The sequence below is a fragment of the Amblyomma maculatum genome, chromosome 10, assembly GCF_055883805.1.
Source record: "Amblyomma maculatum isolate TAMU_Amacu chromosome 10, ASM5588380v1, whole genome shotgun sequence".
Classification (NCBI taxonomy): domain Eukaryota; kingdom Metazoa; phylum Arthropoda; class Arachnida; order Ixodida; family Ixodidae; genus Amblyomma; species Amblyomma maculatum.
Genome location: NC_139353.1, coordinates 57688232 through 57760320, shown reverse-complemented (window position 1 = coordinate 57760320; position 72089 = coordinate 57688232). Strand labels below are relative to the sequence as shown.

The following is a 72089-nucleotide window of genomic DNA, read 5'->3' as shown; positions in this document are numbered from 1 at the left end:
GTACAAGCGTCCCCCGGCCTGGCGCCCGGCTCTCACGGGGGTGTGCGCTTGGAAGAGGCTCCGCAAACCCCGCTGCGCTCCTTCTGGGGCAAAATAGTTTCGAACACTTCAGCCTGCAAAGGTGGTTCGAGTTACCGTGTTTCACGGGGTTCAAAACTGAAAACGAGTCGTGTCCTGCACACGCGAAAACTCAGAAAAGCCTTGTTTCAAGTGCGAAATGCTTTAAGCCAGCATGTCGAAAGACTTAAAGGTTCACTGTCACTGATGAAGTTCACTTCTCAGAGATCAATGCAGTCCCACGGCAAGTCCGGATCTTCCGGCCTGTCTGACTTTGCGAGAAAAAAAAAGGGCCACATAATGGGCGGTTGCCGCGCAAGGCGGACTTATTGTTGTCCGATGGCGGAACGTATCACTGCCACATCGGCGCAACTATTTGGACCGTGACCCCTTTTCCCAAGCATTTCACCCCAGAAGAGCCGAGCACCAGGCAGGGGAAAGCTTGTACCCATTTAAAAACCGGTGGGTAACCGGCGGCACCAGGGATCGAACCCTGGTACCTCCAGAATGCGAGGCGGATGCTCTACCACAAGGCCACCGCTTCGGTGGCCTAGTGGTTAGAGCGCTCGTCTAGGCTGCGGGAGGTGGTTAGTTCGAAACCCACCGCCGGACACCCACCGGTAAAAATGGGTACAAGCGTCCCCCGGCCTGGCGCTCGGCTTTTCCAAGGGTGTGCGTTTGGGAGAAGCTCCGTAAACCCCGCTGCGCGCCCCTTCTCCGCAGTGCGCCCAAACCCAGTTTCGAACCTCGCAGCCTGCAAAGGTGGTTCTGTTTGTCTTGCAAAGGTACTTCCTTTGAGCCTCACCTGAAGTGCTCCCTTAGAGCCTCAGCTGCAGCAGTCCTAAAAAAAGGGACACATAAAGGGCTTTTGCCGCGCGAGGCGGACTTATTGTTGTCCGATGGCGGAACGAATCACTGCCACATCGGCGCAGCTATTTGGGCCGTGGCACCTTTTTCCCAAGCATTTCACCCCAGAAGAGCCGAGCACCAGGCCGGGGGAAAGCTTGTACCCATTGAAAAACCGGTGGGTAACCGGCGGCACCAGGTTACCCACCGGTTGCAGGCTGCGAGGTTCAAAACAGGGTTTGGGCCCACTGTGGAGGAGGGGCGCGCAGCGGGGTTTACGGAGCTTCTCCCAAACGCACACCCCTGGAAAAGCCGAGCGCCAGGCCGGGGGACGCTTGTACCCATTTTTACTGGTGGGTGTCCGGCGGTGGGTTTCGAACTAACCACCTCCCGCAGCCGAGACGGGCGCTCTAACCACTAGGCCATCCATTTCGCTTCTTCACACAACAGCATCAACGTATAATACAAGGCGACCGTTCAGCTGAAAACATTTAGCCGCAGATGATGCATGCCCTGTGGAGATGCATGTAGAGGCTAACTAAGAGGGTTCTACTTAAGTTGAGGACAACACAGACGGCTATGGAACGAAAAATGGTAAGGATAACGTTAGGAGATATGAAGCGTGCAGAGTGGGTCAGAGAAATAACTCAAGTTACTGACATTCTAGTGGAAAGCATGAAAAAGAAATGGGCACGGGCAGGACATGTAGTGCGAAGAGAGGATTTCCGATGGTCGCTTAGGGTAACAAATTGAATTCCAAGGGAAGTAAGCGTAGCAGGGGGCCGCAGAAAGTTAAGGTGGGCCGATGAGGTTAAGAAGTTCGCAGGGGTCAAGTGGATGCAGCTAGCCCAGAACCGGAATAATTGGATAAATATGGGAGAGGCCTTCGCCCTGCAGTGGGATATAGTCAGACTGATGATGATGATGATGCATTCCTTCTGCCTCGCGCATGGCTTTCATCTTGTAAAACGCTTGTAAAACGCCTTATTGTGCGCACTTGTTTAAAGGACAATTGCCGGAAGAGCCACTCCCTCCGCAGGAAGAGAATCAACTCCATTTTTCTCGACACAATGTAGGTAGGTGCGGTGTGTAGGCCCGTCAAGTGGCCACGGACTCCTGGCGCTCAGCGGCTTCTACGGCTCTTGTTACGATCCGGGTATTTGTGTCCGATTTAGAGCGGAGCAATGCGGCCTTTCACTGGTGCAGATTCGAGTGCTGCAAACCTGCAGGAGGGCCGTGTTGGCCAATCCAGGTCAAGCCAGGTCAAGCCAGTAGTATGTGGGATAGAGGGCCGTGTTGACCACATTGTTTTCAGGGAGGGGAGCAGACCCCAAAATAACGATCATCGCGCGCTGAGGAACGTGCTGCAAAGTTCGCGGCGGCGTCGCTCCAGATGAGCGCCACAGAATTTCGTCGCTTCGGGAGGAGTGCGCGCGTCAGTCATGCAGTCAATATTGAGGTTTGGTTCGCTACAGCGCCTACGGCATCGTGGCGGAAAACTGCCGATGAACCCCGATGTTCATGCTGTCTCTAAGTGCGGCCATCGTCTCGCAAGTCTGCAGTAGCTCGTTCGTTTAAGAGCGTTAGATCTACTGCTACGTTTCCTGAAGATCAAACGACGCAGATATTTCTGCTCTGTCTTGCGAAGGAATAGGTCTCTAGGCGCTCCCTGTGTGGGAGTGCCTCCACGAACGCGGTGCCACTGGTACAAGATATTGATGTCCGTCCAAGGTCGGCAATGGCGAACAGGTTGAGGGGGCCCCTAAATTTAGTCCGGACAGCATCTCAGTTTGGGCCGGGCCACTCCAATATTTTACCTCGGCCGACTTGGAATAAAATGGATGTCATGTCGAGACTAATTTGGCTATGGTAAAATTGATCCTGGCTTCCAATTGTGGCCTGGGGTCACTCCAAAATTTCGCTCTGGTATTTCCAAAAATTCAACCTCCACCGATTCGGACCAAAATCGTTGTCCAGCCTGATTCGACTATGTCGATCACAATGGTGACCTCCATATTTGGCCTGTGCCACCCCAAGTATGGTCCAGACTACTCCTGTAATTTGACATCGGTCGATTTGGACCAAGCCACGTCGCGGGACGTTGGAGGCCTACAGGGCGCATGAAGCGATTCTGGGCTGCGTTACGATGCTTCTGTGTTCGCCAGGTATAGTGCGCAAACCCGCGAGCGAACTTACGTGAGTCTGCAATTCCTTCCAGCACACTCGCCGTTCTGCTCTTACACTTTGCCAGTAGTGAGCGACTTACCAAACACTCCGCGTGTGCTCTCGGATGACCAAAGTTGGACACCCTAGCTATATCCCAGCTGTATCCGTTGCCTTGCAGCTTCAGACCGAGGACTCTTATGTGTTCTAATTTTCGGATTACTTTCCCATCTACAGTTCCTTGGATATCCATTTGCGATTTGCAGCTAAGCTTCTTGGGATTGTATGCGAATATCTCGAATTTGTTTGGGGAGCAGGCAAGTCCCCCCGCCGCGTATCTGACTGAACCGTGGCGTAAGAGAAAAGAGGAAGGTGGGAGGGAAAGAAGAATGTGAGAAAGACGTGCCATTGCGGCGCAATCGAGTAATTTCGACCACTCGGCGGTCTTTAACGTGCACCGACATCGAACAGAACACGGACGTCTTCGCGTTTCGCTTCCATCGAAACGCGACCGCCGATGTCGGGTTCTAACCCGAGCGCTCCGGTTCAGTAGACTACCGTCTTAACCACTAAGCCACCACAGTTGGGTCAACAACGAAAATAGCTATGCATTGCCATCCCTGTGTTCGCGTTACCCTTTCTGTTGCATTCGGAGACACGTTTTGGCCGGTATTGCCATTTTACTTGCTGACAGATGGCCAAGGAGGAGAAAGAAGAAGTTGTAGGACCTTACCATTGAGAAGTTACGGCAGCCTTGTACGGTCAACGGCATTGGAAGTCCGGTCGAAAGAGGAAAGTGTTGGCTGTGCTGGTGTGCTGTTCTGCATTCTTCTCCTGACTGTTGATCCTGTCGTGTCTGCAAGCCTGACCGTTCTCTCTGCCTGACCGTTCTCTCTGGTGAGGCCATTTCACGTCGGGGGATTGGCCGGTATTTGTTTTAAACCGAACCTAGGATTCATGTACAATTAGGCCTATGTCTCTAGCTTCCCCAGGGGGTGGTTCGGCATCCTGGTTTGCCAGTCTGCCGGCCCAAAGCTTGGACTTGGAATCTTTCGGACGAAATGGAATAAGTATAATACCGGTGGCATTTGTCCCAATTGGGGATGGATTCCTAAAGTTGAAAAATCCAAAAATAATCCAGGAGCAGCTAAAGGCTGTCACTCCCCACTACCTAGAAATCTCTGAGGTGCGTCCGTTTGGCAGGAGAGGTATCCTATGTAAGTCCTCGAATATACAGTGTGTGTCGGACTTGCTTCGATGCACATCGTTTGCATCATTGCCTGTTAAACCTTTTATACCTGAACAGCTGGCATGTGCAAAAGGTATTATACGCGGCGTGGATTCGTCGGCTTCTCCGCAAGAAATGATTGAAGAATTTAATGAGGCTGGCATTGGCATCTTGTCACTATTCCGTTGCAGCAGGGATGCTGGTGGCTCTAGGGTGCCGACAGAATCAATGATAGCGACGTTTGCCGGGGCTAACTGTCCAACAGAGATTAAAGTATGGCCCATTGTGTACCGTGTAGATCCCCTGCAGCCTCGCCCTTTGCAGTGCAAAAACTGCTGGCGATTCGGACACAGCAACAAGGCGTGCAAGTCCGCATCACGCTGCAGACTGTGCGGAGACAACCATTCATCTGACATGTGCACTTCTGCTGTGGTAATTTGCGCACTATGTCACGCAGATCACCCTGCTGATGATGGTACATGCCCAAAACGCACAGATGAACAAACTGTTCTTAACATCATTCAGCATAAAAGGTGTTCTAGAGCAGATGCCTATGCCCAGCTAGACCATAAGAGGAATTCGTATGCAGCTTGTGCAAAAAAAATAGCTTCAGATGTGGAAACAGGCATAACAAAGTCGGTTATCTCAGCTGTTGAGAAATCTCTTGAGGGTTTCTTCGAGCGTATGTTAAGCACATTTACAGAGGCTGTGTCACAGGTCATAGCTACAAAGATTGGTTCGACCGAAATTGCAGCTTTGCAAGTTGGCAACCCTGGTATAGCTGAATGCCATGCTCCTATGGTTGCTAGGGCCTCAGTTGAGGGAGATTCTACCCAGACGACGCCTGCTCCTTTTTTGTCAATGAAAGTACAGGGACAGGATCCTGTGGATACCCACGTGTCCACCGTTTACCCATTGGATGTAGAGATGCCATGTTCGTCCCAGAAGCGTCGCGCTTCTTCCTCTCCCTCAAAATCCGCCCATTCTAACACTAAAAGTAAAAAAGGTTCCCCTAATCCTCAGAACAACATTGATGTCTTAGAGGAGGCTGTTACAGCCTCCCATTTGATGTCTTAGAGGAGGCTGTTACAGCCTCCCGGATTCTACAATAATCATGGCGGGGTTAAAAGTACTACAGTGGAATTGTCGTTCAATTGCATCTTCGTTTTACGATTTACAGAATCTTATCTCAAATTTCAACCCAGACATAGTTTTATTACAAGAAACTTGGCTTTTGCCAAATCGGCCATTTTCTCTAAAGTATTTTAGAACTTTTAGATCAGATCGCACTAGCGGCCGGGGTGGCGGCTTGCTAACATTAATTTCGTCAAAAACAATTCATCGGGCGAAGGTGTCACAAAAAATTCTACGACAAGACTGCGAACTGCTTGCAGTTGATATCGCAATTACACAGTCTGCTCCTCTCACTATTGCAAATGTCTACTTCCCAACAGGTGTCCGTACAACAGATGATTTGAGTGATCTTTTGAGTTCAACCAACGGACTGATTATTGCTGGCGATTTTAATTCACACCATGTTATTTGGGGTTACCGTTCAGATATATGTGGGCAGCGACTTTGGAACTGGATGTCTATAAATGATGTGCATTGCTGTAATAGTCCAGGCATAACCTTCATGCGAGCATCTGCTAGGTCAGTAATTGATTTAACGTTAGCAGCAAATGGAGTAAGGGTCTCATCATGGGCTACGGTGGATTGTGGTACATCTAGCGACCACTTTCCAGTTACGTTTAATATAGAATCTACTCCCCTTAGAGTAACTACTTGTGAACAAAAATTTGTCAACCATAAACTATTTAAAAAGTTTGTGAACTCCTCTTTTTCCTCAATAGCATCATCTCAGCATTCTGAACGTGCTCAACAAGCACTCTCTTCACTGCTAGATGCCACTGAGCGTTCAGTGCTCACTGTGAAATCGTCTGTCCCTAACAAAATGTCATGCGGATGGTGGAACGAAGAATGTGAGAAAGCATTCCGTCGTAGAAAAGCTGCGTGGAAGAGCCTTTCCCATAACCAGTGTCCCCAAAATTGGATAAATTATAAATTTTATGCGGCTTCATTTAAACAAACTATTCGTATAGCAAAGGATGAGTATAATGCTAATATGAATATCTATCTCTCTAATCCAATTAATCGGAAGGCATTGTATAGGTTCATGGAACGCAACCAAAATTCTTCTCCACCACATGTAACCGAGTCAGAGGTGTTAGCACCCAATGAAGCAAAAGCGAAACTTGAACAAATTGCGAACGGTCTTGCTATTCGCTTTCAAGCGCAAACGGTGGCTCCCTTACTTCGACCTACACCACGTGCTGATTTCGTTGCAGTTGAGTCACCGGAATTGCATTGTATAGCGGCTGCTCTGAAACCTGCAGCTCCTGGGTGTGACGGTATTACAGTGACTATGCTGAAAGCTTTAGTGCAAGACCACAGCTCGGAGGTGTTGAATATTGTCAATTTTTCTCTGGAAAATGCTTGGTTACCTCAAGACTGGAAAGTTGCAAAAATTATACTAAGCCTCAAAGATCCGAAAAAAGGCTTTGATTTGCATAATATTCGGCCAATTTCTCTGACTTCAAATCTAGTGAAACTTATTGAACGCATAGTTCACCGCCGCCTCACAAACCATGTGATGACCCTGAATGTATTTAATGATGCACAAATTGGTTTTCGTCAAGGGTGCTCCATTTGGACGGCTCATACAGATTTGGAAAGTAGAATTAGGTTAGCAATGAAGAAGAAAGAAGTGTCGGCATTGGTCACTTTGGATATCGCCAAAGCATATGACAGTGTAGAACATTCTATTCTGTTGAATAAGATAAACGAAATTAGGTCGCCTTCTTACATGTTTGCATGGTTAAAGGAATTCTTAAGCAATAGAAAATTTTTCTGCACGAGAGGTTCTATAACTTCTGAAACTTATTACCAAACTAGAGGCGTGCCTCAGGGATCGGTGCTGTCTCCATTGCTATTTAATATATTAATGAGAGATATTCCTGTTCATCCAAATATAAAATTGTACGTGTATGCGGATGATATTGCCTTTTTCTCTTCTGCACGAGATGTTCATTCCTTATATCAGCTATTGCAAGCCTACTTGAATGCCCTTGAAGTTTGGCTCGGTAAAGTAAAATTAACTCTCAACGTGAAGAAATCCTCAGTACTCGTTTTCCCACCGGCACACCCTCTTTATATCTCCCTTATGTATTGCGGTTCACAAATCTCACAGGTTGAATCATTAAAATACTTGGGTGTATTATACCACTCCCAATTACACTGGCGGCCTCATATCAAAAGTAATTGCCTGAAAGGTGAACGAGCCCTTGGTCGCCTGATTCGAATTAGCCATAAGAAATTCGGTATGCGTAGAGATACTCTTTTGTTTCTCTATAAAACTTATTTGAGACCAATTCTGGAGTTCGGCTGTGTTCTTTTCTCGGGCAGTCCTAATTACAAACTACGACCTTTGTTGCTACTGGAGAGGCGTGCTTTACGACTATGTTTGGGGTTGCCAAGAACAGTTTCAAATGCAGTCCTCTATTTAGAGTCCCGTGTACGTGACTTGAAATCTCGATTTGAGCTGCTAACTGTGCGAACCTTTTTAAGAGCACTGGAATCTCTGTCTGAAGTGGCTTCTCCCATTTTTATTACACACCAATCTCAGTTTCTAGATTATCATTGGCCGCAATATAAGCAACCACAATTTGTATTTACTCAGTCCTTGCTGTCCAAAATTGCAGTTTCGCTTAGGTCAGTAAGACGTGTTGGCAATGTTCAAGCTAATTCCACACTGTGCTTTGACCAGTCGTTGCCATCTAATGCAAAACACTTGACTACCACGGTAATAAAGGGACACCTTGAAGATTATCTATTACAATATCCACGACACGTACCTATTTTCACAGATGCCTCACAACGAAATGAAAAAGCAGCAATAGGGATTTACTCCAAAGCACTTGATTGGAGTTTTTCTGTACGGATCCCTGATTACACACCAATATTTACTGCTGAATTGCTTGCAATTGGTTTGGCCCTTCAAAAAGTTCCCGGTAATGTTACTCACGTAATCATACTCTCTGACTGCCTGTCAGTCTTAGCAGCATTAGAAAGTCCGAAAATGCGTCTTTTGAAACAAACCCTGATGTTTTTCCTTCCGATACACTTACAGGAAGTACGTTTTCAGTGGGTTCCAGGACACTGCGGCATCGCTTCTAATAAAATGGCGGATTATTTAGCAAATTCAGCTCTCAGTGGGCCTGTTGCCGATGTTGTACCCAATATTATCTTGCTAAATATATCCCGTTTTGAACGATTTCAAACGTTAAACTCCTTGAGCCATGAGCCACTCCTTGCGACTACGGATTTTAATCATTTAAATTTTCATTGGAATGTCCGATGTTGTACCTCGAGGCAATGTGAGGTTTCCATGACGCTCATGCGTTGTAGAATTCCTTCCCTCAATCTTTATTTATGTCGCTCTGGATTCACGCCGTCCAATCTTTGTGCGTCATGTAATGACGTGGAAACAATTGAACATTACATCCTCTCCTGCCACAGGTATGCTACTCAGAGAAGACATTATCTAGAAATACCTCTTGCTCGCCTAGGACTGCCATTTACAGTTCCTGTCCTCCTCTCCTTTGGTGCAACCGTCAAAGGGTATGCCCTAAAACCGGTGTGTGAAGTACTTCATAATTATAATATTGCTACTGGAAGATTTGTGTGTTAGCGCTGAGCTGTCTGAATTGTATTTTTTCTCCTTATTATTTTTAGTAATTTACAATTTTATTCCTTTTTTTCATTGCTTTCTATTACATCGCCTCAAGATTTCAAATTATTTCAGCAACACTAGCTCCTAATTATTAGGTTATTTATATCATATAGTCAAATCCTCATTATCAAAAATATTATGTCACCTACAAAGAATTCTGGCCAATCCCCCACTGTGGGTATGTGCCATTACAACGAGGGAGAAGAAGAAGAAGAAGAAGTTACGCCAGCACAACAACAACAACATTTACGCGTACTGGAAATAAGCCAGGCCCTGCTCCGAGTTTACCAGCCTCTGCTACCGCTGCTGTCATGGGTGAGCACCGTGTTTCGATTGCTAGTGGCCGTTTTCAGTCTCCCGCATTCTCTTTGGGGGCACAGAGGCATTTTTGAAGCCTGTGCATATAGGCGAAATTTTACCACCTGGCTGCAGTTTTTTATGTTCGTTCGACGAAACAAAAATTCTGACCACGAGAGGCAGTGCTGGCATTCGACGCTGTCTATGTGTACTTTACATAGCCCACAGAGTGCCCCGCTAATATGCTCTGAACTTCGATGCAGTAAGACCGCATATAGTGCAGTCGGTCGGACAAAGCGTCCAGAAGAATACTAGCGTCGTTTTATTAAATATTTACCAAATTCGCGCTCAACAGTAGTTTTTATTCAGATGAAAGTGCTTAGCTTACTCTACTGCACATTTTGAGATGCGAGATTTTTGCAACCAACTGGTCGTATATCGAAGGATTTATTTTGGACGTCTCGAGCACTTCCATTACAAAGCCGTTCGAGTGTAGCTAGGTCCGTTAGGCCCCACTAAACGTCTCTTTCAGCTCAGCCGCTTATGCCCGAATGCAAGCCCAACACCACATTTTAGAACAGCCACGTGCATTTGATCGATTTGCATAGCCACGAGGTCAAGCGTTCCCTTTCATATTGACTGCAATTGTACATATGTGGTGTAGATATGTAGCTGTAAATTTTCGTAAAAAGGCGCAATACGATCTTTGGCCATCTTGCGCTTCACGGTTAAAGCGGTTTACACATAACCATTTTTTTCTAAGTTGAACTTTAGTAGCACAACTACAGGTTCAACGTACTTCACAAGGAGAGCTTTTCTTTATTGTTTACAACTAGCTGGTCTCCAATCACAAGCACAATGGCATTTGTGGTTCATCTCAATTGCATTATATATCCCACTGATGGCTTTTATGCCTCATATGGCATTTATGGCCTTTTGTCAGCTGGAACATCGTAAGGCCTTTGTGAATCAACAGTAGCGACATCCAGTTATGTAGCATACTTGATTGCAAAACATATTCAAACACTGTTGCTAGCGTCCTTCAAGATAACTTTCGATCCATTGAAACGCTTGAAGGAAAGCGTAGCAGGGGGCGGCAGAAAATTAGGTGGGCGGATGAAGTTAAAACGTTCGCAGAGGTCAAGTGGATGCAGCTCGCACAATACTGGGTTAATTGAAGGAATATCGGAGAGGCCTTCATCTTGCAGTGGGTAACAGTCAGGCTGAGAATGATGATGATGATGATGATGATGATGATGATGATGATGATGATGATGATGATGATGATGATGATGATGATGATGATAAAACGTTTCTCTTGATAAGCCAATACACGAAAGAGTATGAAGTAACAGGAGGTGGCTAACTTTGTCGAAGGCCGTTTTGAAGTGCAAATCTACGCAGTCAACCTGCTCGCGGCTTTCGAAGGCGGAGGAAAAGTTATGACTGAATTCAGCTAGTTGCATTACACATGAACCAGTCTTGGCAAGATGATGGTGATTTCGGTGAGGTCTATAGCACATCATCTTCATGTTTGCTCTTGCTTCCTTCGGTCACCTTTGCGACACATATACGTGAATATGGTTTGTTGTTCTTATTGCTTGTTTTGATTCACTTTGCAGCTGAGAAACCGCATACACCAGCCGGTAGGTACGACTAGAACTATGAACATTATTATTGCTTTTTATCAATTAAAATAGGGTGGGAGGATGGACAGTCACACATCTGGGAGCCCCTGAGCCCCGACGGCCTCCGCTGACCAGGCGGAACAGCTGTTCCGCCTCAGTACTTAGCACTGCTCCCTGGTGCATGATATTAAAAGGCTGTTGTCTACGTTTATGCGTCATATAGATTGTGGGTCATATCAGCGGGCTCTTTACAAAGCTACATTCATTGGTGAGGCGATCGGGGTAGATGTGGGCTTACAGCAGGGACCGCCGGGGGCTCAGGGGCTCCGCGCTGTTCGATTCACCATCCTCCCTACTTTCCTTTTACTGATACTAATAAAGTGTTTATCATCGCCAGCCCCATACCAATGGTAAGAGTTTAGAGATGCTATGATCAGAGAGCACTTCGTGCAGCTCTCATTGGATGTGAGCCGTTTCCTCCAGACACAGCCTTTCATCCCTGCCCATGAAACTTTTGTCAGTGCGCACCACGGGACAGCGTATCGCTAGTGACCGAATTTCATAGCTGCCTCAAAACAGCCGGTCGCATATTTTGTTAAAGATCAGGGAAGATACTACTTCGTCGGGGCAAATTAAGCGGACTTGGATTGGTGGCGCTTTCCTCAGGACCTTACGTTCCTTCATCATGGCAGGGTTTAGGTTGGTTATTGGGTCGAACACCCTAAAGCGGCTCTGGCCGTGAGGTATGCTTTATTGCAGGGGTTCCCAAACCTTTCTCCTCAAGGAATCCGAATAGCCATCAATATGAGCCAAAAGAACCCCCCCCCCCCCCTTCCCCCCGCTGTTCCAGTCAGACACAATCAGATGATGCTGCTTGTGCATTGCCGCCTGATTTCTTCTCTCTTTTGTATGTCTTAAGCATTTTTGTTTTCTTGACTTCGGCAATCAGCATTTTCTAAAAGCCCGCTTCTCGCTGCAATGAGACTTTTTCTCTCGTAGCCTGTCTCAGCTAACTCGACTATGCAATCCACGTCTTCTGTAGACACGTGTGCGAATGCATCTATTCCAACAAGCGTCATCTATGCCCCCTTTAAATCTTTCCGCGGGGAGTTCAAGACATACTTATGACTAGGGAAAAGCTTTTCGCGCGGCCAAGTTTGACTGGGGTACCGCCGCCGCCGACTTTCCGTCGCAACGATTCGCAAGGCCAGTCTCAGCTGCGGACGGCGCCTACGCTTACGTCGCGAAACGGGTGAATAAGCTAGCATAAGAACGCTTAAACCTCTATATTGAGTTAAATGAATTTCAACGAAACGATGTCTTTATGTGGCCCTCTGGCAGGGCAATACGTGGGACTGGAGCACTGGGGAGAGGTAGGTAAGTCCAAGATAGTTGAGGAGGTTACGCGAAGGCTGCTCCGGAAAAGCTCCCTTTGCAGTAGCAGTATTTGCCTTATCGATACTGCCTCTGCTATGCTGCAAGGCCGAATCCATTTTAATCGCGCGTTCTTCTACCTTTCAGAGCCGTCCTCAGCTGTGCCGTTGAACTGTGAGCCTGTTTTTTTTTTTTATTACCTTCATTACCCTCTTCTCGTTATTCGAAAGTTATAAAATGTGAAATATTCTGAAAGTGCATGTGTACATGTATTGGTGTGCTCATAAAAAACTTCGTGTTATGGTATGTGACTTATTGAAGAACAGTTCCCATGCACTAACGCAAACCACGGCGAAGCACCGGTTTGTTAAAAGAGTACAGTAGTGATCCCTGTGCACGTAATATTACTTCCGTCAAATTGATGCTTAAATGTGTCCGCATTCGACAACTGATCTTGTCTTCTGTGAGGGGCTGCGATTGTTAACTATTAATTCGCCATTGGCTATGGCCCACTGTGCAAGACTGTGAGAGACGGAAAGGAAAGAAAGATGCTTAAGGATAAAACGCGAGACCTTTGCTGAATCAAAGGTAAGTTGAGTTGCACATTTCATTATGAAACCACTGACATGACTAATCCGCGAAACCCATGGCGGCCCCTCACACTGCCTCCAAGGACCATATTGCTTTACCCGCCCTTTTCACTCTTTACAATCTACCGACAACGGTAAAACACGAAAATATAGGTAACCAATGCCCTTGCACATTTATTTCTGTAAAAAGAGGAAACGTTGCGTGGAACTTTCGAAAATTTCCAGAATACAATAATAATAAAAAGTCAAGCACGTTCTGAATATATGAATAAAAGCATATATTAATTCACACGATAATTCACAAACCAAGTAAGCTGATAATAAATTTTAACTTTCAACCTAAAAATGCAGTTTTTCAAGAACATAAAAACGATTGGGCTTGATAACCATACTTGAGGGTGTGACTAATGTGTATAGTCATTGTCTTCTAGCATAAACTTGAACAGAAGATAAGTGTTATCACCCTCAAAAAGCCGCTACTTTGCATTAACCAGACCGCACACACTGTATTATCACGTGGTGGTAACAAGGCCGTAGGCACCATAAGAGTAGACAGGTGTAATCACACTGAAATCAACTCTTTATTGGGCTAACTTTCGCCCGCAAAAGAACTAAACAACTCGGCGGCAGTGATAGTAACAAGCATTCTCTTTGGCGGTTGAACTGAGGGTTCTCGTCGAGCGCGTTAACGCTCAATTTAAAGGCGACGAAAAAACATCTAGATAAAGCCGCAGACTGTGACTAGTATTGCCTCGAAGATTGTAAAACACACGCAAATGGTTGGAACCTTCGAGATACAGCGCTATGCCGCCTAAAGAACCCATGTAGGCATTGTCTACATTGACTATGAAACGCTGGCCCCGCTATCCGATATCGCGACGAGCGAAGGCTAAAACAAACTTTCTCACGGCCGTCGCCGCAGCGCACGCAACCGCAGAGCAACATCATTACAGTGGAGAGAGGGAGCCGCCCCTGACGTGTACAGCTGTGTGTGTGTGTGTGTGTGTGTGTGTGTGTGTGTGTGTGTGTGTGTGTGTGTGTGTGTGTGTGTGTGTGTGTGTGTGTGTGTGTGTGTGTGTGTGTGTGTGTGTGTGTGTGTGTGTGTGTGTGTGTGTGTGTGTGTGTGTGTGTGTGTGTGTGTGTGTGTGTGTGTGTGTGTGTGTGTGTGTGTGTGTGTGTGTGTGTGTGTGTGTGTGTGTGTGTGTGTGTGTGTGTGTGTGTGTGTGTGTGTGTGTGTGTGTGTGTGTGTGTGTGTGTGTGTGTGTGTGTGTGTGTGTGTGTGTGTGTGTGTGTGTGTGTGTGTGTGTGTGTGTGTGTGTGTGTGTGTGTGTGTGTGTGTGTGTGTGAGAGAGAGAGAGAGAGAGAGAGAGAGAGAGACTGGTGTACGCGTCGGTACCAGGGATTCGACCGCGGAAGAAACGGATGTGAAGGTGGTGAAATGTGAATCCCGAGAGAGTCAGTCGAAATAGGACCGATCGACCGAACGGACACGCATCGCAATAGCAGGTCATTTTCCCATCCGGCTCTGTTTTCCATACAATCATGTACCCGTTACGAAGCGGAAGGCTATTCGTATATATGTGCAGCTTTTCACATGCTGTATGCAGAAGAGTGCAGCATTCAGGGTGGACGGCTTTGTTTAACCATGTTGTGGGCAGCATGCGGCACACCTTTGTGATAAGTTCGCACGTTGAGCAGGGTCAGGATGCCTTGGCCTTAGGTATGCCGCCAGGGATTCCCTGCCGTGGGCTACTAAGTAGCTCACGGTGCTGGGGACTTTTGGCAATGACTGTAGAAGACACGAGAGGCATCTCGAATACAACTGTGTCTCGTTTGTGGGAGACAAATTTACTTTGTGTGAATTGTATATTGCTGCAAACCAGAAGACGACGAAGCGGGCAGTGGCGTGAGGCAAATCGTTAGTGCTAGGCCCGGTGACGCAGTAAACTAAATCTCATTCAGTAATAATGCCGTTCTGTCTTTTCAATTGCCACCAGGCAAGATCCTGATGGAGGTGCAGATGTCCCTCATTCCTCTTATGCGGTCGCCGGACCATTTATGCCGCCTACTAATAGCTTGGTTGTTTCTCACTAGACTGTCTTAGACAGTCAGGTGGCTCCTCCCCAGCTCATCTTGACCTGACTAGCCACCCTTCAAAGCCCTGTCCCTAGCCCCGACTATAAGACTCGACAACCACATTTTTGGACCGATACTTTTCACTTCATGATTACTAACTGACACTGCGACCACGCGATCTAAGACATAATCCCTATTCAAACCTCCCGGCAGGCCCATAACCTCTGGTATTGACATTTGTTATTCACAGTAGGACCTGAAGCTCCAGGAGCAAGGGTTCGTCACGCAATCTCATTCATTGTGATAGCAAGCACTCCTTTTATCTGAACGCCGTACTTGTGCACCATCGCAAGCAGCACCTCATCCGCAGAGTTTCGGGCTGCCAAAGGTTATCGACAACCACACGTCATGTTACGAACTAGAAGACGACGAAGCGATGCGGTGGTGTTGGGAGAAGCGCTTATGCTAAAAACTAGATTCCAATACACCTATTTAATTGTTTTATCCACCCTGGCCTTACAACCACATACCAATCTATGTTCCATTGTCGTGTCTCGTTAGCCTTGGTAATCCGCAGAGGCATCCGGCCAATGTCGGATGCCTCTTCAGATATGCCAACGAGGCACGAGAATGGCACGCGAATATACTGCCACAATATAATGTCTGAGGAGTCGAAATAGTTACCCAATGGAAGAAAATTTGTATAAAACACGATGAAAATACAGCACGTTAAACGAATGCTTATCTCTACTACATTATTTACTTTATTGGTTCTATTTTATTGGTTGTAGCTACCATCTTCCATTGAATTAATATGTACTATTCTACGTAGGCTGCTGGGATGTTATTGCAACTAATCAATTACTTCGAACTTGCTTTCGTTTCCAGCTGTCGAAGAGTAAGTACATAATTTCCTTATGAAACTTTTATCACGTTCCGAAACTTCGTGCTTACCAAAATTACAAAATTGGCACAAAACAGGCGGAGAGAAAACGCTGACAAGCAGCTCGAACTGCACGCTTTCCTCAATCTAAGCAAAACATTTTGCCGACAATTGCATTACTCCCTAATCCGAAATTTGAGCGCAGCTCCTCAGCTGTTATAGCTTTTGAATAGACGATAACGAGAGACTTCTCTTCATTCCATATCAAGGTGTGTTGAACCAGCATCATGGCTATGGCCGTCTGGATGGTATCGTTCAGGTTCGCGCATTCCAGGAGCGACTCAATTTCGTCCTACTTGTCCATATTTAGGGTATCACCGAAACGGGCAAAGTCGTACTTTCTGTTGTAGTGCTTCTACGGTGTACTATCACAAAGCACATTGAACCGCGGCAGCAATCTCATTTTCTCATTGCTCCGCCGAGTACATCGTCTTCGCTAGGATACGCTGCTGCAGATGTGAACTGAAGGCATGGTCTTGTTCGATGGCACGCGGCCACGATGTAAACAACTCATCCACGTCAACACAAGCGTTCGCAGCGGGTCCCTTAATGCCGATTAGCTTCCCCCGTGCATCAGTCGTCGCATCAGTTGTCCCTTGAAGGCCCGAGGTCATTACATAAAGGGGGGCATGGGTACAAGTTGCGGTTGTGGCGAAAAACTGTAAAGGATAAGAGAGCAGCAAAAACAACAAAGAAGCAAAAAAGAATACAAAGCATTAAGCATCAACAGATTCGTATGTATAACTTATATGTTGAATGAAGAAAATTATTTGTCTTCTTAAAAAATGCATTTCAACATTGTGGCATGATTTACAGAGTTCTAAGGTCACGTAAAGCGTAGCACCAAACAGCTGTTCAGTGAAACTATGTTAAGTGGGTAGCTATCTTACCGCGCAATGTTTGGCGATCGGAGCATGATATTATGTTAGCTAGTAGGTTGTTCAAAAGCGTTACGGCGCCGGGGAAAAACAAGCTGCTCATGGCGAAGGTGCGGGCGTTGATGCGCGCGATGGGGTGGTTGTGGTATTGGCGGGATGACGTTCGTGGGGGTGCTTTAAGGATGAAATGTCTCGGTGAACAATAAAAGAAAGAGTAGAAAAAGGCATCTACGTGAAATTAGAGGCGGTTTGCGAGTGTTGGAAAAGCGAGGGTTTGTTTTATGAAGAACGCTAGTATGTGTTCATTATAGAGAGGAGAGAAAAAGGGCTGCTCAGTTTTGAATTGTTTTGTGGTCAGAGGTTTGATATGTTGCGAAGGGGGCCACATAGATGATTCGTATTCCAGCTTCAGATGAACGGACGTTATGTATGCTAATTGTTTTACCTCCAGTGATGAATATTTTACATTGCGCCGGAGGTACCCAAGCATACATGATAAAGATGGCGTGATGTGCGCTCCTAGGTATTTATAACATGATATCGTGCTAATGGCAACTTACTTTATGTGATAAGTGTTGGCGATTAGTGTGTGTTTGCGAAAGAATGTCACAAGATTTACACTTTTTATGGTAAGAGGTACGTGCCATTTGTCGCACTACGATTAAAGGGAGTTAAGTCCCGTCGGAGGGTGGCAGAATTGGTGGAGCTCAGTATGGGGGATGTAAATGGTGCAGCCGTGTAAGTCAATAATGTAGATGAGAAATTACAGGGGGGGGGGGGGGGGGGGATAAGCCAGGTCTTTATGGGACGTCGGAGATTACGTTACTAAGATGTGACGGACAGTTGTTGACGTAGGTAAACTTCCTGCATCCATTCAGGAAGTGCTGAAGGCAGTAGAGTAAGTTCTCTCACTAGGTTCAAATCGCACTTAAAACACCCAGAACTTCTCTCGACTGTACTGCACATGCGCACGTTCATCTAGCAGTTAGTTTTTAACAAGTGGAGCCCTTAGCGGTCCCGTAACAAGACGTATTCTGCGTTCGCAGGCCGGTAGCGCCTTCGTACCGAGTCTCTATTCCACTGATCATCGGCGGCGTACTCCTGCTAGTGCTTCTCGGAAACATTGGCACCTTCTGGGCGTTCTCCGCTGGGTTTAAAAAAGAAGGTGAGTTCATCCATTTCTTCAGCTTTAGCGAGCAAGTAAAGAAGCACCAAATTTGCGAAGCACATGAAACTGCTCATCCATCGTTTTATGCGCCGAATTGGATGGATGGATCGATTGGACGGACGGACGGACGGATATTTGGATGGATGGATGGATGGATGGATGGATGGATGGATGGATGGATGGATGGATGGATGGATGGATGGATGGATGGATGGATGGATGGATGGACGGACGGACGGACGGACGGACGGACGGACGGACGGACGGACGGACGGACGGACGGACGGACGGATGGATGGATGGATGGATGGATGGATGGATGGATGGATGGATGGATGGATGGATGGATGGATGGATGGATGGATGGATGGATGGATGGATGGATGGATGGATGGATGGATGGATGGATGGATGGATGGATGGATGGATGGATGGATGGATGGATGGATGGATGGATGGATGGATGGATGGATGGATGGATGGATGGATGGATGGATGGATGGATGGATGGATGGATTTGCAGTCTTTAGCATTTTCTGTGGTCAGCTATAGAAAATTCGCGCGCGCGCGTGTATGTATGTGCGTGCGTGCGTGTGTTTGTGTATGCGCAAGTGTGTCATGCTCTATATATTCGGTTTTATTTTCAATTCGATGAATAAATGACTGAAAATTGACCAGCAGTCCCCACGACTAAAACCATCATGGGTCGGAGGTACTCAATGCAGGCGTACTTCCATGCGGCGACAGTGCTCCCACCAGTTATACCAAGATTGTGACGTAATCCTTTTGTCGTACAGCGTTGTAGTTGATGACATACGGTTTCTCGTTGCATACAGCACACAACTCTTAATCAAGCTAGAGTACAAGTCGCACGAGGGATTCGAACCGACGATATATGTACTTTCATATAAGGTTGTACGCCTACTGGTCTATAGCTTTTGGCATATGCAATATTCTATAGCCAGCTTAAGCAGCTTATATGGCTATCAGTCTGTAGCTTTAGAGCCATTTAAATTTCTATAGACAGCTAAAGATAACTTTATGACAAATAGTATATAGCTTTAGGAGCATACACTGTTCCATAGCCAGCTAAGCAGCTTATATGGCTTGTAGTCTGTAGCTTTAGAAACATTCACATTTCAATAGACCGCTAAAGGTAACTATGAATAGTAATTTACAGCTTCAAGAACATACACTTTTCTATAACCAGCTGAAGCAGCTTATATGACTTGTAGTCTGTAGCTTTAGAGGCATTCAAATTTCTATAGACATCTAAATATATCGGTATTACTAATATTCTATAGCTTCAGGAGCATAAACTTTTCTATAGCTAGCTAAAACTGATCCTATGGCTTGCAGTCTGTAGCTTTAGAGGAGTTCAAATTTCTATAGATAGCTAAAGATAACAGAATGACAAATAATCTATAGCTCCAGGAGCATAAACTTTTCTATATCTTGCTAAAATTGATTCTATGGCTTGCAGTCTGTAGCTTTAGAGCCATTCAAATTTCTATAGACAGCTAAAGATAACTCTCTGACTAAAAGTCTATAGCTTCATGGACATATGGTTTTCTATAGTTAGCTAAAGAGATTTTGTATGGTCCAGAAGCTATAGACAAAGTGGTATAGAATTTCTATAGCTGCCTATAAATATTTCAATGGGACTTTATAACCGACTATAAAAGCCCATAGATAGACATAGCTGACCATAAACTTTTCCATTGCAGTACATAGACCATTTTTGTATGGGTGTGCTCCTGGGTTCGAGCTGGACACCACGATCTCCCATCACTCTATGGCTGTTAGTTGCCAATTGCAGGGTGGCTGGAGCTCAGAGCAAATGTATATGTTTGCAGCAGTACGAAAGGTACGGCTCTCTCATCCAATCAGGACTGCGCTCACTACATGACTGTGTTCCTACGCGCCATTCGCCCCGACAAATGGTTCTTCCATGTGAAAGGAGACGTGCTAGTAGTTAGCTTCATTTTGTCTCTAGCAGGTGGCGCTTGATGCCTATTTGTTTTGGTTTTTTTTTTTTTCTGGACAGGGGGAACACATTCACAAAGGGAGTGGTCCCACTTTTTTCTTCTGTCCCCACCTGTTCGTATCAGATCCTCGGTTGTCATGTCAAAGTTATTTTCAGTGTTTCTGTCATGTGCATATAAGCTTATTTGCTCCAGCGTGGTCACTGCACAAGGTGGGTCGCATGCAGGCCAGCACAGCAGAATTTCGATGGTGGCGGAATGAAAACCAATCGCATGTGCAGCGCGAACGTTAACGCACAAGCGCTGAAAATTAATCCAGAGCCCTCCCCTACGCGCCTGCCAGATCTCATGAGAGACAATCTTCTTCTCACTTTCGTTACTCTCGCTGCGACAAAAGTGAATGGTCTCGACTTGTGTGTGCACATTTCAGTAATCACGTTTGCCCATTCAAGGGGCTCATCTCATCGCCCTCGTCACACCTCCATACAGCGCTACTGGTTATGTCGTCCTCCCGGATCAATAACATCTTCGATGATGTGGTTCACTTTTCGCATCCCATCTTCCTCACTGATAACATGCTGCACATAATTCTTCCATTTCTCAGCTGTCACTTGCCTGATGCCTTGCCAAACCAAAGGCTCCACGTCTTGGAGCTTAAACTTCTTGTTCCGACTGGCCACGAAACCCTTGACGTCGCTCCAAACAAGCTTTATCGGGTTCAGTTGGCAGTGGTAGGGCGGCAAGCGCACAACGAGATGGCCAGCAGCCTCAGCGATGCAGTCTACACAGTATCAGCCTTCACCTGTATTCACATTGTTCGGAAGCTGCATGAGCTCGGCCTTCACCGTATCGCTGCTGCACGTGACACATTTTCCGAAGAGCCAAGCCTGCATCTCCTTTTTAAGGCTACTCATCCGCGGCACCTTATCCTGCTTCACAGAAAGATATGGCGTGTTGTTCATCACTATAACTCTGCCGGGTGGTAGTAGTGGGAGAAGTTTCTGGAAGAACCACTTCTCGTAGTGTTCCTCGTTCATTTCCTCGTGCAAGTCGCCCGAGCTTTTCTTAGCTCGGAAAACTTCCACTGCGCCTTCGACAAAACATTGTTCACTGCCGCAGTACGTAACAATGAGCCTGCCACCTTTGTCACTAGGGTTTTGTAGACCAGTCGACAGTCCGGATCGATATGCTTCGTGCGCAGATTGGATGGCGTAGGATGGCGCCGGCCACTCGACTTCGCGTGTCCGCGAAGTCGCGTGTACCGGTGGCGACCCTACACAATATGCGTCGCTTCGATTGGTAGTGCATTGCGAGAGTGGTTCTTGTATTGGAAGCCGAGTTTCTTCAGCATCCTCTGCATTGTCTCTGTGGACACGGTCGGTAGCGAGTCGTCATTTGCGAAATGTGCTACCACCTTTGCAATGGTCGAAATTTCGCCTCTGGAAAAAGTTGTGCACCACGCTCCACAACACGATCAGATCAAAATTGTCCAGCTTCTTCGTCCGCTCGCGACCTCTTCCGCCAGCGTGCTTCTTTGGTGACAGCACTCGGCCCGCCTTCAACGCCTCTGTTGTCCACTGGTAGAGCGTACGCTCGCTCGCCCGAGTGAATTTTGCCGTCCTCTTTATGAGCGCATTCGTACTTGAGCTGCCCCCCCTCTCGACGCGAAGCGCTTCAAAAACATTTAAAGCCAGCTCCTTTGCATACTTGAGAAAACAGCGCACTGTCGGTGTGTGGCACACAGGAGACACAACCGAGTCGGCCTGCGCCATGTTGGAAAATGGAAGCGCATCACTACGTCGCACCAAACCGCAGCAGAGCTGTATCCGTACGAGCTTTCTCTGGTAATTTATTCAGTTATTAGAAGACTTTCTACTATTTAAATCTACCAGTCCAAGCTATGTTTGGAATTGCTGTGCTTGTTTATTTATAATAGCCCCACACTGCTCAAACATTTGAGGGACTATTTTTTGTGTTTCCGCAGCCCTGATTGGACGAGAACGAGAGAACTCTACCTTGGTGATAGTCTGCTTTGGGAGCACCCCAGAGGGAACATACAGGGGAGAAAAGGATGGCAACAACTCCAAGATCATATATTGTCCATATCACTCAACAGGCAAGTAATCACGAGAGTCTCAGCGAAATGGCAGGAGCAAATAGACGCCAATATGCATCGACGACATCCCATTCTGATGGCGTCGAAGATACCTCAATCGGTGCACATTAGCAAAGAAAAGCAGCTGAATAGCTCCCAATTTAGACTTGGACATTGTTGTGATGTCCTCTACAAATCATGCTGTATTTCTTTTTCTTGTTTCAGTTTTGTTTAAGCTTTCAATTGGTTAAGATTCGAAAACAAAATCGATGGAGGCGAAACGGAGAGGCGTCCGTGTTTTGTGCGATGTCAATGCAAGTAAAAGATCCCCAGGTGCTCGAAATTACACCGCAGCCCTACACTACGGCTCCTCTTTCTCTCTCTATTCACTTTAACGCCCACCTTCCTTCCTTCCCTTACGGTGCGTTTCTGGTGTCCTCAAAACCAAGTGTGAAAGACGCTGCGCTTTTCTCTTCCTGTGGTACAATTATTATTATTATTATTATTATTATTATTATTATTATTATTATTATTATTATTATTATTATTATTATTATTATTATTATTATTATTATTATTAAAGAAATGTCGTCTCAGACGCGATCAAATGTGTTTTCAAAGTATATCTGCAACAGCGCTACTTGGCTCTTCACTGAGGATGGCTTCCAGTCGATCGCGGTGTGAAATGGCCCTGCTGTCAGCTGTCACTTGGCTATAGTTGGCTGCAGGTGGACTATGCTTTTCAAGAGCAAACAGTTGCTGCAAGAAAATAGCTTAAGTCCTCATCCCAGTCTTCCACGACAGGATGCTGCAGTGCAACTCGCATGGAGCTGTCTTGAGTATGGCCAGCAGCAACAGTGTGCTGGCGAGAGGGTGCCTTGCTGAACCTCACCAATTGCTGTCGATCCATCCCGAGTGTACATCCGCCGAGTCCTATATGTACCGAGCAGCCCGCCATTGCAAGAAAGTCTCGTCCCAGAACTTTGTCATGGCAAAGCCTCTCTGAGGTGGTGATGGTGAAAAAATATATGCGATGCTGGGAGCATAGCTTCTCCGTGGAAGCGCTGTTTGTGGCTGCCCTGCCATCGGATGCGGCAACATACAGAGTGTTGCCTCCACCATCTCTCTGCAAGCCGGATAGTCTATCTTCCTTCTCGGGTGCTGGCGCAGCTTCGTTTAGCCGCCTCGAAAACTCGTGCGCACATCAAACACTGGCGCCCGTGTCCAGAAGGGCGTGAAGTACACTGTCGCTGATAAATGCGTCGAGCAGAGGTTCTTTCCCGCCGGTCGTCACCAAAACTTACGAAGAGGTTGCGTAGGCATTGGCCGGCACAACTGCTGCATTCGTCCGTTTCCCGTAGTCCCAATTATACACATATCACTTCCCTACTGAAAATATTGTACGAGGCAATAACCTCACATTTTCTCACACAGTCTCACTCAATTCACGTAAGAAATCACATACAAGTCTCATATAATTTCGTAAGGTCTTATAGTTTCTTGTACATTAACATAAATTATGGAAGATATTTTATGATAATGATGTACAACTATGAGAGTCTGTATTATTTGATGAGATTGTATGAGGTTATTGCCCCGTAGAACTTTTCGTTTTTCAGTAGGGTTATACGCAGTACTCTGCTGCGTGAATGTTATGCATACCAATCACCACCGATCATTGACTGCCAAATAAGCATTATGAGTCATAATGTGACAAGCTGTCACGTCCTCACATGACATGTCATGCTTAATGATAGATACCTTACCATATCACATAAACACCACTGTGCATGACACCGTGACTCCTCCCTTCACCTTACGCATGCATATACCAGTTATCATACCAATCGCAACCAGTCGAGTAAATATGTTAGGTCGGGACATGCCATAAGGGTGAGCTATCATCTATCATGTGTAATTATGCAACTTAATGTAATAACAAACACTGCCAATGACTGCATTTCAAATGACCTAGAAGGATATGGAGGGGTTGAACGCAAACCTTGTTATCCTCGTGTCATCTCCTGTGGAGCCTATCTCAACATCAGCATTTGCGCTGCGGACATCATAATTGCTGGCTGCTGTATGAGGACATACAATTTTGACCTATATCCAGAAAAAGTAACAATTGCGCATTTAAGATTATAGTGGAGATGTCCGCATAGTTCTGCGGAGCGTTTAAATAGCGGGCCAAGGAGGGTTTCAGTGACGTCGGCGTCGCTGTTCACGGCGACATTTCTTTAGTACAAAACACTGAGTTGCTGTCAGGGCTGGGCAAGATACCTCAAAAAAGCATATTTGATACGGATACGCGATACCCTAAAAAATTGTATTTTTGATGACGATACAAGATACAGAACCGTCGATACAGAGACTCGGTACTGTATCGTTGATACTTCTATACATCACTGAAATCCCAACATATTAAAGGTGGAAACACAATTAGCGACATCAGTAAATTGTACTGTGTTTTCTGGACTCTTTAGAGCACTCATATAGCGTAGGTTTTCTGAAGCGGCTTAAGCTAATACGCCAACGGAGTTATTGTAGCTCCTCTGACTGGACAGCTGTCCTGGTCAGAACTTCACATTGAATTGAATCCATGGTTGCAATGAAGTGATTGCTTCCACAGGCAGCCGTGCGAAATATTTATTTAAACTAATGCTGTTCATGCCAACCAACCTATGAGCTCTTGGCTATGAATACAAATATATCTGAATTTTTTTCTGTTTATTATGTTGCTTTTTATTTCATACTACACATTACTTAGCCGGTGACCCCTGCGTAAATTTGTATGTGCTAAAACGTGCAACCTGCCTGCATTTAGAGAACTGAGCAGTTATACTGCGATAGTGCGATAAGCTTTTGAAGCTCTGCATATTGTTAAAAGCTAGGGGGATAACAAGAAAAATAAAATGGCTGAACGTTATTTAGTCCGGGAAGAGCGCTACTTGGGCGTGCTAAAAGAGACGCAAATGAGAAAAGCCTCTCTACATACGCACACGAGCACACTGCAGTATTGTATTAGATAAAGATGTCTTTTATCAGCGTGTAATAGTAAACCATAGCCGCGTTGACTCAAGCATCCTGGAGGTAGCAATTAATTCGCATATTTCAAGAAGTAATTTTTATTAGGATACAGATATCTTTACAAGTTTTATTTAAGGTTTGCTGAAATATTTTTCGCAAAATAAAATGTTTGGCAACGTGTTTTTCGAACTGTGCTGGAAAATTTCAGTCGTAGTTTTCATGTCGTGCATGGCAAAGGGTGGGAAGAGCGGCTAGGGGTACAGCAGTATGCGTGACCGCTACTGCGTGTTCGCATTGCGTTCCAGCTTTGTTCATATCTTTCCGTGTGTAGGTTAACGGCTTAGCAGCTTCGTGGTACGCACTCAGTGCTCAAAAGTATCTCGTGAGCATCTGCTTACCATTGCCTCCTTCAGTTTTAAAGGAAGGAAATTTGAAAATGTAGTTAACATAGAGGGGGAGGGGGGGGGGGGGATTTGTAGGGAACTCAGGTGGTACTACAAGCCGAGCTGTCTCAGGGCCTGTACTAGCGAATGAGTGAGCGCCGTCAACCCAAAGTCTCACAGCTGTTTGAACATTTAAAGTTTTCTTTAGTATCAAGTATCTTCAAAATACACGATACTTTAAAAATGTATGTTCGATACTGATACTCCGATATTTTCATTTTCAGCGCACAATACCTAATACCGATACACAAAATGTATTTAAAGATAGTATCGAAGATACATCTATCTTCGATATGACCCATGACTGGTTGTTGTATACCCCGTTCGCTACGAGAGATGCTATTTGCGTAGAGTGCTTACTGCACTACTCTACTGGATAAACTACTGGAGCTGTAGGGAATCCCCACTTCTTCACGTCGAGGGAAGAGTTCTTTTGACATCGAACAGAACACACGCAGCTGAGCTCAAACATCAGCCACTAGGCTGGTCAGAATAGCGGCTCCTCGCACCTAAATTGATTTTCAGGAACCCAAAGGCCTAGAGCAGGTGTCATTTATTTACAACCTAGCACGCCAATGGCACGCTATAGAAATGCCTGCGAATAACTGCGCAGAAGCTGACTGGGCGAAGGCCTACCACTAACATTTTAATTCTTTGCCAAGGCATAGTTTCGTCTAAATAACTTTACTTTCATCTTTTCAGCTAAACGTATTCGTGAACAGACGCAATGCCTGCCACATTACATTGCATTATCTTCTTTTGCAGAACCCGGCTGCAAGCACTGTAACTGCAGTTGCCGTTCCAATTCGAGTTGCAAAAGCTCGGCAACAGAAGGACCAGGACAACGTAAGAGGACCTATTACGCCCGTGGCGTATGCATTTGCAGAGTGAAAACGCTAGACATATACAGTCGAGTACTGTGGCCATTTCTAGCTTGAATATGCAAAGCTCTTTTCTGCTTCAGTTGTGAGATCTACATGCCTATTTTCTCATATATCTCTTCGACAAATAACTTCCATACGCCAGTACAATAAACCTAGCTTTGTCGATCTTCCGTACATCGATCATAGTAGCACGTCAGTCGCTGCAGTTTGGTAGCTTTTGCCGCCACCAGTTTGGTAGAAAGTGTCACAAATACCTGACTTGACGCCATCAGATACGAATCACAGGTAATTGTGATTAGTTTATTTTGTGATAAGTGATTAGTTTTTCTTCGTCACTCCTTTCCCATCGCGGAATTTCTCATCTGTGCCTGTTTTATAACGTCTACTATTAAAATCCACTCCTTAAGAGCCGGCTAATAACTATCGCTAGAGGCCGAATCGTTCATTCCCACCAAGTAGGTGCTCCTTCATGTCATTAAACGTTGTTTTTATTCATTTCTCACCACGACCTCTGGCAGTTGGAACCACCGTCTCAGGCAAGTAGCCGACTTAACTGACTTAAGTACTTTTAAGGCTGCCATAATTTTTCTGTTTCTAAAATGTTGTAATTCTCTGTGCATTTGCTTTCCGTGTTCCTCTTTATAGCAGTGTGTGTGTGTGCGTGCGTGCGTGCGTGTGTGTGTGTGTGTGTGTGTGTGTGTGCGCGTGCGTGTGTGTGTGTGTGTGTGTGTGTGTGTGTGTGTGTGTGTGTGTGTGTGTGTGTGTGTGTGTGTGTGTGTGTGTGTGTGTGTGTGTGTGTGTGTGTGTGTGTGTGTGTGTGTGTGTGTGTGTGTGTGTGTGTGTGTGTGTGTGTGTGTGTGTGTGTGTGTGTGTGTGTGTGTGTGTGTGTGTGTGTGTGTGTGTGTGTGTGTGTGTGTGTGTGTGTGTGTGTGTGTGTGTGTGTGAGAGAGAATGTGCGTGTATGTGTGTTGTGCTCCTAATAATTCTTGTTTTTTTTTCTTGCTGCGCTCTGTTACGCAATCTCTCTCCTCCCACTCTCATCTGTATTGCATCCGGGACCTGGGGGTACTTAACAAAATACTCCATAATCGAGCCATTTCTCTGCTTCGAAACAGTGGTACCGCGTTCGAAGCCCGCACCTGAACGAGAAATGGCATTCAAGTGGAAACGGTCTTCAGTAAACTCCCTAAAACGTTGGAAGCATTTCAGTTGACAGTTTCGTTATTGCAACAATGCAGCACGGGCAGATATATAAATGCGGACATACGTAAACAAAGCACGCTATTTAGTTCTAATTGTAATCACGTATTTCCTATCGTAAATAATGAAACCGCACTTTTCCTTGCCTTTCAGCTTCCACATACCACAGCTGACAGTTTCAATTAGGCAACGTGTGAAAAATAATTGAAGGCAACGACGTGCTTCATTTACTTTTGTCTGAACCATTACAATAGCAGTTCCGTTCAAAGCCGCGCAACTGAATGCAGCTGGTCGCGGAAAAACTGTACAGCCTCCGCTATGTGCAAAGAACGATGTTTGCAATCGTCCATCATTACGTTTATTACCATTTCTTCATCAGCTTTACAGCAGCGTTACTTTTTTTTACGGTATCATCATGCTCAAGCTACCTCCCATCGACATCGTGGCCGAGTCAGATCCATTTCTAGATCTTTGACGGATATTCAAATATGTAGTGCACGCACGCCATTTTCGTTCCCGTGAGAAAATAAAATGGACACACAATTTGAAATAGTGCGAGGGTATTTCACTGCAAGCTAACTTACATGAGCACGTCAGTGTGCTAAGTATTTGCAGAATTTAAATACTCTAACTCTTCCAATACTGCAAGCTTGGGATGCGCAGGGCAGCGGAGGCAACGTGCAGCAGTCCTATGAAACGAAAGTCAGAGTACGGTTGCCTTAAAACGCCTGGAATAATTAAACCCAGGTTTTTACGCAATGCTCGAAATTATGAAGTCAGCAAGCAAGTCGGATCAATCCTTAGTAGTTGTAACGTTCAGTATTATAATGCTGCGGCAACTTCCAGCAGCAGATACTCTCAAAATTCAGTCGGCCGGCACTCGCAATGCGAACACCCGTAAGCAGTCTAGCAGAGTCTCATTGAAGGCTCAACATCAAATGTTCCTGTTCTGACGAGAACACCTCTCCGCTTATCGTCATTGAAGTCGAGCGCGTACAGCCGGTGAAGTTTAGGGCCTACCGCTCAGTTTTAGGCACCCTGACCTCGGACGAGGTAAGGCTGACTCCTAAGCCGGCTCCACTCACTATCACCGTGGATGGAGGGTAAGCACATGACACTCTGGCCTATGACCCGACCGAGTGGACGCATGTTCTCGCCGCATACAAGAAGGCTTATAGGAACCTTGGGTAGCCAGCGAATGACCTTGTACCGCTGCCTCAGCCGCTCTAAATGTCAACAAACACTCACCTAATCGTTTTCACTGAAAACCAGCACATACGTCTTCATGGCATGATAGGGTTCCGATCCTGTAAGCGCAGGACGTTATGATCCAGGCCACTACGGTCTTCCTTAACCCCACTATTCTCCATCATAACCGCGCGACCCTGCCACGACTTAGGCAAAGCCTTTGATCGTCTCGGCCAAGCCTTCGATCATGTCGGCCAAGCTGCTATTTTAGTAGCGCTAGCAGTGAATTGAAAGGTCTTTAACTACGTTCGCGCATTCCTTCACGGTCGCACAGCCTCCAACCATTTGGATGACATCGGCACCCTGTCTTTCCCTCTCCGTAGCATTGAAACACCCCAGGGAGCGGTAATCACCTCTTGCCTTTTAAACATCCCCTTGATCTATCTTGCCAAAAAGGTGGACCTGTTTCCCTGCCTGAGGCACGTACTGTACGCGGACGATTTCACTTTTTGAACAACGCATGGTAGGGACGGTGATTTAGAGGTTGTCCTGCAAACAGCGCTGGACACCATATAAGCTCATTCGAATGCTCGCCCATATCGGAGCTTTCGATATTGTGACCTCCAGCACATTGTAGCATCCGAGCGCCATTCTCAGTCCACATCGACGGACTTCGTCCACCAGGTGCCCATCACCCGCGTCCTCATACGGGGCTTAGAGCAACTGAAGACCTGGGAGGACTGATAGACCCTGCTGCGTTCGGAGGACCCGGCCGTGCAGACCATCGCCACCGGCTGCGCTGCCAGTGTTATGATCCTGAGGGACATAAACACTTGAATTTCAGTGGGGTCGTGCGGGCACCCAGGGACCTGCGCGCCCTGAATTCCTACGTGTAATGAAGGTTTTCTCTCCCTCTCTCTCAATAGCAGCTCATCAAACGCGTCACCTCAGCAGCGCATAGGCTAGACGAAGTGAAAATCTCCAATGGGGTTCATGCATTTGTGCTCAGCCGCATCCTCTATCCTAGCTACGCCCATATATGAGCAGCAATTTATACTTTTAATCTAGAGGCCACAAAAAGGCCTGTTAAGCTACCATACAGCGTCCACGGGCCGCCTGCTAGCCTTAGGCGTCCGCAACACCATTGCGTAGCTTGTGGAAGCGTACCTCCAGTCGCAATACATCCGCATAGCGGTTACACCGATTGGCGGACACACTCGCTTCTATAGGCTTCTGGCAGCAAACCCCGGCCTTGGGCCTATCCACACACTATGCACCAAAATGTCATTAAACCTTTCCTTTCCTTCGGGACCTACGCCCAGAGCATCACAGACTTCATCTATGAGAGCGCCCAGCAACCCTTTCTAAACAATATGGTAAAGACTTCAATATCATTTGGGTGAACGCAGCATGCGCCACAAATGGTGCGTCACCGTTGCCCCCCCCCCCCCCAGTAATCCTGCACCCTAGACTTCAGCCTGTCTTCGGGCACGACCATCGAAGCCGCCGTAATCGCAATAGCCGTAGCCTGCGCGGACTATATATTATATATATATATATATATATATATATATATATATATATATATATATATATATATATATATATATAATGATTCAAAAATGGCATTACTCAACTATACGCGAGGAAGAGTGCATGCATCCTCTCGGTGCCTATTGGAAGAAAAGGAACAACCCCCAATCAACCGCGACACACAGAGTTCTTTTGGATGCCTGTGCACTTTGGGAATCCGGAGAACGAGGCCGCCAATACTTAAACCCGAGGGGCTTTCACGTGAAGCTAACCTATTTCCCTAGCCTCTCTCAGTATTGCCCTTTTATGGTGTTTCAGTTAATTTAAGTAATGCCTACTCTTTCTACAATAACAACAGCATACATTTCGCACCCTCTTAATGTCCAGCCCAGTCCTTGTTTCTTCTTGAACCTGGTTTGCAGTTCTCATGTACCAGAAGATTCCGTACTTGAGTGTTGCTTATACAGGCTGGAAATCGGTACATCACTAAGTTTACATTTCCGTCGCTGCAGTCTTTTAGCTTTGTCAGGCCTCAGTCCGCTTGCCTTTGCAGTGGATCCCAGATTTCGTTGGAACCACTTCGCTCTTTTTGGACATAGTGCCACCTAGGTTCTGTCTACATAGCTTCACGCCTAGCAGGGTCAGATAAGTATGAAACCATGGCTTACGCAGAAGATCAAGCTAGCAAGAAAGCTTTCTGTGCGCAGAAAAAGAATGTAGAACTCGATCGGTGCCTAACCTCCATACGTTCGGTCCTGTACAGTCTTCAGGTGACACCTATATTTGATGTGGGAGCTTTCATGAAGCGTCGCTACAAGTTCAGTGTTGGCTGTTGCCTCGATTTGCTTGCAGCTGTTGTCCTCGAAAAGCTGGAGCGCTGTTCTTCCAACATATTACTCGATGCATCCTCACAGACCAGCCCACTACTACCTTCTCCCTTCGACCTCGCACGACTAGTGAGATGGTTGTCTAGCCCACCCCTGTTCCCACCCTGTATTCGTTCCGACTGCAAAGTCTCGAGCGGATGGCAAGAATAATTCCTCTTTCTATACAATAGAGACCAACTCCCCCTCCCCCCCCCCCCCCGTTGTAATTAATTTGCTGTTAAGCTACTGGAGGGATTTTTCGGCTTGTTTGCTTCGTGACAGTATCGGAGAGTTGGTGCATCAAGCAACGCAAAAACGTAGAAGTCACTGCAGAAACTGCATCGGTAAAATTGGAAAGCGCTAGCGCTTGCGCGACATTGTTGACTTTTAATCAGAATGACTTTTTTTCAGTATTTACTTACATCTTCATCTACCCACACTATTAGGCTCCAACTGCCACTCTTCGAGGTACTGCTGCCAGTCGACGATGTGCAATTTTTTTTGTCCGAGTTTTGTGGCATTCAGGGTACAATTTGACGAAGCCTTCTGATTGGCTTGCTGTATGACGTCATCAAACTGACGCCTCTTAACAGCATCCACTTATGACATCACATGACTCATGACGTCATATGACTTATGACTATGAAATTACGGCACTTATAATGTATCATGGCTTACATGGCTCATAACGTCATATGACTAATGACGTCATCAGGCGCTAACATCGCAAGGTACAAACTTCAGGTCACATATTTTGGGGACAACTTTTACCGACACAATTTCGCGAACATTATAAGCCCGAGCATTACTCCTGTTTTTCTGCGATTCTTCGAACTTATATGGTGTCGTATTACGAGTATTACGAGACGAATATTACGAGACTCAAGTACCATTACGATTCTCGCCATGCTCTTTATCGTCTTCCTCAGACTGGAAGGCTGCCGGTTTGTAAATTATAAATTGTAAATTGTAGGACCTCAGCGAATACTTATTGCTAAAGACGCAGTCTACTACAAACTTAGTTGTGACAGAAGCAAATCGAATACAAATATCGTACGTTTGCCACAAATCGCCACCTACGTGAATGTTCGCATGAAACTAATAATCGGAGCTACGAGGCGAAGCACAGTGCTTCTGCCTTCATAAATGGCAACACTGATCACCAATATTCAGTGCGCAAGTGCGGACCAGTGTTACGTCAACACAGTTTACTACTTAGTCTACTAAACATACTTGAGAAGTACCGCGTCACTCAATAGAAGGCGGTTAATGCGCATTTTAGAACGCCGCCAAAGGATGGACATTATCGCGGAGCTTACCACTCCATTTTGCGCGGGCCGATTGTGGCGGTAAGCCTGGCTTCTGTGTGTACTAGCTTTTGAAGCATGCACGACAGAAAGGTTGTGCGTCTTGAAAAAAATTCGGTCATGCCGATTTTCGTGCAGTGATTATATTAAGCAGACTAATAAGCATATTGAGGAGCGCTTTCTTTGACATACAATGCGAGCGGCAGTATGCGCCATAATACAGATCAAACGTGGCATATACCAGGCTGGCCACTAGTACTGCACACCTTTTTAACTGCTACAATTGGGTTCTTGAGTTTTTCAGTAGGTTTAAAGTCGCATTGATGTTTTTGTTTTAGATATTGAAAATCCGATGCTAGTTGCCGCTGCATCGCAAGAACTTTTAGCACTAATCAAATTACGCTACACAGCGTCCGTTGACGCGAAGTACACGTCCCACGCAGACAACACCTACTACGGAATGAAATTAGGAGCGTTCCAGGGAGGCAAGAACGGTGTGGCAGGAGAGGTGTACGCTGCGACCGCAGACATCATCCAAATCACTGGCTTCAGCTTCGATGGCGGAGAGAGCGGTAAGTGCAAAAAAAAATTACACTTGTTCTTAAGACTACTTAAGACCAGCAACTCCGAAAGCATTTCTTTCTTCCGTTCATTTGCTGCTCCCTGCCGCATAAGACTGCAGTGCTTTGGCATCTTGTGTCAGCCTCGCTAGATGGTGCAACACGTCTACTTAATGGAATATTGGCCATCTTTGTTTTCTTTCGAATTTTGCGCGGGCAGATTTTCGAACGTTTTCGTTGCCCACCATACGTCTACTCTGGGATAAGTTTATTCCATTTTTGTTCATTTTTATCTTTTTTTACTTAGTGTTACTGTTTTGTTTTCCTTCTGCGCTAACCGGCGTCCTTGAGCTAGACAAGGGGAACCCGATCTGAGACAGTTGGAGTGACGTAGCCGTATTCTCGTATGGCTGAGGAGCTAAGGATGGCGGTTTGACTCCCTACAATGACGGAGTTGTTTTTTCAGTCTCAGTTCATGCGCACACATTTTGGCGGACACTACCTGTCTACACCGCTTATGAGCCAAAAAAGGGTTTTGCCTTAAAATCTTGATGGGGGTCTTTTAAAGCTCCACCTCTATGATGTAACGGTACAGGTTTAATGACTCCTTTTTACTGAGTGTCCTAATGGATCATTGTTCGCAAGCCTGCAACTTGCCACTCGCCCAGTTACGAATTGCCTAATTTATTTCCCTAATGCATCACAGATACCCGTCAACACGCTGTAATATGTTTAACGTTCACCGACATCGGTAAATGTCCTGCTTAGTCACGCACCACTGATTTGCCTGCTTGAAGTAGGGGCAGCGTGCCTTAATTCAAGGGTCCTCGAAAGCTTGATACTGATATCACCTTCTCGTCTCAATCGAGAGGTCTGAGTTAGCAAACTTATGCCAAAGCGGTCATGTCACGCTATCGCGTGATATCAGAAGACGCCTACGACCAAGCAGTAACCGCCCATGCATGCCACCAGTTCATCATCATCAGCCATACTATACCCACTATAGAGTGAAGGTCTCTCCCATAATGCTCGATTTAGCCCCGTCCTGTGCTAGCTGCAGCCACTTTGCCCCCTTGCACATTTCCTAACATCATCCACCAATCCAACTTCCTCCCAATCTTTGCTACACTTTCCTTCCCTTGGAATCCAATTTGTTACCCTTAGCGACCATCGGTTATCCCCACTTGGCACTATATGCCCTGACCATTCCCATTTCTTCTTGATTTCCACTAGAATGTCCTTCACTTTTTTTAGGTACGCATGTTGACGGATGAGGAATGCTATCTGGTGCTTGCATACCACCTCCCTTTATTGGGTAAGGTCCGGTAGTCACTGCTGGTCATCTGGTGGAGCGAACCGATCACGTGTTGCTGTTTCATGGCTCAGTGGCTGGTGTCATTTTCTACACCGCGAGGGCATGAGCTCGAGCTCCAACTTCATTCACCTCGTTATCACTGATGACAATGACAGTGCTGCTACGGAGGCTCGGCCCCTGGCGACTTGCGTGATGACAGAACGATAACCCATTCACGCGATAACCAGTCCGCATCCCGGTTGTGGTCCTAAAGTCAGCAAGTAGTACTCAATTAGCGCTCGTCAGGAGGGCACAGTTGGCTAAAGCGTGGAGGTCTTGGAGGGAAACCTTGGGCAGCCAGTCAGCGTGACGGCGACCGCACAGGCGCGAATACCGCTATCACGGAACAGTAAGCAGAGGGGAGGTTGTAAGACGCTAGTGGTGACTGGTGTGATGTCGGGCACGTGGAGAAAAGAGGAGCTTGTTTAAGCAACGGGTGTCAGCTATAGGGTGATAAGCTCACGGTAGAGGCTTATAGCTGCGTTGACGTGGCTTAGGTGGCCGATAGGGTGCCAAAGCTAAAATCCAGGTGTTGTCGGGAAGGCGGGAAGACTTCGTGAAATAGTAGGCATCCAACTGCGGCGGTGGGTAAAGGCGAGCAGAGTCGCCGGTGCCTGCGCATCGTCGAGCACAAGAATGTTATCTATCCCGAACAGTTTTGTGGTAAGCAGAGGAGTATCGTCCAAGAGCATCGAATTGCTTGGGGATCCGTACACGTCCGTGCCTACGGCATCTCTTACCAGATGTGGGTCTTTTCTAGAGAGGCTGGCAGGGTCGACGATGAAAGAGGCACCTGGAGTCATCCGGGAGACACGTTTAGTCTACAATTCATGTTCCTGGCTCCTGCCGAACCTTCAAGAAAGGTTAGAGTTACGTGCAAGTGGCTTAGATTGTGTGTCAACTACCAGCACAGTGGAGGAGGGCTCTTCCGGTTGAGGGGCGACAAACAGTGATAAAGGCGACGTAGCCACAACTGGAGCACAAGGAGATGGTAGCTTCAGATCTAACTGGGCAGTGATTGCTTTAAATTTAAATCCGAACGAAACGACAACCGAAGGCTGGCTAAGAGACCAGTGAGACCTCACACCTGGCGTGGTGGTAGCACAAAAACTGACTAGAGACGTTTATGCAGAAGTTCGAGTCCAGTGGAGCTAGCCATAACAGAGCGTCCTCGGAGTTGAAAGCCGGAAGGTTCTGTAGCCGGGAAAGTGTCAGGCCATGGGAAGAAGCGAAGCGCTCACTGTGTGTACTCGAAGACTCCGACATGTTGACAAGAAACACCAGGATGTCGGAATGTGTGGTAACTGCTCGGGCAAAGGCCGGGAAGTACAGAGGGCATTCAGCACCGACAGGCCGGTTGCCAGAGGAAGCAACAGGCTTTGAAAGCAGGGCCAGGGCACGGAAAAGACTCAGTTTCGCAAAGTCGATAGTAGCGGTATTGCGTTCATTGACACAGGTGTCCGTGATTATCACTTTTGTAGGTGCGCAGGTTTAAAGATGAGGAGGCGACCTGATGTTTGCAATCCACCTCCGTTTTTTAGAAGACCCGGTATCCGCCACTGGTGCTGCTAACTTGGTGCTGCCGGCTGGCTCGGTTGCTGGAGCTATCTCTATACCGCGAGTGCCTGAGCTCGGACGCCAACTTCATTCACCTCGGCATCGCTGATGATAATGACACTGCCGCTACAATATCTCTCAACCACTCTGCATGTAATAATAATAATAATAATAATAATAATAATAATAATAATAACAATAGTAATAATAATAATAATAATAATAATAATAATATTAGTTGGTTCCCTTATCAGCCAATTTGCGGAAATCTGTAAAAGCGTCTTAGCAAGGCATATGTTTTCCAACGCCGCCAACACCCCCGGAAAAAAAGGCCTTGTTTCTAGATATTTTCTTGGTCACTTTAAAAATGAAAAGGCAGCTGTGGACACTTAGGGCACATTCACAAATTAGTGTCGATCGCGGACGTCGCATCTGTTGATTTCGTTGCTTTCAGAGCGCTCACAAAGCAGGAAGAGAGCACAGAAATTCAGCAAAACAAGGCATGCGGGGAGCGAAGAGCAGAATAATCTTCTATCTTCTTCACTTGCTTCACTTTGTATGCATGGTGTTAAACCACTGTACTCTTTTGATGCCTCTCCAAGCCGTATTTGTCAACTGTCAACATTTCTGAGTTTACGAAGAAAGGGGAAATTGGCTCTTTTCGTTTCCACAAAGAACGCTAGACTTCTCAGAACGCTTTCATGCGGTTGGAAAACTTCTTGCAGAGACGCTTCTGCAAAGTTTCACACGTGAGCCTCGTCCTTTGGCGCTTTGCCTACTATTGTGGCTGCCCAAGAAACAATACTACTTAGTGCTTCCGTTTCGCATCAGCGGAAGCGTTTTTGTATTGCTAAATAACCGCCAGGCGCAACTCGATCGCCGCACGTGCACAGGAAGCTAGAGGAACGTCTGCTCCGGAGACGTCCCATCGTTTCACATTTCGCCACCACGCCTAGAATGAGGCGCTGCCATCGCACGGCGAAACTTGAGCTTGGTTCCCTGACATGTCACGTTTCGTTCGCAAAGTGCATTGATTAATTAGCGCCTTTTTTATATATCGCATTACACGTACTCCGAACGATAAACATGCGCACGCTGTTAATGCGAAAGAACTCTGTCCTGGTGACTGATGGTTGGTGTTGTCTGCTAAAAGCAAACGATGGAGGGAGCTTAGAAGGTCGTGTGACCATCTCGATACTTCCTAGTCAGAGCGGAAGCCGAGACCTGCCAGCGTGTAGTCCGGGACTGAAAAATCGAGTGTGCCCCTGATGCTGTTGTACGAAAATAAAGTCGTTCCGCCAAGTCAAGCTCTACCGCTGTCTTGCCTTGAACACGACGCTAACCTACTAACTTAGTGTTCTATAAAAATGCGTATTTGCGAGAGGGCCAGATAAAATGCATGCTATGTATGCGATTAACAGGCCGCCTTATCCCTGTAAAAAAGAGACGCCTGAAGTGATCTTCATCTCGACACCGAAAGCGCGCCTGAGGATAGACAGCTATATAAATTGAACCCTTCGTATCGGACTAAGGTGATACTTCTGTTGTCTTTTTATTTACCCACAGACCTAGCAATAAGGTATGAAGTAGATTTAAAGCCACCAACTAGGCAAGCACGCCCTTCGACACAATCCTGTGGACAGACTTTGTCTCTGGCTGTACGCTTACTTTTTAGGGTTTTTAGCATCAACTTGTAACCTGGTTGTATCGGTTGGCAGCTGCACTGAATGCATCTCACAAATTTACGATCGAAGTTGTTATCATGAGAAATTCTGGGTGTCATCACAAACCATCGGGTTTGATCCCAGCCGCGACACGTGTCCGCGTTTCGACGGCAGCTAATCGCAAGGCGCCCGTGTCATGTTCAATGTCGGCGCACATAAAGAACTTTATTTGGCTTACATTATCAGCAGCCCTCGAGTACGAAGTCTCTCGTAGCTCTAGCCGCTTTGGGACGTTAAACCTATATGATAAACTAACCTAAACTAATACAAGCCTGGTAAGTACACAGTATTTTAACGATCTGCGGGGCGACGTGGCTGCACTGGCTTACATTTCATGCAATCGTTAAAAGCGTTTTGCTACTAATTAATTTTGGTAAATAATGTGTACGGCGCACATTTGCACACTTTAGATGCGTTGACTTCTTTTTGTCTCTCTTCGTGCGCGCACAGATGTGCACTTCATGGCAGGAACCGGTGAGGTCGGCAAAGACGGAGAGAAACAAACTGATGAAAAAGGCAGGTGAGTGGCGTCACGCTGATGAAAGGTGTTTCATCGTGTTTCATTTCCCAGTCGGAAAAAAACTACAGAAAACTTTCTGATGTTACGACAGAATTTCCGTGTGGTTTTTGACGGGAAACCTGTTGTGACAACAGAACATTCTGTCGTAACATCAGAAATTTCTGTAGTTACAACAGAAAAGTGCTACAGAACTACATCCAACAGAAATATACTAGAGAAAATCTACAGAACTAAAGAAAAGTACTACAGAACTACAGAAAAGTCTGATGGTTACGAGAGAGCTACAGGATATTGTGTCGTATTTTTGACAAAGTTCTGTAGTTTTTTCGACTGGGTTGCTTGCGCACGTTATTCACTTGCTAACTTCTGTGATGTGGACATATTTTCTAAGCTATAGCGTCAGTTGTTGAAGAGTCAGGATTGACCTTTAGTCGCGGCAATCGCGTTCTAATGAACCCTTAGCCAGCAAAGATCACTTCCACTTTAAGCCCTAATCTTGCTTTTGTTCCGGACATAAAAAAGTATTTCATGTTTCCAGCTTTTCTCGCCTGTTTCATATGAACACGCAGCATTTCAGGCGAAATATTGATTTAGCAATAGGAGGCTAAACGCCAATAATCAAGCATTTCTAATATATGACGGGCAATCAACATAATGAAACTGTCATAACATCCGTTGTCTCTTGCTCAAAACAAATGTCCTACTAAACATAGATACAATTAAATGCGTCGTGCATGTATACCTTGTAGATTCCGCTTCCAAATGTTAACCAGAAAGTTTCTAGCAGCAACATTATTCATAAATGCTTACAATATGTTCTGGTTTTCACCAGCGATTAACTGAAAATAAACAGTGAAGAATGGAACGCATATTGTTGGTCTACTTTCTCTTGTTTGCATAATACTTGTACAGCTACAGTTTGTGATAGTTCTGCAGCAAACGGTTCCCTACTGAAAAACCAAAAGTTCTACAGGGCAATCACCTCATAAAATCTCATCTAATTGCATAGATTTTCATACGGTGTACATCATTATCATAAAATATCGTTCATCATTTATGATAATGTACGAGAAACTATGATACCTCATGCAATTATATGCGACTTGTATGAGATTTTTTATGTGAATTGAGTGAGATTGTGTGAGAATATGTGAGGTTATTGCCTCATAAATTTTTTGCAGTAGGGTTACTATGAGCTGTCCATTTTCAGCAACGATCCGCTCAAGAAGTACGAGTCAGTGACCTTAAAGCTGAAGCTGAAAAAAACTATCGACAATTACAAGTACATCAGCGTTTACAGCGATGCAAAGGTAAGTGTGCTGCATTCAGCGGATAGAAAAAGCGCGCTCGTATAGGAACACTCTTGACATCGCCATTGATCAACACTGTGAACAGTCGTGGAGGGCAAAAACTGCATATTTTTGGAAGCCACTGGTTGACTGGTTCAGTTTGCATCTGCTGACTAGGCGCGTCATGCTTACAACCAGTTTCCCACTGTTACAGCGATTTCAAAATCCCAGTTTTCACGAACTAATATGCTCTTTAGATTCGCCCATAGACATCATGTCTCATTTTGTTTTCCTGAATGCTGTCCATTCATGCTTCGAAAAAGACAAGCAGTAGAGAACCCCGGATGAACGTATCCCACCACTGTCTTTCATTGGCTTATTCGCCACGGAAGATGCGTTTCTTTCGCTGAGATAATTCACTCGGGTATATCAACGTCGAAAAGAATTGCGGAAGAGTTCGATTATGTCCATAATTTTATGTGCAAAAAAAGGTTGCCAGACGTAAGCTCTTCTTTTGTTTAGAGGCACGACACGAGCACTCGAGCAAGTGACATTTTCTTGAAGCCCAAAGTCGTGCCATGTCAGACGACCGGAAGGCGTTGCTACTGACGCGCCCCTTTTAGCAGCCTGTGCATACATTTATAATACAACTACCGGCGATACTGGAAGCAGATAATCTGTATTGGTTGTATCGGTTGTTATTCGAAATATATTAAGCGTATCGGGACTGCAGTGTAGTTCTTTTTGTAGGTAGTTACTTTGAATGGAAGCATACTCTAGCCATCAAGTAGTCTCGAATGCTTAAAAGAGGCTGTATTTGTCCTCATGTTTCCTTATGTCACTACGCTTAATTAATGTGAGTGAACATGTAGGCATTTGTGTCGCTAAGTTTATTTGGTAGAGCAATGACTGGCGAAATAACTTTACTGCAGGGGGATCTCGGCAGCGTGAAGAATAAGAACAATTTCGCAAAGCCGGGGCCACAAGAAACCCTTCCATTTTACGATTGGGAAGAAGATAAGGCGTCCATAGCCAGCACTATTCTTGAAGATTCTATAACCGTCACATTTAAGGGGCTCTGGATCAAACCAGGTATAGATGGTGAGTAGCCAGCAGGCCTTCTGGAAGCCAGGTAATGTAACAGGCTTCAACATTTTGCTGAAGAACCTGAAAGGTGCCCCAAATAGCACGTTTCTTCTGTAATGCCCTAAAAAGCTGGGCGCATGGTTGCCTAGATAATGGCACACTGTGCTGTGCGCGTGGCACGCGGCACAGTGCGAGCTCTCAGCTCCTTTTATTTCGCGTGCAGTTTTAATCTGATAGCGTTAGAGTTATGGTTACATCAAGAGCCGCCATCGTTAAACAAAATTTATTTATTGGTCAAGACAGACATAATGACATGTTTTCAGGTGATCAGTAACCAATCACAGAGCCCCATCCGCAGAAGTACATTTGAGAGGTGATCCTTTGGCCCATCCGAAAGATTTACCCTCTCACTTCAGCCCCGAATGATGTTGGAGTTGGAGTTGGAGTTGGAGTTTATTTTCTTTCTTTCTTTTACAAGAAAGGGGAAGCCAAGGCAAAAGGCGGCAAGCCTGACTGGGCCTTGGCTCCCAAAACAGATAACAACAGACAGCAGCACACACCTCTAGTGTATACAAAATTAAAAAAAAACATTATGCAACACTTATATACGATATGTAAAATATATGCATACATGCTTATGCTTACATGTGCTTATGAAAGCCGTGAAGAAGCTAGTGAACACCTATGGAAATGCTGCTGACGAGGACAAACGGGAACGCTGAGACAATAGCGATGTTTAGAATAGAGGGACGTACCCGTCCGTTTAGGGGATAGGGTAATAGCTGGCCGAAAATGTCCACGCATGGGATGCTGCGATGGATGTGCAGGGGTGAGGCAATCACTCTGAGCATGGGTACTCGCGTCCCGCTATTACCCTATTACTCTAACCGATAGAGTCCCCGTATTCTAAACCTCGCTAGTAAAAGCTCCTTCTTAATGCTTACTGTAGTTTTTTCACCGTAAGTATTAATCAGTTGGTCCAACTTTCTTCGCAATCAATGCCATCACATTGAAGGAGTCATAAGAGGCTTCGGTTAATGCTGTCGTTTTTGCTGCATAATGCCACGGTTAAAAATCATTCCACAGGGCTACTGGATGTACATGACTAAAGGCACGCCGATTTCTATCCGCCAAGCACTTAACAATGAAAGCGCGAAACAATTCCCGTTGAGAAGAATGTTGCTCTGTTGAATATCTTCGGTCTGGCCGAAGCGATCTCCATAGCATAACATTTTCTCTTGTGGAGAAAACGTGTGGTCCGCTTTCTCGTGAACTGTGCGACAAAGCCAACCATGGCGCCTGCTCGCAAAGAACTCACCATAGGGCGCTCTTTAAAGAACCCGTATCGGTAATCCCTAGACGACCGACCTAACTTCTATGAACAGGTATATGCAGCGTTTATAAAAAGTTTAGAACCCAGAGGGTTAGCTTTTAAGCCGTATATTATGACTTCTTTTACAATCGTCGAAGTTCTATCTATTTGAGAGGGTAGGACGAAAACTCATCTTGCCTTTATCAAGTTTGAAAACCAATTGGAACTCATTACGAGCTACATAATATGGCTCAGAAGTAGACCCCCGGGCTCTAAATTTTTGTCAAAGGGTCTACCTCCCTGTCTGTGCATAATTCTTCCAAATCCATACTTTATACGAATTAGCAAAAAAGACATAATCGGCTGATCTACTATTGGACACAAACGTGTACATAGTGTGTCTTCGCAGAACATTTGCTCTAGCGCCACCTATCGACTCAGTCGCGTGCAGTTGTTACATGTATTCGAGAGAACTGGCGCGTGTGAATGCGCTAACTTGCGTTGACGACAATTCGAAACTCATCCATGTGGTGGGCGTTCCATGCGCGTGTTCAGGGCTCTCGCAGCGCATGTCAACGGCACGTTATTGTGTTCAGTATACACCGTTGAAGTTAATTTAGCTTGAATGCTGTACCGAAGCGCCGTCTACAACGAAGTGGTCTTTCGGTCCCTTCGGTTGCGTTATAATGAGGTCCAACAACGGCTGTTATAACAAAATATCAGGCAAACATAAGGATTTAGGGTTGCGAGAAGGCCAGAGTGGCGATCAAGTGCCATAAAGTTGTTTCGCTGAAATTAATCTCTATTTCTCTCTAGCGACTATAATCCCGGACAACGTTTTCTGGCTATGCAGCCAAATATACAAAGCCGAAACGCATCACCTCACTGCGCAGCAGAATATAGTCCCTTAGTAAATTCGCCGGTCATGCCTGGTATACTATATATTACTGAAATGTTTATGTCATTAATGTATCACAATTGTACTTGCAAAAGAAAAGCTTTTGCAAATATAAATGTTCCTGGGAATGAAAATAATAGTAACCAGATATTTCTGCTTAGAGAGTAAAATGTGCTTTCTGTTATATTTGTTATATTTTCAAAATTGCTCACTAGTGAAATAATAGATGTAAAAATTAACTGTTTGGAATGAAACAATGTTTAATGAAAACACAACCAAATATGTGCAGTAACATAAATGAAAGCGATGAGTGCCGAAAGTGGATTTATGAAACAATCATCGCGTCTCAGTGGGTTGACGGCTGCAGTGAAATTTAACCACCACTCGCATCAATCTCACAATTTAGTGTTGAATTTATGTCTTATATATGACTCTAGTGCATCCCATGCTGTAATTCACTTGGAAGCCTGACTACAGAATCATGACCCTGAAGCCGTCAAACTAATAGCGGTTGGTATTTGCATGCCTTAATAACGGCCGACATTACAGTGACCGTATGTGTGCCCTGTGATTATGTTCGCCTAAACGGAAAGGCGTTTCTCTTGGCCCAGTATATTCCTCATGGCACCCACCACGTTCTAGAAGGTAGACTTTACTACTGGTGTCGCAGTTCAAGTCTCCTCGCACTCTTAGCATAAAATAGGACACTGTATTTTGGAACGTTGTGACTGCATTAATTTTCGTACAAACCTCACAACGAGGTTTTGTTGCATGGTGTACATCCTGAGAATTCACCATTGCTTAGTTTCGACGCATTTACAATATATTTGATGTCTAGCGTCCTCCACGATGCCGTTCTGTAGAGGGCAGACTAAAGTGGTCTTACAATGTCACTATGGTGTACACCGTGCTTAACTATGTATCTTGCTAGCTACGGTGACCTGGTTGAATAGAATGAGGGCTAACCGTCGCCACCTAGGATATAAGCAAACACAGACGACGCATGCACGCCAAAAGCAAAGAAGCTGCCCCACCCCGCTGTCGGTGCGTTGACTGCGCCTAAAGCTGCTCGGCGAGATTGGCAACAGCTACGCTCTGCCTTAGTGCAATCGTATTAAAACGCGCGTCTGGAACTTGTTCTGCTTCAGTAGTATTTCGGCAGTTCGTTCTGAAACCGCCCTTCTTAGAATCCATTGACCAGGTGCTCTCATTTTTTTTTTTTCATCAAGACAGCATACACTGCTTGTGTTAAATATTAACTCTGTCTCTCATGTGACAGATGTATTCATCACGGTAGGAAGAGATAATTGTAACCCAAAGAACGCCATAAAGGTCAGGTAAGTACACACGCTTGCATCGAAGTTTGTGCCATTAAGCCCCCTGCTTCACCTGCGGCCACAATGTGGTTGTGCAGTTCGCGATCACATCTGTTCACGTGACTCTCCGCTACATGTTGTTATCGGAAAATTTTCTCATAGAAGTTGCCAAGGAATATCAGGATGTGTTTCTTAGTGCTTCCCAGGTGATGGCCATTCAATCTTCGCGATTTCAGCTTGTATAGCGTCACGAATTTATTATCTGACCATCGCACTGCAGGACAGCTATTCTTTAACAATGGGCAACTACCTGAGTATGCGAAGAATGAATGATAACCTCGCATTGCATTACCGAGTACGTAATATAATTAGGTGGTCGGATAGTGACAATGAATATAGCAAGGCGAAAACCACAAAGCTTCGACATCAAGCGGCAAAATGTAACTGCCAGAGCTACTAAAGCTAATGGACAACAATTGGGCAACCGACATCTGGAAATATTACCTAAGTGCAATTATGCAAGCAGTCTCTAAAGGACATGGGTAGCCCTAACCGAATGAACAGTAAATTAGGCGTCGGCAAACGTTAGATGTATGCAATAATAAATAACAAAAGTAACTTCAATGCCAATGTGGATAAGGCGGTTATTGTAGCCAACAATTTGTGCACATATATGTATAGAATAGCCGAACTAATTAGGACGACGAGAGACGCAGTGGTGTCAGCAACCAGGCATCCTCCGTAACAAGAGAGGCGGGAAGACTCAGAAGCAATGCAAACACTGAAAGCAGCTGTTAAAGATGGTGGGGATATTGTGCTTGAGACTCGTCTCCTTTTATGCGCAATCCGGGATGATTTCAGGAGTACCGAACCCGCATCATCAAAGAACGCTAACATTATCGCACATCATAGGAAAAAGGATGTCAAGGACATCAAAAGATAGAACTATCCAATTACTGTCTTTCGTTACAAGGTATTCACTAAGACGTCTGCTACTGGAAAGAGAACATTGGACTTCAAGCAGCCAAAGAGCCACTAGGGCTTTTATAAAGACTATTCAACAATTAATGAGGGGTATACAACATCACAGAATGCAACCAGCCCTTATAGGTTGTCTTTACAGATTACTATAACAGAGTATTACCGTCAGCAGTCATGCATGCATTTGTAGACCCAACGTCTAGAAGAGCCCTATGTGAAAATACTGCAAGATATCTATACCATATAAAGAAGCCATTTGTTGATATCTCAGTCAAAATCAAAAGGGAATTACCATAGGCTGGGCATGCAGTGCAAAGGCATGGTTCAAGAGGCAGCAAGTGTATACACTTGCTATAGCAAGGTCGCCAGGTAGAATGAGATTCCATGAATAAGGTAATCATAGATGGCTCAGGACCGGAATAAATGGAGATGTATAAGGTAGAATACAATGTATAGTCAGTCTGCTGCTGCTTCACAAGACGACTTGCCACGGCAGCTGGTGTAACCGCTGGCAGGCGTTTGCAGCCACTGCCGCTGCCGCCAGCCTGCGCTGCCGTCACCGCCGATGACAAAGACGACAGTAATAGGGACGATTATTATTATGATTAGCTGTCGTGCGTGTTTCCATTGTATTTAAAATGTTAAAACCAGCCCCAAATATTTCTCTTCTTGATAATATTGCAGTGAGTGTCATGTAGGAGATTCAGTCCCATTCGCTGGTGCTTACGCCACTGTTTTGAGTATTTCAGGTCACTGTCAAGTTTATTTATTTATTTATTTATTTATTTATTTATTTATTTATTTATTTATTTATTTATTTATTTATTTATTTATTTATTTATTTATTTATTTATTTATTTATTTATTTATTTATTTATTTATTTATACCTTGCATGCCTCCAGAGAAGCCAAATACAAAGATATCTGCAAAGTGAGTTAAAAAACAAAATCACAATCGCAAGTACAGGAAAACAGTGGTAATTATACAAATCTGTAAACATCATAAGCAATATATCGTAATGCAAAGGGAGGTATAAGAAGTACTAAGCAACAAATCATGTAACGCAAGCGAGAAGATTGCAAGGTATTACAGAAATGCAAAACAAAAAACAAAAAAATGTAGATTCAACTATACCACAGAACTACTGCGCATCACCAAAGCCCGTTCAAGGAATAGTGACATAAATGGCGGGAGCATACGTGATATGCTAAGCGTTATCAATGAAGTGCTTCAGCATATCTTCGCGAAACGCCTCGTGATTGTGGAGCGATGCGATGCTATTCGGAAGATCATTCCACAGACGGATGGCGCGCGTGAGTGATGAGAAGTTAAAAGCGTTAGAACTGCCGTAAATGCGAGCATAGCTGTAGTCGTTATGCAATCTATGCGATAGGTAGGAGGGACGTTGTAGATGACTTACGGATGACCCAGTGCCATGGGCGTATTTATGAAAAAGAGATAGAAGGGCGATATCTCGACGGATGAAGTGAACGTTCAAGCTTTAGCTGGGTTACGCTGAGCTGGAAATTATAATTACGCGAGATGAAACGACAAGCCCTGTTTTGTATTGCTTCCAACTTCTCTAGTAAATATTTCTAATGAGGTGACCCCATGGAGAAGGCGTCCTCTGGAGCGCACGAACAAAAGTTATGTAGGCTAATCTATGAACGTGACATGTAGTGTTTTATAGGTTCAGGGTAATAAAACACATGTTTTTAAATGCGCTTTATCGCCCTTATTGTGTTTTGTTATTAATATTCGTCAAATTACTACATACACGAAGTAACACCTGATAATCATTCTGAAGACAGCATGCTCCTCCACTATGCCGACTTCAAAACGGATGCGTTCGGAAGCAGTGTGCTCTGGCTGGAATGAATGTCGCCTCTATCCAAAGCACGAGTCCAGTGTGGTCAGCGAATAAGTTCACAGAGGGGTATGCGCAATGGAAATCAAGAAGAAATGGATACGGGCAGGGCATGTATAGTGCAAACAGAGGATAACCGATGGTCGAAAAGGGTAACAAATTTGATACCAAGAGAAGAAGAGTGTAGCAGGAAGCAGCAGAAAGTCAGGTGGGTGGATGAAGTTAAGAAGTTCGCAGGGGTCAAGTGGATGCAGCTAGCACAGGACCGCGTTAATTGGAGGAATATGAGAGGGGCCTTCGCCTTGCAGGAGGTATAGGCAGGCTGATGACAATGATGAGGATGATACGCAGCCACACTGCAGTGTTTTCTCTGCGTTCCTCTAAGCTTTTTTTTTCTTGTTTGCTCATAAATCTATTTGTATTCATATATCAATTTGGAATTCATTCTTTATGAAGCTGGCGCCATTATCCCACGTTTTCGCAGCAAACAGAAACTTACAGGCTTTGACACAGCCAAAGATCATAACGAAACGCTGCCAGTTGGAAAGAGTTGGTACGAGTACCACTGGATTGCAGTCGTCAGCTTCACGGATGAAGGAGACGTCCTGGGAAGCATTTCATTGCCCGAAAAGCACAAATTCACGATACCGGTCCACATGGATGGTGCCAGCCGACGCCTCTTAGCATCGAAACAACACGGACGTTCCGGACACCAGACCTCTGAGCCATATATGAGTACGATAAAAAATGAGCATGTATTGTACGCGCCTGTGCGAATAGCGTTTACTGACACCCCAGTGTGTGACGCGTGCGGTCATTATCAATGCGAATGCACTTCTTCCCTCGTGGAGGCTAACCGAGCGCGTTCTACTTAAGTTCAGGACAACTCAGGGGGCTATGGAATGAAAAATGGTAGGGGTAACATTAAGAGATAGGAAGCGAGCAGGGTGGGTCAGAGGTTACTCACATTCTAGTGGAAATTAAGAAGACGAAATGGGAATGGGCAGGACATGAGTCGCCTATATCCAAAGTACGAGTCCAGTGTGGTCAGCGAATAAGTTCACAGAGGGGTATACGCAATGGAAATCAAGAAGAAATGGACATGGGCAGGGCATGTATAGTGCGAACAGAGGATAACCGATGGTCGCTCAGGTTTACAAACTGGATTCCAAGGGAAGGAAAGCGTAGCAGGGGTCGGCAGAATGTTAGGTGGGCGGATGAGGTAGAAATATGGGAATTGTAGAAATATGGGAGAGGCCTTCGCCCTGCAGTGGGTATAGTCAGGCGGATTATGATGATGATGATTGTGATAATGATGATGATAATGATGATGATAATAATTTCTTCCCTCATGAGTGACATCAGTCAGAGCGCGTCACCAGAGCTTCTCCTTATGAACTGACAACCAAGAAAATATCGGGATCATGCCAGGAAGTCAGACCACAATCCTTTCGTGTCCCAGCCGAGCTCGCTAAGCACTACTATACACCGACTTTCTTGGGATTCATTCTCTTCGTGGAGAGTAAGAATGCTTGATGAAAAAAAAAATCAACAGAAAGAAAAAAGGAACAGGAAAAGAAAAGTTACACAAATTCTAAATACGTATAGAGGTTTTTTGGTTATAAAAACAGGAGAAAGTAAATTTTCAAAAACAAATAAATAAATATCAACGCGTCCAGTATCAGAACAAAGCTGCAACAACGCTCGCGCTTTCGCAATTCTTCAGTGAAGGTTCTGCAGTGCACTCAAAGTTTAATTTGAGATAAAGGATGCGACCATATCAAACGACATTTTGTAGTTTTTGAGGAAGGTTCTTTTTTCTTTCACCGAAAGCTCAAATTAAGCGCGATTGAGCTGCCGTCTTCTCTCACGCACGTTAGGTATCTCCTTATGATGTTTTGTATTTACCGTATGTCCATACGGTAAATACAAAACATCATAAGGAGATACCTAACGTAACCGGAGCACGATGTAACCAGACTTTCACAATAAGACCGGTCAGGATTCAGCCTGCGAAGGATGAAGATTAGCATTTTTGCGCAAAGCAGTAAGTGAATGAAATTTGCCACGTAACCGCGATTGAAGAAATTATAAATAGTTGAGTTAATCTCTGCCTGCCTATTCGCTCATCTCCTTGCGGAGCTCACACGCACGCTTACGTAAGGGTTTGAGCTCGCCATGTTCTCACCGAGGACCCATGGCAAACATAGCAACACTAAAAGAAGGTCTGAGTCTAGCAATATAATCTGCGTTTTCCTGCTGTATATTCACCCAGTAGCGGATCCTAGAACAGCTTTAAAAGCAGCTTCCTTCTGCATCTAATGCATTGTAGCCGCCGAACATAGGGTCTTTCTGACGGTGTCAATAAAGAGATTTAGCTTACCGTGATCCGCGATTCGCCAACGCGACCCTCTACCGCACGTTGGCGGGGCACACAAGCTGATTGGTCCCGACGCGGCAGGTCTATGTGCCGACATCAAGTATGTGGTGCCATCTATCGGCGTCAAGAGGATCTGCGCTTGCGCAATGGAACGCACGCACGATGGTGGATCACGGTAGCGGATCGCGGATCACGGTAAGCTAAATCTCTCTAATATCAACTAGTAAAAACCATATGTGACTGTATACTTTGTTAGCTTTCCGAAATGTCAAGTAGCTTTTCACTACACAGTAGATGCATATGTATCAAATAACGCCCTTTGTATTACATGACATTGGGCTATGTCAGTTCGGTTATCCCAGTGCAAATTAGTGTCTATGGGAGGTCTACGCATTTCAAACCTGTAATTTGGACGTATTTCAATATATGTATTCTTGAACTCCTTCTTGTAATCATCCCAACACTATCCGCCTCATTTGTGATACGGAGACAAAATGATAGACATTTCAATGCAGACGTGTCCTGTTAGGACGCCGAGTTCTCTGGTCAGCTTCTCATGACTTTCAAAGTTTTTATTTGCACTTCTTTCGCGATGCTGCCTATTCTCGCGCAGGCAAGCCAAAGGTGCTTGCGTGCACATTTGGCGCATCCGGTGTGAGAGTTGCCATGGTTCCTAAGGATGGATTGTGCGACGTCATGTTCTACACGGACATGCAATACGACATCGACAAGGACGTCATTGTTCCGACCGGTGGGAGCCCAGCTTTCAACGTTCTTAAGCTGGTAGCGCGCAAGTACACCAAGACCACCTTCGGCACATCCATGTCCACCGGGTAATCATGGCTTGAGTAGTTGGTCAAGCTTGACAGTTTGTTAAATGTGCACACTAAAACGTACACCCCCTTACAGCAAAATAATGATGGCTTAGACGAATGCAGTAGTATCTTGGAGTTTCGTTTAGGCCTGAGGAAGGATTCAGATCCTGCAAACGTACATAATATTTCAATGATTGAACCATCAGGTGCCAATACAAACGCCCCAAAGAATTGCATTCACAAGAATACGAGGGCAAACGGTAATCTACTGAAATAAAATTACGCAGCAAAATTCGACCGATTTCGTGCAATTTAAAGGGAAAGTATCTACATGATCTTGTGGGCCAAAAGTTTACATCAGAGATTAGGCGCTTGCTGAGCGTAGCGTAAACTGCACTCAAACGTTTTTTCGACTTAAACGCTTTATGAATAAAGGAGGACCTGAAGTTTGAGGCCACATTAAAACCAAGGACGCAAACGTTCCTAGTCATTTCACCATTTCCCCTCATGTGTCGTCGCCTGCAGCATGCCGCTGCAAATCCACGTGGGCTGAACGAGAGCTAATGGGAAAGGGCGACTGCCAGTGACAACACTTTCGTTGTGATTCGTATGCAGATATGAGTGCGTGTGGAACCAACATGACTTGATAACTCTGCGTGATCCGGGTTCGTATATCACATGCCAATTCGGGGACATCCAAGTTCGTAAATTTAAATCAATTCTATTTTCTACATTTCTCCTCTGTGCGGCGGCTCCTCACGCGCTTTTGGATTCATGAGTCTGAATGTATTGGTGCAGTCAGCGCCGACTTAACCGATCACAGCATGCGACTGCAATTCATACAGGAAGCATGCTAGCGTTCAGGAAAGCACCACGCGGTAGCTGCTCTTTTCTCGGAACAAATGGACACTGGAGTTCCCGAAATCATTGCATCGCAGTAGTGCTGATTCACGATTGCTAGTGGAATTAGATTGTCAGTCAAGTGAAGGCTGCATAGACGGATTGTTTCAAGAATTTACCTGCAGAGGCTCCTGCCTTACTCGTTATTGGCATCATCTTTTAGGGTCGCTGTGCGGTCATCTCTCGCGTAGTGCTGCTCAGTAGCAGCGCCTTAATTAGGTATCGCCGTATTTTGCTGTCGTCTCTCGTCAGATTGATCGCCGACGCCGTGAAGGACAAGGAGTTCGAATTGACGGCGGCCCTGGACAAGCTGTTCAGCGCCAATTTTATTCACTTTGGTATGCTGAATGTCAAGAACGCCGAAGACTACGACGATTTGAAGGATGCAGACCTCAAATACCTCAAGGTGCGCGCGCATCCTTCCGCCGCACTGCTACTCTACCTTGCAGAAGGCATGGCCTGACGGCACCTAGTCATCTCCGGAACAATTCAGCTGGGCGGCAGTTGCGATAAGCACGTGAATCAAGATGTTGATTGCGGGTCAAACTCGAGTTGGGAATTCCAACTCAGGCGGAGAAATGCCGTGTGCAGAGGGCACACAAAGTAGAGACATTTGAGACTCCCAGCCGAAGCACAGCCTGGCTCACTGATCTAGCTGCAAGTTTCAGAAGTTTCAGCTGCCCGCATTTTAACCACACGCATTTACAACGGGCAAACCTGAACATATCGACAAAGCCGGTGACAGGTTTAGTATAGTCATGGATGACAAAAAATACAGCCGGCAATCCTCTCTAGGTAAACGTTCTCCATGATTCTCAGACAGCCACCATGAACGTCATGACTAGGCAATTGGCGCTTAGACTGACATAGATGTCATACTACTTAACAGTCTCTTGCTTCATCGTCCTAACACGAGCTTTTTCTAATTGAGAAAAATTGCTATCGCCAGTATACGTATACTGTCAGTTTGTTAGCTCCTCATTGTTACTGTTACGAGCCACGTCTCCATCAGACTTCACCTCACATAGTTCACAGACCGCCGAAGCGTACATTCGCGGATAGGCTACTATTTTTGCACCTTCCGCCTTGCATAACCGAAATAAAAAGGTATGTTGAATTTATGTTCACGCGCAAAAGCAGTATTTACGTGCCCAAGAATCAATAGCATGCGTCAAAAGTTGCGTCACGTAAGAGTGGTCTGTATTACCTTGTTCGCGATTAACCCTATGGTAAGACTCTGTGGAACATCTTGCTCCCAGTAAATACTCACACTCTCGCTATTATTTTGCTCTATTAAAGGCGGAAATTGCCTGTCTCTTCCAATATATATTTATGTTTCTCATATATTCACTTTATAACGTGATGTGGAGTCCAAATTGATACCACCCCTAAAGATATAAGAGAACCTACCATGAAGGGGTGAGTCAGGAGTACTCGTTCTGCTCAGTCAGCAACTGGCAAGAAGTAGTGAACAAGGCATGGTCTAATGCCTTGTCTAATGCGCTCTCTCGTGTACGTCGATTGTGCAGGTCGTGGCGGATTTCCTGAAGACAAAGTCATCGAACCGGCGCTACCACTGCGCCTTGGGTATCTCTCTCAGGGATGGTTCCAAAGGCGACAAGATTCTGGATGTGGCGAAGAAGGCCCCTCGGTGAGCGGGTGCTCTCGTCAGTGTTGGTGCTGGGGGCAATCGCAGAGCGTGGGCGGCGTTTATAAACTGAATTACTGAAGCGAAAAGCTTCACTACGATGATCGGAGGCGAGCTTCGCTTGAGCCGGTGCACAGATTGGCGAGTTCTGCGCATGCGCGAAACCGAGTGACGTATGCCGTATGCCGCGACCGAGTGACGTCACAGCCAAGGCCAGCTTCCTCGCCAAGCTCTGCCAGCGTTGCCTAGCAACGCTTAAGAGGTGTGCGTCTCCTCCTCCTTAAAAAACGAGAATAGAACCTTCACCCCTTGGACCCCCAGCCGAGCGCTTTGCCGCTGTACCACGCCCCTCATAATTCCCCTTGTCTACCGTGAGGATGATAGCGGGATTCGGCGAGTGACTGATACTGCGATTGGCGCTCAGTTTGAAAGTACCAAAGACTAAAATAGTTAAGTCACTCAATTAGGGTGACGTCAAGGATATGACGTCAGCCATCTGCCGTCAGCAATGAGGACCAAGCGGGAACGAGTGCGCTCCAACGCCGCCGGGCGGCGCTTCTTGCCTTCCGCGAGTAACAGATCCTGCGCATTTCCTTTCCTGTAAACGAATTATAGAACGCCGGTGAGCTTAGACGCGCTCGACATGGCATTCAAGGAGAGTTTAGCTGCTGGTGAACGGCACAGAAGACGAGAAATTAGCTTCTTCTGATCCCGAGGTAGTCACTGCTTTTCCCTACATATATCCAGGCATAGCAGAGCTAAGCCATGTTTATTTTTTTTTTTTTTGGACTCCTCTACACGTTAGCATCACGCAGAAATATTCCGAGCGCACTGCAGAATCTGCCCTGGGAAAATGCGAAAGCCTGAGCATTGACGATACATTGCGCGCCCCTTGTGGAACACAAAACATGTTTCGTTAAACGCATCTAAGTTCAACGGCGTTCTATATTTGGCTTACAGGAAATGAAAGGCGCCGTATCTGTCACTCGCGGAATCTCGGTGCCACATCTCGCGGACAACAGTCTGCGGAGAGCAGCAGACGCTGTCAACGCATACGCTCGACATTGCGGCCTTGAATGTTCTCCGGAGAAATCTGAGGTTCTCAGAGTCCACAGAAGAGGGTACGATCTGCACAACTCCATAGACATCTACGTAGGGGAAAAGAAGATCCCGGAAGTATCGCAAATAAAAATCCTAGGCATGCGGATACAAAGCAACTGCCGTTTAGATCAATCAGGCAGCTAGCAAGTACCACCGCGCAGATCACGCGAATGATAGCAAGAATCTCCAACAGAAGACGAGGCATGTCCGAGGAGGACACATGTAGGCTAGTACAGGCCCTCGTTGTAAGCCGAATTGTATATGGCGTCCCCTACCAAATTCCGCTCGAACAGGAAAAAGAACAACTGGAGGCAATCCTGAGGAAAGCCTACAAATGCGCTCTTGGACTACCGGTCAACACCTCGACCGAAAAATTCAATAAACTGGGCATAAACAACACAGTGCAAAAGCACATCGAGGCCCACCTTCTCGCGCAGAAAATAAGACTCATGCAGACGCAAACGGGAAGGAACACGCTAAATATACTGGGCATGAGAGATGCTTGCAGAAAAATAAACAGCACGGGCAGCATACCGAAAGAAATAAGAGAGATCATTAAGGTCAACCCGATTCCGAAAAACATGCATCCGAAAATACACAAGGCCAGAAGAGAGGCAAGGTACGAGGCACACGAAAGAAGCCTCGCAGGGAAAAAGAACATATTGTACGTCGACGCGACCACATACAAACAACAACGCGGAGCGGTAGCCAGTGTGGTTGATCACTAGCTTAAAGAAGTCAACTGCGCCGCGATCAAGAGCAACAACATTCTCGAGGCTGAGGAAGCGGCAATCGCTCTCGCTATCACCCACCAGGGTGAGGAGGCTACCACAAAAATAATTACGGACTCGCAAGAAGCATGCAGAAGGTATAGCAGCGGACGCATATCCACTGTGGCCATCCGCATACTCAAGGCAAGAAAAATCAGCTTTTCGAGATGCTTCATAACGTGGACAACAGGCCATGAGATTGTCAAAGGTAACCAACGTGCCGACGCCAATGCCCGAGCATACGCCAACCGGGGGCGCACAACGACGGGGAACCGGACGCAGTCACTAGACGCTATGGAGCCATCCTTGAACATCAAAGAGCCTTAAGGAGGATCTATCCACCTCCCCACAAAGACCTCAATAGAGAGCAGTCGGTTGCCTGGAGACAGCTACAGACTAACACATACCCCAATCTGAGTCTCCTCAGTAAAATCCACCCCACTACATATGAAAATAAATGCCCACTATGCGGAGAACCTCCTACACTCTACCATGTTACATGGGCCTGTCAAGAAACACAGGTAGCACCAATAAACACCACACCAACACCGGAGCAGTGGGAGGCTGCGTTGTCCTGCTCGACGCCTGACGACCAGCTCAAGCTGATTGACAGAGCGCGCAAGACGGCAAAGGCCACTGGGGCCCTGGACTGAGGGCCCTACCAACGCCGGGAGAATTCCCTTTGTGTAAATAAAGTTTTTCATTCATTCATTCGCGGTCAACACAGCAAAGTTCAGGCTTAAACATTGCTTCGGTGCAGATTCTGCAGTGCTCTCGCAATTTTTTTTTATTTACTCATTACACACTTCTGATCAATAACACGCATTTATTTGGCTCATTAAGTCAGAAGCACATCCACTGCTGGTTGGCGTGACTGCACATCTCTTGGACGTCGACATTAGTCGTATGGCTATTTCAACGTCTGATTGATTTTACTTCTCTGCATACATGCCATGGCTTTGAAGAATTAACTAATCCTACTGACAATTATTTCTGCATCATATTCACATCATCATCTATCAATCACAACCATACGTTTGATCCTAACTCTTCTGAGAACGACACTGCGGCTGCGGACACATTAGAACGTACACAGGTCTCCGCCGACATAGCCTAGTAATGCTTTCGCATTAAAACCTAAAGGCGGCACTCGCTCTCTGAAAATGCACAAAAACGCAAAACCTAAATGTTGCAAGCAACAGATAAGAAAAGGAAGTCTGTCCAGCATCGAGGAAAGTAGATAAACATACAAAAAATTGCCCACGGTTACGTTAGTTCTAATGCGAAATTTGAGCACAGCTTGTCAGCTGTTTCACCTTTTTGATAGATAGAGGCAAAGATTTTGAGCAAGACACGTATGTACAATTACACTTTTTTTTATTTTTCACACGAATTCCACCAGGAAACACTCCACTAATAGTTCTTGGCTGTCATGAAAGAAGCTTTGTGGTCGGAGAAAAGAAGAGAGCAACTGAGTTATCGGAAGCAGCGAGTGAAGCGAGTGAGAACGGGATGCACGCACCGTGATCCGCTGACAGCGAGCCGGCGTTTTGGCAACCGGAAAGCACCCTCGCCGCCACGGAGGCAGAGAGGGGACCTCCTCCTCCTCTTTCTGCATGGCGGCGACGGTGTTAGACGGTGTTAGAAGGTGGTGGGCCCCGCCGGGGTGGTGCAGTGGTAAGACGCCCGACTACTGTGCCGGAGTTCCCGGGTTCGAACCCGACCGCGGCGGCTGCGTTTCGATGGAGGCGAAACGAAGTGGCGTTCGTGTGCTGTGCGATGTCAGCGCACGTTGAAGATCCCCAGGTGGTCTAAATTACTGCGTAGCCCTCCACTATGGCTCCTCTTTCTCTCTTTCCACTTTCATTCCCACCCTCCTCCCTTCCCTTACGGCGTGGTTGGGGTGTCCACAGAGCAAGTCTGACAGTTACTGCGCCTTTCCCTTCCTGTGAACCAATTATTAATTAGAAGGTGGTGATGAACCCGACCTCGGCGGCTGCGTTTCGATGGAGGCGAAACGAAGAGGCGTCCGTGCGCTGTGCGATGTCAGCGCACGTTAAAGTTCCCCAGGTGGTCGAAATTACTCCGTAGCCCTCCACTACGGCTCCTCTTTCTCTCTTTCCACTTTCACTCCCACCTTCCTCCCTTCCCTTACGGCACGGTTGCGGTGTCCACAGAAAACAAGTGAGACAGTTACCGCGCCTTTCCCTTCCTATAAATAAATCAGTAATCAGGTGAAGGGTGGCAGTTCCTGGCCCTACGGGGCTGGATGGATGGATGGATGGATGGATGGATGGATGGATGGATGGATGGATGGATGGATGGATGGATGGATGGATGGATGGATGGATGGATGGATGGATGGATGGATGGATGGATGGAATATAGGAGCGTGCCCTTTGAAACGGGGTGGTAGCAGTGGATGGATGGATGGATGGATGGATGGATGGATGGATGGATGGATGGATGGATGGATGGATGGATGGATGGATGGATGGATGGATGGATGGATGGATGGATGGATGGATGGATGGATGGATGGATGGATGGAATATAGGAGCGTCCCCTTTGAAACGGGGTGGTAGCAGTAGCTATCATGCTCATTTTCTTCCTATATCTTAATTATTGATTCATAATGGTTAACTAAACCATCATTCTATTAAATTTTTGTTCCTACATTACTAACATTATGTCACTTCTCTGCTTTTAAGCCACCAATCTTCCAGTCGTTTTTTGCTAGTTTCCACCGCCGGTTTATTCACCCGGCCACTGTTATCTCTAAACCCCAGAGCTTCAGGAACAGTGATTGCGCCTGCATCAACTTCCGGATCGATACCATTACATTCGAGTATAATATGGTCTGGGACGGTAGGTCAACGCCGCTTGCGGTGGGGGCTAGCCAGCCACCGATTTTATCTGTTATAGGCCGTGATTGCACCCGCCACTGCTTCGGTTGTGGACGGCGGCTGTTGTTGCGGCGCGCGTCTTTCTCTCCCTCTTCTTTTTCCTTTCTTCTCTATTTTCTCTTCTGTCCGCACGAGGCAGCGGAGGTGGCTCAGCTACAGAGCCAGTAGCAGGCCCATCCATTTTCTTTTCCTTCTTCCTACAGCCACAACTCTACGCAGTCACGTTGTCTTGACTCGCTAGCGACGGCAGCGACATCAGTCAGTCGCTGCTAGCGCTGCCTCCGGCGACCCCCCCCCCCCCCTCCCTCTTTATTCCTCGTGTTCTCCGGTTGCTGCGCGTGCTCCTGCCCCCATCGTTCACTGTTGAGTGTATCTGCGAGGCTCCGGTTGCCGAAACGCCGGCTCGAACTGGGGGGATGAAAGGGGGGCGGAGCTGGTTACGAGGTCGAAGCGGTCGACGACGACGACGACGCGAAACCCACGAACAGGCGCCAAAGAGCTGCGGTCTAAAAATTCGGTCACCATTCCGTCGCGCGAGATAGCCTACCTCAATAATTCGTGATAAGCTTGAAGCGCATACAGTTTGAACCGATGGCCGTTTTCAGGACGCTGGTAAAATTTTCTAACGCTGTCAAAATCAACCCATATCAAGGTTTTACTAGAAATGGCTGTCAAAATCACAAGCTTACTAGACGTGCTCGCTTTGAACGGCACTCTTCTGAGTCGCACCAACCGTACTTCGGCAGCGTTTTTTTGTCTATCCCGTTGCTTCGTTCCAGCCGCGTTGATTACAATTGATTACGTTGGTTACAGTCATACCTGTCCACACATTTAATAAACTCACGCTAATTGATGCGGTAAGCTGCTGTGCTTAGCGTGTCAAAATGTGAGGGTTTTATTGCGCACTTCATTCATACAAATATATGACTTTACGCCTTGCGTACGCAGAAAATTACTGGAAAGGTTGCTACACCTTGTCCAATCTTATTGGTTTGACTTAGACTATGAGAGACGCCGTAGTGGAGGGCTCCAGAAATTTCGACCGCATGGGTTCTTCAACGTGCACTAACATCGCAAAGCACTACGGCACCGTGCTTTCGCCTTCTTTGGAAAGCGGCCGCCACGTTCGGGATTATCCTTGGGCAGAGTCGAGCGTCTTCACCACTGCACTACCGCGGCGGGTCTTTTCTAATGTGAGCTGAGTGGAGTAAAAGTAACTGAGTTTTTCAACGACGAGTGTATCCGTAGCCGTAGCAACTCATTAGGTAAATGTCGGCGTATGCCTCACAACCTAAGTAGGCTCAAAATACGGGCGAAAGCTGTTGCATCTAGCAAATTAATAACTGTATATAGTCGACAACAGGTGCTCGCGAGGCGATGTGTCTGTGTACATGCACCAAATAATCGTGGCATCCTGGATTCAATTCGTACACTGTTCATATTTGCCATGTAGTCTCGTTTATAACTTGGTACATCAAATAATCGCGACATGACAGAAATTCTTAAAGATTTAAGGCGAAAGCCTTTAATGGCTCATGCTGTCGTGGACAAAATGTGTCCCGCTTTTGCGGCGGCTCTGATTGGCCGAGGCGCTAGGACGTCATAGAGGTCTCGACCAATCACGGAGCACTACCACAATATGCGCGAATGCGTGCCTTATAAGACCATATGTCAATCAATGGCCAATTACTAATCAATGAGAAATTAACTAATTAGAATTTCATAGTTATTAAGTAATGTATTAGGTAACTAATTAGAGAATATTTTATTAATAATTACCTTCATAATGAAATTTATATAATTAATTACTAATTACTGTCAGTTGCTTAGCAGAATGCAGCACTCAGGCTTTCCCCTTTCACTACTTTAGTCGCTAAAGTCTCTCGTAATTTTTGTGATTGCCACCTGGTCCCGTTTATAAGTTCATATAGAACTGTGTGTATTTGGACTTCTCAGTATGTACTCTTAGCGCAAAGTCCGCATATGTCATGTGTCGTGCTTGTAAGCCGTGCACTTGGCACGCGGAAATACGGGAATCGTCATATTAAACTTTGCACCGCTGAATGGCTCGCTGCATCGTGCTTTATCCACCAGCGACTTCCCGGGACTGACCATGATCATCGTCAAGCTGCACACCGAGAGACTTGGCAGTGGGGACCGCTGGCCGCTGGCGCCAAATCCTGATGGCGTGGACCTGTCTGAACACAACGCACTCTCCCTTGTGAGTGGCCGCCTCTGTGCTCTTTGCGATTATGCTTCGTTTTTTTTTTTTTCTGCGTCTTTTGGTGAAATTCATATTTGGGTTGCACAATGTTCTTTCTTTATTTCATACGTAGTCGCTTAGAGAGAAATTAAAATCAGCTCTGAAGAAGCGCAAGCAAACAGAATCTGTGGCCTTAGGTGGGCCCCTCGGTGGGAGGGGTGCCACATTCGAAATCTCCCTGTTTTGTACTCTGGAGTTCTTCGCGACTGGACATTAGCCTGTTATGACCGTGATTGCCTGTGCCATAAAATTCCTGAATATGATTCAAAATGTTTGCAGATCAACTATGCCGAGCTTCCACCTCAGCACATCTCGTCATTTTTCGCACAGACCACTAAAGAGTGCCGCAACTTTCCTTTCGAAGCCATCAACCAGCACTACAGTCTCAACGCAACGCTCAAATAATCCTTCACAGAAGGAATGATATGATTTACTAGCTCACCCTTCATGTGCAGAGTGTGCGTGGACTGGGAGGAATTAAGACTGAAAATCGGCGATGAACGACTGACGTTCCCGCCGTTCTTTAGCCAATCCCCCGAAACAATAACTGTATATGTCGCCATTTTTAGCAGAGGCCGCTAGATGGAGGGACATCTTGCCGGCCGCTACTGTCAACCACGCTTCCATTGAGAGCTTTAAATCGTCCATCGAAGTAAAGAAATGATTTCCTGTGCCACCTATCGTGTCATACGTGGGCACGGAATAATCAGGTTAAACAATAGGAGACTAATTTCTGAGTAGCCTGATGACATTTTACTGAGTAGTTGCGTGTAACAAAAATGACATTTTCGTCATCATTTTCGACATGATGACATTTTCGTCGCACTTAGTAAAATGTCAGCGCATTATTCGGAACATGAGCACGCTTAAGACTTAAAATTAGGAACATTAATTCTTGTGGATGTATCGAACGAATAATGCAGTCGAAGCTCACAACGCTTTTAACTCCACAGCGTTAAATAGCACGTTGTGCGAAAAGAAATCCGTGGGTGGCTACGGTATCGGTGTCAATGACGTGAGAGAAAAAATATCGCTAGCAGGTGGCATCTGACAGCTGATATGGCCAACCACTGATCCTTTGATATATTGTGCTGCTTAAGAAGACCGCATGGTATCAGAACGCTGACTCCGGTACTCCCCTGATGGAGCTGGGGCAGGTAGGTCACCGCCGCTTGCTGCGGGGGCAAGCCTGCCACAGAATTTTAATCTATTGTAGGCCGTCATTGCACCCGCCACTGCTTCGGTGGTGGACGACGGCTGTTGTTGCGGTGCGCGTCTTTCTCTTCCTCTTCGTTTTCTTTTCTTCTCTATTTTCTCTTCTGTCCGCACGAGGCAGCGGAGGTGGCTCAGCTACAGAGCCAGTAGCAGGCCCGTGCATTTTCTTTTCCTCCTTCCTACAGCCACAACAACAACAAGGGAGCTGTCATTTCGGGTTGCCAGCTACAGAGCCAGTAGCAGGCCCTTGGATTTTCTTTTCCTTCTTCCTACAGCCACCACAACAAGGGAGCTGTCATTTTGGGTTGCTCATTTGAGGTGGGAAAGTGAAATAAGAATCGACCTTCCAGTGTCTTGGATGCCGAGTCAGGGACGCTGCGCCTAGGCTACAAAGACATACTCATACGAATTGGATAAAGCAGGTTTATATATCGGGTGACAGCCTACGCGTCATGACCTTAAAGGCGGAGCTTAAGCGTCCCCCTCATTTTTTCCTGCCTTTTATCTTTCTCTCTTCAGAAGAGTGAAAATTATCCCTTTCTACAAATATTATTTAGCATATATTCGGACAGGCAAAAACATAATTCCTTGCAAGCCGTGCCATAGAACCAGCACTTGAAAGGCAGGGCGCTTTAACGGTTTTGGACTGCCACTGGGACAGCACTGCAGGAAGCAGTGAAACAGTCGATTGATAAGAGTGCAGGAAAGAGCCACGCAAGGCTTGGAGCACTTCAACCCAATTAACTAATGCCAGATCAAGGTGCAGCCTCTACACGTGTCTGTACACTTATCCGTCCCGACTCTCCCATTCATGACACTGGCGATGACGGTCGAATGCGTCAGCTGTCGCGAGATTCAATCGCTGGGCCGTCGGGGGCGCGGGATTGATTGATTGATTGATTGATTGATTGATTGATTGATTGATTGATTGATTGATTGATTGATTGATTGATTGATTGATTGATTGATTGATTGATTGATTGATTGATTGATTGATTGAGACCTTTATTACCACCAGGTATTACCACTCAGATAGGCAGACCAGAATAAGGGGCTGGGACTCCACAACTAGAAGGGCGCAAGAATACTGATTCTTCACGGCTTCAACCGCCAGGCGGATGGCTCCTTTTTGGGTCGCAAGGTTTTCGCCTTGTAGGAGGGACTCTCAAGCTTCAATGTCTTGGATGTTGCCCATCACCCCAGGCGAAAAGGGGCATTGCCCGACTATGTGGTGTAGCGAACCGGTGTCTCAGTCCGCAATGTTTAAAGTTTTCATGTTCTCTGTTGTCTAGTTTTAAACGATGCAGCCACACCGTGTTAGAGTAATTTCCCGCCTGTAGTCTGCGAAGACTTTTGGCTTCGTTGTTTAGCTGTTTAAGTGGCGTGGAGAATGTTTTGTAGCGAGAGCTACACGCCTCCCACTTCGCCGAGATCGCACTTTCGTTGCGGTCCCACCTTGGCCGTGGTTACACTGACCCTGAGCCATTGAGAAAAAAAGAAGAGAAGAAGAAGAACCACAAGCTAAACCACAGCTAATTTTTTTTTTTTCTGTTGAGTTTGTAGTATTCACAGATTGCGTGGGCGCGAACACTTTCGAGGTTTCGGGCACGCTCACCTGCCTCAACGCTGCCTGATACTATAGAAGCGTAATTCCTTGCGAACGTAGCTTATTGTTCCTTATGGAGAGCGCCGTGCAAATAGCCTGTCGAAGTACTGTAAATGATTTCCATAATACAGCAGTGCACTCTGATTTCCCGGACGCTAGTTGTCATTTCATTGTTGGGACGGCATTCCAGCTTTGTAGCATTACATTGCAGTTATTCACGACTACGACAGCTACCAGGATCCTGAACCTTAACGCATCGTCCCAATTTTGATACAGGAGCAGGGTTTGCTGCAAGAAGGCGCTTAAGCAGCGATAGCAGAATCCCACATGGCGGAACCTTAAATCGCATTAGAGGACAGTCAGATATCTGATGCTAAAATTCTTGGAAAATCGGGGGTTAAGAGGTAGCTGTTGAGTGATGATTCTGTGGCGCACCTAGGTTTTTCACGCCGATGATGGATTTCGATAGCGTTGTCGCTTTTTCACTCCGCTCCTGCATGGGTTTCTAGTTGGTGTAGGCATTTTGGAGGGCAATGGTCAGTTCAGTTCAATTCAGTTCAGTCGTTCAGTCGTGTCCGACTCTTCGTGACCCTATTGACCATGTCACGCCACGCTTTCCGGTCTCTCCCTATCTTCCTAACATCACATAACTTCATCTGCAGTGCCTCGAGGATGCCATCTAACCATCGCGTTCGCTGCCTACCCCTTCTCCGGCGACCCTCAACCTTTCCCAACATCAAATCTTTCTCCAGCGACTGCTCTCTTCTCATCAGATGACCAAAATAGCTGAGCTTTAACTTTAGAATTTGACCCTCCAATGAGCAGTCAGGGTTTATGGTCGACAATATTGACTGATTTGATCTTCTGGCAGTCCAAGGAACTCTCAAGAGTCTTCGCCAGCACCACAATTCAAACGCGTCAATTCTTCGGCGGTCAGCCTTTTTCACAGTCCAACTCTCGCATCCATACATCACAACTAATTGCTAATAGATGACTCTCCTGGCGCGTAGTTCTGTGCTTGTGTAGGAAATGGAGCTTCTGAAGACTGATAATTATCGGTGTACGAAGGGACGGTACATTAAAGATGGCGATGGGTGGATGGGCAGAGTGAAACTGCTTCGAACATGAGAACCAAACTTAAACGTCTCATGCGTTATCTCTGCTTATGCTCAGCTAGCGCGCGGGTCCAGAAACGGTGAAACCCATGCTTATTCGACACAGGCAGGCTAGCTGTTGCGGATTTCATCGCTAGTGAAAGCAGGTCAATTTTTAGAGCAGAAAATGCATTTCACTTCCCATCGCCAATATTCCTCCGACCACTGGTTTCTTTCATAGAAGAGAGACAATTCCTCGCGCTTCCGTTTCTTTTTTCTTCTTTTTTTTTTTGTCTTTCCTTGATGCGAATCGTGTTTTGTATTTGATGCAGGCTCTTGTCAAAAACGACCTGAAGAACGAGCTTACGGACATTGCAAGACGTGGACGGTACGCGATGTTGTCTTTCGCCATGTACGCTAGGGCCTACCATATGAAGACGACGTGGAACAAACCTTCGGCTCGAGAAATGTCACAGAGCACCATCAACATGAACTACGCTGCGGTGAGTTTGCGCGCAAAGCTTTCCTCGTATGTGTGCCTGAGTTTTAACCATCTGCAGTAACGAATGACGATGCCCTGCTCAGTAACTCGCTGTACAAATTAGTAAGCCTTATCGGGAACATCAATAGGTAGACAATAAGGCTGGCTCTAGTGGCAATAATATTTCATAACCGTGGAACATAATGTTGCACACCTCTCGGTCCGTCGAACAAGCAACAAATGTGGTTTAGTCTCAGAAGCATACAAAATCAATTAGTACAGTCTTAGTATAGGACTCTACGTGCTACTAATATTCGCCTATGAAATGCATCTCGAAAATGTATGCACAGAATTTTGAAGTCAGTAGAACAGATAGCACAGCACTCGCGGAAGTGTATCGTCCATGTGGACACTATCGCTCAGCGCGCGTATGAAGCTTTATTCAACAGGGGAGAGTGCCAAAGATGTTTGCGGAGTCGAGTTACATTCTCATCATCGCCGAGCAGCTAACGCATTAATTAACCACAGTAATTATTTCCTTTTTCAAGGTGTGCAAGATGAAGGCTGAAAAAGATGTCAGCGACGACGATGCAGTGTACATCGCTGATGAGCACAAGAAGTTACTCGCTTTCTTCGACACGGCAGTCACCTTTACAACGAAGGTAAGCTACCCGTGTCACGCTCGCAGTTTACACTCTCGCATAGGCTTGGCAAGCTCGAGTAGATCAGTTACTCCCAGCGGGTCAGAAAAAACGCCAAATTATAAAATTGCTTAAGTGGAAGGAGCATGCGTGGTTCAGCAAATCAGAGTGCACCGCGAGTACAAAGTACTAGAAACATTAGCGACAGGGCACCGATGCGCCACCCACTAGAACACGTGAAGAAAAACTGCACACATGCACACACTAAAACTGCATAGGACATGTATCACCAGCACAACTGATCGTCAGCAGTCCTGACGACTCTGTGCTTTACCATGTTGTGGGAAGTTCTTCTGACGCGTTAAAACTGCAGCGGGACTTAGATTATATCCGGTACTGGTGCTCAAAATGGCAAATATCTTTGAACATTTCAAAATGCAAACTTGTCTCGTTCACTCGAAAGCGTTCCCCTCTACAGACCTGTTACTCATTAAATAATGTTCCCCTTCAAAAAGTTTCTCAATATAAGTATATCGGCGTATATTTCACATCTAACCTTAAGTGTACGAGACAAGTTGAGAATATTACGTCAAAAGCCTGCAGAATGCTCAATTTTTAAACCGCAATTTCAACAAAGTGTAGACAAATGCTAAGCAGCTCCTGTATTTCACTTACATAGGGCCAATTCTTGAATATGCATGCCCTGTATGGGATCCCCAGTTTATTTACTTTATGTGACATGCTCGAACGCGTCCAAAATAATGCTGCCAGATTTCTGTCTAACAATTACAACTTTTCATCTGGTGTCACGTCTGTTAAACACCATTTTGGTTAGGAATCTTTAACTCACCCCAGAAAACATTTCAGATTGCAGATCATGTATCGCATTTATTTTGGAAAGCTCAACACTGACAAAGACCGTTACCTGCTTGAACCTCACTTTTTATCTAGACGACTTGATCATCAGTGGACTATCCGAGAAATAAAATGCCGGACACATGTATATAAAACCTCGTTCTTTCCACTGACGACCAATGAGTGGAACAGACTGCCAGCTGGCATCACTGAGTGTTGCACTGAAAATTTATTTCAGGCTTTTTTATCAGATGTGTGACGTGGCGCGCAGTTCTCTTGCGGTGTTTAATTCACCACTTTGTCGTTTAGTGTTTTCATCACTTTATTCATCGCGCAGGTGCCCCCTTTCGATGCATTTTTTTTTATTCTGCATTATCACTTGTGTCGTGTTATTTTCTTTATACTTATGTATTTTTATTGTACTTCTGACCTTTCTAGCAATATTATTTGCCATCTCCCCCCCTCCCTGCAATAATAATAATGCCTTCGGGCGCTGCAGGACTCTGTAATAAATAAATAAACAACTGGTACAAATATTTATATTATTGCCACAAACAAGCCGTTCCCGAGTGCCCTGACGGTGAGATGCAGGTTTCGTCTCCCTGCAACCAGGTTAGGCGACCTCCTAGCCACCGTATATAATGGCAGGAAAATCGAAGTGTACTGGAAGAACAAGAGTATTGGAATAGATACGAAAAACACGATATTGAAAAAAATATAAATAACGCATGGGGATAACGGAGATCGAATGGTTCCAACACCGATGACAATTGACCGCAAAGTATTCAGTTTGGGAAATTGTTCTTGCCGGCGATAGTTGACTTTGCCGCAAATGATGTCACGTGCACACGGAGAGCCAGGAACCCTTGCCTTTCAACCTGCTGCGCGGAACGATTCCGATAGCGGCCAGTCCAGGAACAAATATAGTGACAGTGATGCTTCCTGAACGAGCTTTTCTCTCTTAGTCTCGCCTTACTATCAGTTAGCGTAGTGCTCACGGAGAGTTTTAACTTGAAAAAGGATGTCCTAATAAAATCGTTAGCTTCAATGAGAGCTAAACGAGATAGCGCACAGAGATCCCAGGGTTTGAAACTCCTTAGCAATACGCCTAAGCAACCAGTGCACCGCCGTGGGCCCTCTTACCTCTGCCCAGGGAAGTTGCTTAGCTACAACTTCATCCAGCACTCGCCTGTCACCCTTTCTGTCGGTAACCTGATTTTCTCCCTTTACTGTGCGGTTCAGGTGTCCACAGAAACAAGTGTGACAACAGATACTGCGCCTTTCCCTTCCTGTAAACCAGTTATTGTTATTATTATTATTATTATTATTATTATTATTATTATTATTATTATTATTATTATTATTATTATTATTATTATTATTATTATTATTATTATTATTATTATTATTATTATTATTATTATTATTATTATTATTATTATTATTATTATTATTATCGCGGCTACACGCATGTACCTGCATAGCGTAGAGGTAGCGCACTGTCTCGCGACGCAATTGACTTTCGGGTTCGGGCTGTGAGCCTTGTTGTCGAAGACCCTTTCAGCCGATGGGAATTATTACCGCGTCAAAGGCGGGGTCTCCTTGAAAGGAAACTCTTCCTTTCAACACTCTCGTGTTTGAAGGCACTGCTGTGAACATCTCCGTAACACGCATTAATTTCACACAAGAAACCATAGCAGTAAAATTATTACATTTTGCTCTCATCGTTTGTTCGATATCTTTAGTGAGCTCATAGCTTTTTTTACTTTACGGAGGCGTATATCTGGCATGGAAAGTACTAACGGGGACAATTTAAATCATCTTCACAGGGATAATTATGGATGATGATCATGATGACATGCGTAACGCTTCGAAGAGCTCCCAGCCTACTTGCTGGGAGCTCAATGGGAGAGGGAAAGCAAAACAAGGCCACTGGCGATGTAATTTCGCCAAAGAGGGGAATAAAACGAAATGAAGTGGTAAATATATAGTGATGCGCTCACGTGTGATACAGTTTAATGCATGTTCGTATATTATACATCCTTCTAACTTCTCTCTTCTCTCCTGCTCTGTCCAGACTAAGGCCAGGCTGAGCATGATGCCCAGTAACTACACCGGACTGGTGGTGTACAACGTTGAGATGGACGATTACAAGGGCACCTGCGGAAAGGGGAAGTTCCCGCGCCTCAAAGCCATTAAGGAAGCGCTCGGGGCTTGAACCCAGCAGCACAAAGGGGGCGCCAGATTAAAACTTATCAGCGATGTGACTAGCTTCGTATTGAGCCTTTGCCATTTTTATTTTCTCCCAAGCAGCCCACTTCAAGCATCCTGTGAGATTTATTTGTTATATGCTTCTATCATAGCAATGTTGTGGGATATCAAAACATTTGTAGTCTTATTCTGCTGGTCGTACACTGAGTGCGTTTGCGACAATTGCAAGCTCCTGAACGCAGCGGCCACAGCATCAACACTATCAGCAAATAATGTCCAAGCCTCCCGAAAATATTATTTGGGCAAACTGGTAATTCTGGAACCTACGCTTCTCAATATAGTAAAGGTACAAAATGTCAGTCTCCAGTATTGTGATGTCTGTATCCTAATGGTCGTCTACATGACCTTAGCCCTGTATAGGACATCCCACGTTGGTTTTTGCCTTCGTAAGGCATAAACGTAAAGGCGTTAAAACAATAAAGGGCGCGAAAAAAATGTTCCTGCTGGAGCACTGTGATAGGGCTTTGAGTTTGCGCAAACCCACAAAATTCAACACAAGGCGAGTGAATTGCGACGTAAAGAATGGTACTGCAGGTCAGTGCTTCGCATCCCTTCAGCCACTTATCGAGCGTAGACTCCCCACTGGTTTTAAACGGTAGTGATCGCTCCTAAAGGGTCCGAAACCTATACTGCCTGTTCTGGAACGCTCAGATGTTTCGTTCCAAAATAATTGCACAAATAAAGAAAATGTAATTTTATACAGTTTACTGCACATACTCTCGGTGGCTTAAAGCAACTTAAGGAGAGATGCGCCACATTGAAAGCATCTCGTGTTTCCGAACTGCGCCACCTTGAATAAAAGAAAAAAATTTACAACTGCTACTATGTCATGCAGGAAAAGCGATGAGGAGGTGAGGGCATTGATGGCGGGCGCAGAACAGTGGAGAGGGCGTAGAGCGCATCATCTGAGTGTATCGAGAAAGTAGGGAAAGAGGCGCTATACAACGTAGTCGATTATTAGGACTGGACCATGTCACCCGCTCGCACGCCCTTCTGAAAAAGGTTGCATAATGCAACGACGTCATCCAGCATGTATCACACAATGTCAGATTTCTCGTAAAATTATCATAAGCGGTGAATTTCAAAGTACGAAATTGCATGACATAGTACGTACGCTATTGCTACATGACATAGCAATACGTGGAAGCAAAATGTAACTTGTGATATGACGTCACATTATGATGAGTGTGATTCTCGAGATTCTAGAAAATTACAGGTTAAGCAAGAAACTGGTACCACCACCGGATAAAAGTCTAAACAATAGCGAGGCAATCGCATGGCGGTGCCTGCAAGCTGGGAACTTCGTAAACCCGGTCTGGACATATTATGCCCAGATGGACGATAGAACAAACGATAAATGCAAAGCACTGTGGGGACAGAGGGACCCTCGACCACATAATCTGGGAATGTGCTAGCTCCCGAGGGGCTAAAGCAAATTGTAGAGAAGCCTGGGAAGCCCTGCTGCGGAGCGAGGTCCCTGCCCACATCAACAAGCCATCCGCCTGGCGGAAGAAGCCGCGAAGAACCACGACCTCTTTGCCTGTTTCTAATCGCGGAGGTCCCGGCTCCCGTGTCTTTGGCCTGCTTTCCGGGAGCGGGGACTAGGAGGCCTCCTCATCTGGTGGAAGAATAAAGTTTTTATCACATAGCCTCCCTAGTAGTCATGAATGTGTATGTAATGACAAGTGGTATATAAATATCATGTCATGTGAGTCATAGTTTAGCCACGAGTCATATTGTCACTTGTAATGAGTCAGATCAGAGATCCAATGTGCATGACTTATGTAAGTCAATATTATGACCAAGATTAGTGACACTTCATGACTCAAAAATGCTGAGTCATGAAACACAATAGCTGAGTCACGACACTCCAGGAGCTACTGAAGAGCAGCCAACGCACAAGCCTTCGCATTTCTGCAATGCAATTCTCTGCAGTGCTTTCAAACTTTTCGAATCACTAAACCCAGCCACTGTGCTCGCCGCGCGCAGCTTCCACTTCCTCACAAATTAGCTGAGTCTAGATCTTCCGTAAAGCAACAAGGAAAGGGACAAGGCACAGGCCACAAGCGAACAGTAAGTTCCACTAAACTTTTTTTATTTGGCACGTATTAGAAGTATACCCACAAGTCGGAACCCTCAACCTTAAGCTCCGAGTTACCTTGGCTATTCCATGTCATCTTTTCCGTTGTAAAAGGTGCATAACGGTTGCACTGATTTGCGCACAGCATAATAGCGTTTCCAGTCATAATCGATATTTTTTTATTCGCCACATGCACAAAGTGTATATCGCGGACTTGTCGGAGCCAAATGGGCTCACATTTCTCACACGCGCACTGTCATCACGAAGCTCACATTTACATTTTACTGTTGGGTGCACCAGACGCCAAACCTTAGCCGCCGTAGCAGCATATGAAGGCTTTCGGTTGTGCGTCTAAAACATTTTCATACTCGTCAGCATTTGTCGCTAAAGTTTCCGCTCGTCACGACCAACCTAAAAAGCCAGGCAAGCGTGGCAAGCATTTATCATCATTGTCAAATGAAGAACATGTGTCGATTGTTCACACACAGCAAGTCGCTAGCATAACCGCATTTTACCATCTGAAAGAGATGCATCAAGGGCATAAATGACGTCATAAGCGTTGATGAGACATGGGGCAGCAACAAAATAAGTTCTTGAAGCAAGCACTCTTAGGCACCTCTCTTGGGTACCTATGAGGATGTCTATTCCGACATTCACCTCCTGAGCTCCGAGTCACTGGATTTCACAGTCCACACGGGACATGGCAGGAAGACAGGTGCCCGCAAACCGATCATAGATAGATGATGGAACGACAACGAAGTGACATTTGAGGCAAGCTTTCTTCGCCATTTCTCAGGTACCCCCGAAGACTTCGCCGCTCTAACGCTCACCAGTATGCCGTGGTGGAAGCTGAAGTCGTGAGATGGCGTCTTGGCCTCCTGGAGACTGCGAATGCAACGCCGACGAGGACTACTAGCGCGAAGACGAGACAGCAGAGGCAACCACCGAGGCTCCAAACTGTGTGGTCTTCGCGGTTAGGAGACGGCTGTGAGGAACCTGTTCTGGCCTGGTTCTGCCGAGTTCCACCTGCTGTGGCAGTAGCTGTCGACTGCGCTGCCGTACCGGTCGTGGGATCCACTACGCTTTCTTGGACCATGAAAACTTTGCCGCGGCATTGACCCTACGACACAACCAGGCTACACCTTCTTTGAAATTCTTCATAGAGTGGTTTTCACCTACAGCTTCCAGTAATTTTTTATAAACTTTTTAAATTAAAAGCGCGGTTTCTGCGAAAAAGCGTTGTCAGTAGTGATAGACATCAGAATACAGATAAGGTGTGCTGCTTAGTAAGCTGATCCACTAATATTAAACAGATAACAATTTGTCTGTCGCAGTTAGGCTCATCATTCATTCGATTTTTGTAGCCTGCTGTAACTTATGATGATGCCAATTTTCAGATTTTCAAAAATTCCATTCTCGTCACCGCTGCCGCATAAAGAATATTGCGGCCGAACATGGTCGAAAGCAAGACCGAGTGCCGCGGAGCACGATGTAAGAATTTGAGAACATTTTTTTACGCCGGCGAGCTGCAGAAAGTACTGACTTGCGCACATTATAAAGCAGAGCGCCAGTCTCGTGTTCTTTTCGCAGTACCTGGTTGGAGCGGAGAGAGCACTATACAGGCTACGTATACCACGCTCTGGTATTACTAGTAGTGGTGGTGGTGGTGGTGGTGGTGGTGGTGGTGGTGGTGGTGGTGGTGGTGGTGGTGGTGGTGGTGGTAGCGAAGGCTACGGCGGCGAAGGCTACGACGGCGGCCTGCTTATTTGAAAAGAATCTTGGTGTCTTGAGAAACTCTTCTTGATGGATGTCCTGAAAGGAAAGCTCTTAACGGGCTAGTCAATCCGCCACCTCGTCGCCTATAAACCCTTTGTGTGTGAAGGCATCCGTTGGAACTGTATTGAAAAACCTCTAGTGTGCAAAGTATACACCAAACGCAAAGAGCTAAGGAACAATTACTAATCTATAATCATGTGAATACTGCATAACGTCATTTTTGCAAGTCCTCCTGAATCACGTGACACTTC

At 45.8% G+C, this 72089-nt stretch overlaps 1 protein-coding gene across 1 annotated transcript; it reads left to right on the top strand.

The window, feature by feature from the left end:
* The first annotated feature begins 33031 nt into the window (after positions 1–33031).
* Positions 33032–67929, top strand: LOC146176577 (uncharacterized). Its single transcript, XM_084581329.1, has 11 exons — positions 33032–33143; positions 38217–38286; positions 39497–39596; positions 40508–40676; positions 50030–50249; positions 51384–51537; positions 52661–52782; positions 59651–59777; positions 64067–64237; positions 64764–64877; positions 67789–67929. The coding sequence occupies exons 1-11, from the start codon at positions 33032–33034 to the stop codon at positions 67927–67929; spliced, it is 1500 nt and encodes a 499-aa protein (XP_084437455.1).
* The last annotated feature ends 4160 nt before the right edge of the window (positions 67930–72089 follow it).

Coding starts and splice junctions, on each gene's coding strand:
- LOC146176577 (XM_084581329.1), top strand. CDS start 33,032: ATGAAATTAGGAGCGTTCCAGGGAGGCAAGAACGGTGTGGCAGGAGAG. Junction 39,597..40,507: donor GCGTTTACAGCGATGCAAAG/GTAAGTGTGCTG, acceptor ACTTTACTGCAG/GGGGATCTCGGCAGCGTGAA. Junction 51,538..52,660: donor CAGACCTCAAATACCTCAAG/GTGCGCGCGCAT, acceptor TCGATTGTGCAG/GTCGTGGCGGATTTCCTGAA.